The 71,548-nt window shown below is 35.1% G+C and overlaps 6 protein-coding genes across 11 annotated transcripts in view; 2 read left to right on the forward strand and 4 right to left on the reverse strand.

The window, feature by feature from the left end:
• Positions 1-1,092: 1,092 nt before the first annotated feature.
• Positions 1,093-7,364, forward strand: LOC149406880 (glutamate decarboxylase 1). Its single transcript, XM_089609537.1, has 7 exons — positions 1,093-1,308; positions 1,402-1,606; positions 3,616-3,816; positions 4,816-5,030; positions 5,591-5,844; positions 6,000-6,052; positions 6,594-7,364. Exons 1-7 carry the CDS (start codon positions 1,223-1,225, stop codon positions 7,101-7,103), a joined length of 1,524 nt encoding a protein of 507 aa, XP_089465663.1. The 5' UTR covers positions 1,093-1,222; the 3' UTR covers positions 7,104-7,364.
• A 712-nt stretch (positions 7,365-8,076) lies between these two features.
• Positions 8,077-10,140, reverse strand: LOC149406881 (Adenine nucleotide alpha hydrolases-like superfamily protein). The gene is made up of 3 exons (XM_089625600.1): positions 9,870-10,140; positions 9,565-9,793; positions 8,077-8,434 (listed from the first exon to the last, which is right to left on the reverse strand). Exons 1-3 carry the CDS (start codon positions 10,036-10,038, stop codon positions 8,341-8,343), a joined length of 492 nt encoding a protein of 163 aa, XP_089481726.1. The 5' UTR covers positions 10,039-10,140; the 3' UTR covers positions 8,077-8,340.
• A 1,041-nt stretch (positions 10,141-11,181) lies between these two features.
• ATSRL1 (PRP38 family protein) lies at positions 11,182-15,252 on the reverse strand. 4 transcript variants are annotated; one of them, XM_089609549.1, is made up of 5 exons: positions 15,101-15,252; positions 14,347-14,726; positions 12,915-12,995; positions 12,235-12,306; positions 11,182-12,154 (listed from the first exon to the last, which is right to left on the reverse strand). In XM_089609549.1, the coding sequence occupies exons 2-5, from the start codon at positions 14,632-14,634 to the stop codon at positions 11,453-11,455; spliced, it is 1,143 nt and encodes a 380-aa protein (XP_089465675.1). In that variant the 5' UTR covers positions 14,635-14,726; positions 15,101-15,252; the 3' UTR covers positions 11,182-11,452. The 4 variants fall into 4 exon arrangements, with proteins under 4 accessions (XP_089465675.1, XP_089465684.1, XP_089465700.1 ...); XM_089609558.1 differs by lacking the exon at positions 15,101-15,252 and adding an exon at positions 12,658-12,758 and having other exon boundaries at positions 14,347-14,466; XM_089609566.1 differs by lacking the exon at positions 15,101-15,252 and having other exon boundaries at positions 11,227-12,154; positions 14,343-14,364.
• A 4,585-nt stretch (positions 15,253-19,837) lies between these two features.
• LOC149406883 (TPX2 (targeting protein for Xklp2) protein family) lies at positions 19,838-21,951 on the reverse strand. The gene is made up of 7 exons (XM_089609594.1): positions 21,814-21,951; positions 21,665-21,721; positions 20,959-21,003; positions 20,743-20,850; positions 20,613-20,672; positions 20,452-20,546; positions 19,838-20,340 (listed from the first exon to the last, which is right to left on the reverse strand). Exons 1-7 carry the CDS (start codon positions 21,850-21,852, stop codon positions 20,196-20,198), a joined length of 549 nt encoding a protein of 182 aa, XP_089465720.1. The 5' UTR covers positions 21,853-21,951; the 3' UTR covers positions 19,838-20,195.
• A 24,794-nt stretch (positions 21,952-46,745) lies between these two features.
• Positions 46,746-49,033, forward strand: LOC149406884 (voltage-dependent L-type calcium channel subunit). The gene is made up of 3 exons (XM_089609604.1): positions 46,746-47,168; positions 47,831-48,068; positions 48,578-49,033. The coding sequence occupies exons 1-3, from the start codon at positions 46,872-46,874 to the stop codon at positions 48,727-48,729; spliced, it is 687 nt and encodes a 228-aa protein (XP_089465730.1). The 5' UTR covers positions 46,746-46,871; the 3' UTR covers positions 48,730-49,033.
• A 16,711-nt stretch (positions 49,034-65,744) lies between these two features.
• The window catches only part of KAN (Homeodomain-like superfamily protein), a 6,730-nt gene continuing 926 nt past the window's right edge, over positions 65,745-71,548 (reverse strand). Inside the window, exons 1-6 of one of the 3 annotated variants that reach the window (XM_089609644.1) lie at positions 70,768-71,548; positions 70,541-70,617; positions 69,724-69,769; positions 69,052-69,253; positions 66,748-66,820; positions 65,745-66,328 (exon numbers count right to left, since the gene is read on the reverse strand). The exon at positions 70,768-71,548 is cut by the window's right edge and continues 926 nt beyond it. In XM_089609644.1, the coding sequence (XP_089465770.1) occupies positions 66,215-66,328; positions 66,748-66,820; positions 69,052-69,253; positions 69,724-69,769; positions 70,541-70,617; positions 70,768-71,524 (1,269 nt within the window). In that variant the 5' untranslated portion in view covers positions 71,525-71,548 and the 3' untranslated portion in view covers positions 65,745-66,214. Of the gene's footprint in view, positions 66,329-66,747; positions 66,821-69,051; positions 69,263-69,723; positions 69,770-70,540; positions 70,618-70,767 lie in introns of all 3 variants that reach the window. The other 2 variants (XM_089609628.1, XM_089609636.1) reach the window with 2 other exon arrangements.

Consider the following 71,548-nt stretch of genomic DNA (forward strand, 5'->3'; position numbering starts at 1 on the left):
AATTAAATAATACCTATCAATTATTGGTCTTCTTTTTCATATCCCCTCCTACCGGGCATTAAACTTGACAAAGCATGTGGTTCCTTCTTAATTTTATTAATTTTTTTATTACAATTACATACACACACTTATATATATATAGGAAAATTTTAGATAATAATAATAAATATATAAATATTAAAATATAATTATATATATTTATATATGTGTTTATATATATTCTTCAACCTTCAGTGTACATCTTTTGACCGTAATTTCTATATTTGACGTCACATTTCATACAACGATGTATCTATCCTCCATAAATGCAGCGAAATAAAAATTAATAGTCAAGCGATCATACCCGTTAAATTACATGACTTCTCTTTCACAATTTGATGACCACATCTTAGTATTTTATTGGTGTTTCTATTAAATATATCATTAAATGAATAAGATTCTTCTTTAAAACAAGTTAAGGGTTACATCAACAAAAAAAAAAAAAAAACAAGTTAAGGGTTAAAATTGTTACATGAACCAGAAATTTGTTAAACCATTACGCAAATTCCATGCATTTATTTTTCAAATCAAAGAAATAATTAACTGCCCTACATACATGAATAATAACAAACATTAAAGTTTGAAAGTTTCAACAAGATATCGAAATGTTTAAGGCCATTTAATTGTGTGTGTCAAAAAAGTAATACACGTACATTTATTAATTTATTTTCTAATAAAAAATAGATATAAGAAGAAGCTTTATGAAATATAGACACGAAAATGTTGGAGCTTGGCATCTGCAGCCCGCCATCAACATCCTATTTAATATAAATATATGTATATATATATATATAATATTATTCTTATTTAACGATTTAAAAAATAATAGTACACGTATATTTTATTATATTAATTTTCAAAGTAAAATAATTTCAAGAGGAAAGGTTTGTGAAATATAGAGACGAAAATGTAGGAGCTTGGAATCTACAGCCCGCCATGAACATTCTATTCATTAAAATAATATATTAAGAAACAGTTTTTAAAAAAAAAAAAACAGTAAAAAGAAAAGTCCACTATGTATTCGCAGCCATCCTGGCACATTCCCATACGTGTATATAAATATAGCTTCAGAACCCATTCCAAAAACTCACACACAAACACAAAGCTCTTCATCAGAAACCAAATCCACGTAACAATCTCTCTAAATCTCTCTAATTAACATCGCCAAAAAAAAAAAAACAATATGGTTTTGTCCAAAACAGCCTCCGAGTCCGATGTCTCAATCCACTCGACATTCGCTTCGCGATACGTCCGAACCTCACTTCCCAGGTACACATTTTATTAGATCAATGATTTAATTACGGGGTTTTTTTGTTATTAATATTTTTTGTGTTGATTGGTGAAATAAAAAAAAAAAAACAGGTTCAAAATGCCTGAGAATTCGATCCCAAAGGAAGCTGCGTATCAGATCATAAACGACGAATTGATGCTCGACGGAAATCCGAGGCTGAATTTGGCGTCGTTTGTGACGACGTGGATGGAGCCAGAATGTGACAAGCTTATGATGGACTCGATCAACAAAAACTACGTCGACATGGATGAATATCCAGTCACTACCGAGCTTCAGGTCCGGTTTTTATTTATTCATTTATTTATTATGATTTATAATGCATTGTTATGCTATTAGTCTTTTTTTTTTGGGGTGTTAAAAATGAAACGTAATAATTGAGTTTAAAAATAAGGTTTAATCACGGCGGCAATTTAGCTAGTGTCGTTTGATGGGAATATATTGCTTTTACTAAACTAATAGTTTTTTTTTTTTTTTTTTTTTTTTTTTTTTTTTTTTTTTTTTTGGGGGTAAAAGTATAACTAATGGTGGTTAGCTATGAGCCTATGATCTATTATTCTTACAACGCGCTTACTACGCGTTATCTTTTAGACTAATTAAGAAGTAGGATAAGGATATTTACTTGTAAAAAAATATGTGATTAATTTATGAGAGAGAATTGGGATGTGACTGAGAAATGATTTATATAATGGTTAAAAAGATAATAAATATATATTCGAATTTGATGCATTGGTTTTGGACTTTGGATCTGGAGCTTACTGGTTGTACTACTTGAGTATTAGTCATGTTCTAGTTAAGTTAATAAATAAAGAAAATCAAAGTCCACTATTCTTTTTTTATTAGGTATTTACCACTTTGGTGCATTATTTGTCGATTCTACCTGGGAATGGAGATTAAAATATAATTCAATAAAGTAGATACAACTGGTTATGTTCTCATTTCCATGTTGAGTTAATTAAAATAAATTAATACAAATAGGCATAAATAATAATATGAGGTTATCCGATCCGATCCGATCCGATCGAGCAGTAAATGAATTATATAATATGGATGTTTCTCTTTTTTCTTTTTTTTTTAGTATAGTTCAGATTTTTATCCATTGGGTTAAGACATGGACCACATGGTATAAAAAATTTCAAATTAATGTTTCTAATTTAGTCCATTGTCTTATAAGTTATTGCTGATTGAAGATGAAATTGTAGACACATACCAACATTTGTGAGATAATTGATTAGTTCAACAGTGAAAGTTAGGGTTACATTTGAATAATATATATAGCTTTATTTTCTTTTGAAGTAATCAAGATTTTATCCTAAGTTATAACTTATAACCTTTTAGTAACATATAGTCAATTCCTACCCAAAATACTTACGTTTTTTCAGGTAACCCAAAATACTTGAATTAACCAGAAATATATTTTTAGTCTGGTAAACATATGTATTTTTTTTTATGGAAGGTCCAATTATGATTATAATTAGTCACTGCACATGGTTTTGCGTGGCCAAGTTAAAGTTTTGAACTGATTTGTCAAAACAAGGAAAGAATCAATAGTAAACAAAGAAAAAGTAAAAACGTGTGTTCTCATTTATTGACGTTACTACGTTAGGCACTTAGGCCGTGATTGGTTCCACCATTTTCCTTCAATTAAATGCCTTTTTTGACCTAAATATAAGACTTGAAAATTTTGTTCAACTTCAGCCAAAAACATAAGAGATGTTAATTATTACTTTTCATAGTTTTTCTCCTAAGTTCGTCAAATATTATATCATAAAATTTGAAAATTGATGCAAGTTGTTACTTCTTAATCATCAATATGTAGGCTTATACAAGCACGGTACTACTACTAGGTACTATCTTGATAAGTTGCCTATCACAATGAAAAAACTATTTAATACGAGAAAAATATGATTTTCCTACTTGAAAATGAAATTATAATGTAGCCTATTGTAGTGCAGAAAGTAATGAAAATATTAATACTTGTCTCGTAGCGTAATATGAAATAATAATGTTATAATATCTATTCAATAGTGTTGTGCAAAGTCGTCAACATGTAACACAATTGATATATTTCCACTATATAATATGGAAGACATCATCATTCTTAAAAAAAGCAAAAAATAACAATCATAATAGTAAATGAGATAATAGAAATAACAACAATAAAATGAAAAAAAAAAAATTAAAGAAACAAAAGAATGTAATTTGCTTTAAGAGAATGAAAGAGAAAAGTTATTTGGGCATAATTAGTAATTACTAATAATTATTTAATATTATCTTAAAAAAAACAGAATAGGTGTGTGAACATGATAGCTCATCTTTTCAACGCGCCACTTGGCGAATCGGAGGCCGCGGTCGGAGTCGGGACGGTCGGGTCATCCGAGGCCATAATGTTGGCCGGTTTGGCTTTCAAGAGGAAATGGCAAAACAGGCGTAGGCTCGAAGGAAAGCCGATCGACAAGCCCAACATTGTCACCGGAGCTAATGTCCAGGTACATACATAATTACCTAATTATCCTTAATCTTTCAAGTGTAACAATAATTGTTTTTTTTTAATAATATTTAGCTAGGTAGGTATCTTAATTTAATGTGAGTGATTAATTGGACTACACTAAACTAAGATATAACTTTGTGCAAGTGTTGCTTTCATGTTCACACTTATTATATATGGCACTAAATTGACTTGTTCCGTTTCCATTCTTAGTTCAAGTATGGACCACTATTTTTTGTACTTTTTATTTACCATATAGACTCTAATTAGACAAAGCACCAAAAGTAGTGATTTCTTTGCCATGCTGCCATTTTTTCAAATTTGCTTTGTAGGAATAGTATAATATTTTATATTTCATCATTATGGCGTGTACATTCTACTATAGGCTATAGCATTACTTTTGAATTAAAAAAACTGATATTTTTAATAAAAAAATATTTTAGTGAATCCTCCTTAGTCTGAAAATTACCTTTTTTTTATTAATTTCATTTGTTTTGCAAAAGCTAAAGCTTTTGTGTGGGCACCTATTGACTTTTTCAACTCGTTTTAAACTTATCCTTCTAAATTAATTTCTTTGGTCGGGTCAATAATAATTTTAGTAGCCCTTAAATTAATAAGTAGGGACAGCACAAGGCAATTTGAGATTAAATTTCAACGTTGAAAATTCTAGTCAGCATTGGAGATAGAATTATTCTATCTTCTGTGCATGTACACAGATCCTGTATTACTATTAACACATATTTTTTTTTTTAGTTTCCTTTTATCTCCACATGAATCGCCATATTCATATTCTTCTGAACAAGTATGGCTGCCCATATTTACCAAAAATAAAAAATAAATAAGTTACTCAAAAAATTTGAATTACTTTTTTTTTTCTTCAATATATAGCCTTCTCTCCCATAATGTATAATACTAATTGTGTGCTCTATGATATTGTCATTTAATTTCATGATAATTGACCTAAATAACATACTTTTGGATCATTATGGAATAAATATAGGTGTGCTGGGAGAAATTTGCAAGGTACTTTGAGGTAGAGTTGAAGGAGGTGAAACTGAGAGAAGGGTACTATGTGATGGACCCAGTGAAAGCCGCTGAGATGGTCGACGAAAACACCATTTGCGTCGCTGCCATTTTGGGCTCAACTCTCAACGGTGAATTCGAAGATGTCAAGCTCCTAAATGACCTCCTTGTTGAGAAGAACAAAGAAACAGGGTACGTAATTTACATGCAATTTCTTCATCCCTTATTTTTTTTTATCGGTTTTGAGAAAATGAGAAAAATCAAATTTGAAAGAGTTTGTAGTAAAAAAATAAATTTCGAAATTTTTATTTTCCTATTTCAGTATGTTAAGGAAAATCAATATGTAACCTTCTTATTTTTACTTTTCCTCCAAAAAAAAAAAAAAGAGTCCTATAGTTATATAGCAATTTAAAAAATTTAAATTTGCATAATAACTAACGTTTGGTTGACTATAGTTAATTAGCCATTGATTTTATTAAAAAAAATTAATTGACAACTTTGTCTAAATAACTCTCTCATTGATAACTAATGGGCGAAAATTATTTGGACAAAATTATCAATTAAAAAAAATTTGTTAACAGAATCAATGACTAACTAATTATAATTAATCAAACGCGCACTATATAACAAAAACAGTAAGTTTTATGTGATCTAGTTGCTTATAAATTTCAAAAATCAAAATTTTCTTATATTTACATAAAATCCAAGGTCTAGATGTGACATATAGATTTAAATTTATGTTTGATGTTCAGATGGGACACTCCGATCCACGTGGACGCGGCGAGTGGTGGGTTCATAGCCCCATTCATATACCCTGAGCTGGAGTGGGACTTCAGGCTGCCACTGGTGAAGAGCATAAATGTGAGTGGGCACAAATACGGGCTCGTCTACGCCGGCGTCGGATGGATCATCTGGCGCAGCAAAGACGACTTGCCCGAAGAGCTCATCTTCCACATCAACTACCTCGGCGCCGACCAGCCCACTTTCACCCTCAACTTCTCCAAAGGTATTGTATCATTACATTTTTATTTTTATTTATTTTTTTAATAATTTTTTTTGCGTCTCTTTCATCGTCTGATTTGATATTTACTGAGCTTGTTTCTCTTGTCAAATATCTGTTTTTTTTACTTAACTTGGGTGTTTTCTCGTTTTATCGTATAGGTTCGAGCCAGATCATTGCTCAGTACTATCAACTCATTCGCTTGGGTCACGAGGTACACTTCTATCAAACTCACTGAGAAAAATACGTTGAGTATCACGAAATTCCATCAGAAATTTAAATAAAAATAAGCGCGTCGTAGTTATCTAGCCAATTTAAAATTTTATTTTAAGGAACTCGTGATCTTGTATAGCTTGTTAATTTAACCTTTTTTTTTTTTGTTATCTCTATTTTGTTAATCTAAAAATATTTAAAATTGATCTCTACAAATAGGTATATAATTAAGAAGATACTTAAAATTCCTAACTAATTTTAATACCAATCTTTTGTCTCTCTTAAAATGTTGTATATGATTATAATCTTTCAAATATTTATTTTGACTAGTAGTCCCCCCATAAATTTAAATTTTTGTAACTTAGACCTCCTTAAATTTAGTTTTCGTCTCTACCCCTGCTCGTGGGAGTTATTAAATTTACAATAATATCTATCATGAGGTTTCATCTCAAAACCGATTAACACCAATAAAAAAAGCACAGACTCGAAATTTATAACTTACAATCTTTTTTCTCGACATTTTTTGTTGTTGTCGAAAACAGGGATACCGAAACGTGATGGAGAACTGCAGAGAGAACATGATAGTGCTTAAGGAGGGTCTCGAGAACACGGGTAAGTTCAACATCGTGTCCAAGGACGAGGGCGTCCCGTTGGTGGCGTTCTCGCTGAAGGACCACTCGAGCCACACCGAGTTCGAGGTCTCCGAGATGCTCCGCCGCTTCGGGTGGATCGTGCCGGCCTACACCATGCCCGCCGACGCCCAGCACATCACGGTCCTCCGCGTGGTCATCCGCGAGGACTTCTCGCGCACCCTCGCCGAGCGCCTCGTCATCGACATCGTGCGCGTCCTCCACGAGCTGGACTCGCTCCCGTCCCGCGTGGCGGCCAAGGTGTCTCTCGCGGCCGCGAAAGAGGAGGTCCTCGTTGCAAACGATCCGAACCATGTCCCCGTTGTTGTCGTGAAGAAGACCGACATCGAGACTCAGCGCGAGATCACCGCTATTTGGAAGAAGTTCGTCATGGACAGGAAGAAGACCAGCGGTGTTTGCTAATCATCATCATAATCATCATCTGATTTTTCTATTGAGTGTCTCTATGTATGGTTTCATTGAGCTTTTAAGTATTCAAGATTATGTGTTTTGATTATTCTATGATGTAATTGTAAGTTTGTCTCTTTTTTTTTTTTCTTCTTCTTCTTTAAATGTGTTGCGGTAATAGTGAAACTAATATAGTGTCGCTTTCGAGTTATGTACTGAAATTGTATTTCCTATCAAATCAATTAAGATTTAATAAAATTTCTTTTGAATTTTCAAGGTTTTAATTGCAACATTTTGTGTACAATTAAAAAAAGTAATTATTTTTAAGCTAAGGAGAGTTGTGGCATTGGCTCTTAGGATGGCGTTTGATCCACCGGCCCAACTCGGGTAATGAGCATAGGTTTTTAGAGGCAAGTACTTTAACAAAACTTTGTTCTCGGAAGCTGCCCCGATCAGATCATGCTCGAATTTTTTGAGGAGTATGCTTTGGACAAGAAGTCTTGTTGCCCTCATCTTTTGGCGATCTCTTGGTTGAAATGTGTGTGAAAGCTCATGATCTCGAGAAGAGTTTAGGGTTCACGGGACGCTCGAAACTAAATCAAACCTCTTACAACGGGACATTCAAAATGGTAATATTTAGCCTCGTCGTGGCGAAGCTCAATGATCCACAACTCACCATGCTCTCATCATGTGCCCTTCTTTGGTGATGTCTAGTATGAGCACTTGCTCACCATCCACTTTAGGCGGATTCGATTCCATTTGATCACAAGAAGGGTTGCGTGGGAAAAGTCGAAGATTAGTAACACTCTCTCTTGGGTTTGAATCGAGGCGGCGATTATAAATTTTCAGGAATTACCCGCGGATGAACGTTGACTATTTCATTTCGTTGTCGAAATCACCAACTATTATACTTAGTCCCTCATACCCAAGGTATTATGCAACTTGGGCATGATTAAAAAAACAAATTAACCTTTTGACATGCACTTAATTATTAAATGATAGCTTATTATAACAATGAGACCTATACACCATTGAAGAACAATTAAGGTTGAGAGGAACACGCAGAAAGTCTCAAGCAAAGACTTCCTTATCACAAACTATAAAACAAAGCTGCAATTTCAAACATTATTTAAACCCGAAACTAAAACCATCAAATTACAAAGCACAAGAATCTAGGGCACACCGGGAAAATGAATCCCATGGATTTTGACAAGTCATTGCCAAGTAAATGTCCGTGAAATATATTTGTTCTTTATGATTTGGACGCTGTAAATGGTCCTTTCACCACTGTTACCGGACAAGAAGCATGTGTCACCACATACTTGCTTACACTGCCAAGCAATACTCTGCATAGAACATAAAGTCAACAATTCATGCTTTGGAACTTCTGCCCATAAGCTTAGTAATTTTGAATTCTAAGTTCTTTTCATATTAACTAAAGATGTCACACAATTTTATGGAATAAATAAGATAGACGATACACTTTAATTTTATTATTTTAAATTTAGTTTTCAATATTAGTGTACATATCAAATTTTTTTGAAAGTGATAAATTATTTATAATAATCGTCAAAAATTTTAATTTTAGTTGTCAAAATTTTTTTGAAAACGTAAATTTAGTTACGTTGCTGAAAAATTGAAACTTCGATTATTTTGCTAATTAATAAGTTTCAAATGATTATTTTATATAATTTTTCTTATTTAGAATGTACGACCTTGACATTTATATTTATAAGTATAAGCCATCAATGTTCATATTACGATAATGTTCTGGTTTGGAAGCTTAGTGGGTCTTTTTGTTATTATTACTAGCAATAATTTTTTTTAAGTCAATGTGAAAAATAATTTCCTTTGAAGGTATCAAACTAAAATATATTTGTGGTGTGTTCATTGTCGGATTGCGGCGGGAAAAGAGAGAGAGTCGTACTTGCAATTCTACAATAATCGCTCTTAAAATTATTCTGATTTTGTAAGGCGCGTAAGAAAAAAAAAATCAATTAAGGAGACATATATAAAAAAACACATAATTTTAAACTAGAAATATAAAATTGAAAAAAAAAATTAAAAGTAAAATGTTTATTTCACCAGATTTTATTTTGGATATTTTTTATAATTACTTTGTTTATTTCTTTTCTATAATTTTATTTCAAGTATTTGTTGTAAGTAATTAATTTTTATTTTTTTTATTTAACCAAAATTTCATTTTATTAGAAAAATAACTTATCAAATCGAAATTAATTAAATTAATTGTTCAAGAGTTGGCTATTTTTTTAAGTTAACTAAATAAACCTAATGAGTTAACTAATTTGACTTGTTGAACTATTTTATTAATAAAATAAAATTTTTTGTTATTTAAAAAAAAACAGGATGAATTATTAGACTATTGGTCTAATTATCCCATTTTATTTTCACCAAATTTTATTTTTTTGGTCTATTTGTTGTTTATATGCGTGTGCAATTTATTAGACACATTTACCTCTTAATGGGGCCTAATCCTCTACTCCCAACAACAAGGCAGTCAAGGTTGAGTTGCTCCACAGCATCCAATAGCTTCTCTCTCGGGTCTCCCCAATACACTTTTGCCACCACTTTCGCACTTTTACTCCTACAAACTGAATCAGCTATTTCTATCACCTCCGAATCATTACTCAGCCCATACTGCCTCGAAAAGTTGGTCTCCCTGAACTCTTCCAGTGGAATCAAAGCTGCCCAAAAAAAAAAATCAGTTTATTCAGTACCTAGCTTTATTTACACATATTATCATGCATAGTATGTACGTACGTGTTCCGGTATCTTCAAAGAGCTCTTTTCTGGTGTGATCAGCTTCAGGGGGCTCCACGTGGATCAACACGATTCGATCTCCATCGTCGATCAAATTATCGACGGCCCATCGGAAGGCTAGTTTGCTCGTCGCTGAGTAGTCCATCCCAATGCCTATGGTCTTTCCCATCTTTCTCTACGTGATTTTGTGTGTGTTTTTTTTTTTTTTTTTTTAGCTTGGCTATTGAGTCTCAAATTAATTTCAAGTGTGTGTGTGTCTAATTTATATTGAGCAAGTGAGTTGGTGATATATTATGTAGAGAAGCCCTGAAGTGTCTGGAATGTACAAGTTGGTTACGCAATTTTCTTTTGTTTATTAATAATTGGGTTGGAGTGATTGAAATTAAGAACATTTGTCAAGACATGTGTATGGTTCAATGAATTGAGAACTATACTTTATTTCCACAATTTTTTTTATGAAAGAGAATAAAATCAGGGTATCATTTCACAATGATGGAAAGATAAGAAATTAGTGGGGATTTTCTTAGTTAATTTGCAAATTTTGATCAATAACATATTTGTGACATCACAGTTTAGAGGCTAGATCTTTCATTGGCACAATTTTGGAATCGGTTTCTTTTGATTCACACCTTTAATATTTATCCTGTTTTCTGCGCCACAAACAGTTGATAATAGCAAATATAAAGATGATTAGTATTTCATTACACTATTTAATAATGTTCTAGGATGATCCAGTGAATTAAGATATTCAATGAATTATCATTTTCAAATGAAGCATTTATGTAATCCTCACTACATCTATCGACTATAATATGACAAAATGACTATGTTCCTATTCACTATCTAACAAAACATAATTCACTTGCTAGCATTTAGCTGTTCGCACTTTTTTATTATTTTTAAAACGCTCATCAACGGGAATATATTAATAAAGGCTAAAACGATTAAATTACAAATAAAGTTAAACGAAAATTCAAAACTTCTTAAAAGTTGATAAAAATCGGATCACGCAAACACTATTATTTTATAACAAGACTAGAGGGTAACCTTCAGAATTTCTTTTTTTGGAAGTTTTTTTACTTGAAAGTTGCCTTCAGAATTTCTATTTTCTATTCCTATTTCTCTCTGTTTTATCACAGTTTAAATCATGATTTGCGTCGCAACAAAAAATTGGCATCCACGTGAAACATTAATCAGTGTTATTTTGAGTCGCATTGGCCACCTTTACTATACGAAGTAAATTTTGTAAATGATGATTCATATTATATAAACTGACCTACACTGCATATAAAACTGTATATAGAAAAATCGATGGCGTTATTTATCCAGAATACAAAAGCGATACAAGTTTAAAATGTTCTCTTATAAAGGATCATCTATATATAGAATAAAAAAAAAAAGTACATTGGGTGCCAAGCAAGTGCTGGAACTAATAAGAAATTGCAGTTAATCAGATCTGTGACTCATCCAGAAAAATCTTTCAAGGGTCAGTGAACATGTCCAACCAATGATGACACTTAAAAAAAAACATAAAACTTCCAATACATTAATAATAGTGTACACGCGGCCGGGCAGGGCAAAAACTACTTCCACGTAGAGCCGCCGAGCCTAATGACCTCTTCGCCGGTGTTACCGCCTCTGAAACCCTTGTCCGATCCGCCATTCCCTTTCTGATCGCTCAAATCCCCGTACATGTCCTTGAGCTTCGCGAGGTTGCTAGACGCCGAAGCCCTGTCCTTGTACACGTCTCTCTGCTCGCTCTGGCTCCGGCTACGGACTGGGCTTCGGCTCCGGCTCCGATAGTCCCGGCCGCTTCTCTCGCTCTCTCGCCTCCCGTCTCTCGACCTGCGATCGTAATCGTGACTCGATTCCCTTCTTCTGTCCCTCTCCCGGTCCCGGTCCCGGTCTCGGTCTCGCTCTCTTTCCTTGTACCTTTCTCGGTCTCTGTCGCGGTCTCGGTCTCGGTCGCGGTCGGGGTATTCTCGGCTCTGGCTGCGGCGGCTGCGAGGGTCGTCGCCGGTGGTGGGGGGCGGCGGGGGAATATTCCGGCGGACTGGGGAGGAGTCTCGAGTGGAGGCGCGGTGAGGGGCGCGCTGCCCGAAAGAGACGGAAAGGGCGGCCTTGACGGAGGGAGGGCGGCGGGCGGTGTCGTCCGAGCCGTGTCGGTTGGTTTCGCCGGTGATTACGCCCGAATGCTTCGACGGAAGCTTCATCTTCTCGAGGTTCGCTACGATTTGGCGGAGCACCGGAACGGGGATTCGCGGAAACAGGGTGTCGAAGTAGTACTGCAACGGGAAGAATGAGAAGAAACGAATAAGAAAATAGTAATCAAACCACCATTTCCAATAAAATAAAGTTTAATTACCTGCCCAAGAAGCAAATCGCGCAAATAAGCACCCATAGTTGCCATGCGTCCACTCGATCCAGGTGAGAATTCCTAAAGAAGAATATCGTGCGAATGAGATTGACGCCTTCTAGAGTATATATTATAGTAGCTGAATTTGAAGATATTAAATAATGGGAAGTTTAAATTTTTTACTAGTTACAAGGGATAGTAACGAATCCATCCAGTGGGCTATCATAACCCCATGCTCAGAAACAATAGTTTCATTGACAAGGCAATGGTGTGATCTTAAGCAGTCCAAAAAAAATCAAGAAAATTATAGCTTTCTTTTTTTTTCTTGTCTCACTTAGACTCCCAATCTCCCCAATCACCCGGAGGATCAAATCCAGAAACTCCTAACAAAAAATGACACATTTCAACATGGAAAACACAAATTTTTCTTACTAGACTATCAGAAAGGACACTTCCTCGGAAACAGTTTGTTCCTTCCGTATCGTCCTCAGATGAACTACAAGGTTCAGCCCCTGAAGCCATGACATCACCTACTTCTCAAAGATAGATCTTAAGATCTGAGATTGTGTAGAAACATAGACGGACTTGCAACAATAACAGGAGCACATGACAGCTTATGAAGAAAAAAAAAATAGAATAAATATATTCATCCGATATATAAGCACAAGAAGCTGAAAGTCCAAGAGTACCTCGTCATCTTCGATATATGGCTCAAACCAAGTCCACAGAGTTTTTGGATCCGCAGCATATCTCAAGTATAGGAATCCAACCTGCAAAAGACATGAAAGATTATAACACACCACATGAGGCGACACGGACATGAACAATATGTTGTTCAGGAACACATGCTATCATGCTTATTCCTGGGTAATATAATTGTGGACAAATTTTGGGGAAACTAGAACACATGGGAAATACAAAAGAAAAGGCCAACTTTACATAAATAAATAAATTAAAATAAAACTTCGTAGAACAGCAGAAGAACCCAGAAAACTCAAAATTAATATAATATCAATATTTATACAACAGAAACACTAGGCGCAAAGTCTTGGCAACTGAAAAAAATATGGCAGGTATTCGATTTGGGTTGTAGTTCTCTTCTAAGCATTCAAGTAAGGGTTTTTATAGACTTTCGAACTTCAACTATTGTTTAAATGGATATGTAAGCTGTACTGTGGCTCGTGTCCTGGTTATGGATCCTAATGAATATGTAAGCTCTAAGATATTTCTAGGTGCACAGCGGGGCATATCTGTTCAAAGATTATAAATTACACATGAAAGCACAGTTGTGAGTTTATCGTAAAGATACAACAGCTTGATTTATTACGATAGTCAGAAGGAAAATCAACTTCAGAGTTAAACCTGTAGAATGGTAAAATCAGAACACTTCAACCTGTTTTTTCAGCATCATAGTTAATCAAAGCAATAAGACCTAGCCTAAAGGTGGATGATGATGAGATTTACAGTTCTTACATACACATCAAACCATGGGTCTCATGTAAAAGTTACTTATTGATTTGTTTCCTATTGCTGAAACGAGCCAAAAAAAATGCTGATTTAAGAGAAAGGTTAAAAAAATACTATGGTTTAAGAGAAGGGTTAAAAAACAATTAGATACACTAACAATGAGCAGAAACATAATTTTGAAGTGTTAGAAAATATTTCAAGTTCACAGATCAAATCAAAGTTCCTTTGTGAGACAAAATCAGTCGGGCTGAGGGAGGACTAGAAATGTAGTGGTAACTCCTAATCGAGACTGATATATTAATAAATTTGAACTCGCATCTGGAATTTAAAAAAGTAAAAAAAAATTGTTACTCGCTTTCATAACACAAGTCATGGTTTGCAATCCATAGCATAATTTCTAAGTTTCCTATAATTTTATGCCCGTACATTTCATTCATCAGTATGTTTCGTGATTCTTATGGTCCAAGCACTGCATATCACCTTTTGACTATCTATACATATTCTATACAATACTAGACATTGACAGAAAAAGAAAAACCCTTTTCTTATGCCAAGAAACACACAAACAAACAAAACGCAAGGTTCAACCTTTCTTTTATTCTTCTTATAAAAAAAACATATTCACAACAATCAGTCAGCAAAATCTTTACCTACCGCTCTGATGTACGGAGAATCTGGGTGCTTCAAAATCCCGTGCATTTGCTTGACAGTCAGCTTCATAGTGAAGAACTTGTAGAGCAGGCAAAATGCAGTGGAGGGTCCACGGCAATTCCCGGTCATCCACGGCTCCACGTGATCGACCTGGTTGTAGATCTCGTCGATCACTTCATGGTATGTCTTCAACCGGTAAAGCTCTTTGAAATAGTCCGAAGACAGAATATTCATGCAAAGAACCCTCTCAAACAACGATTCGATCGGTTTCCCACAAGTCTGGATCTCCATATTCACACAAACAATTCTTATGTAAACCCTCTTGTTCAACTGATATACCTCGTCGTCTCAAAACATGGTTTTCATATACAAACCTCTCTCTCCTACAACACACAAAAACAAAATAGCCTTGGATTCAGTAAAATCTTATAAAAAAAAAAAAACAATACAGAACAGGATAAATAGACCTAGAAAATGAAAAAATCGATTGAATAAGCAAAATTAAAAAGTACTTTCGCGTCCAGTGGAATATACAAACTTTCAGCGACTAAAAGTTTCCATATTGATAAATCTAGCTCTACATACTAATAACCTCGCTAAGAAATTCCAAAACTACAACAGAGAGACAGTTCAAAAAATACTAATTAAGATCAATTTCAAAAACCTACGAGAAAATAGAAAGAGGCACAATAACTAGGGCTCAAACTTACATATGAGAAGAAAAAAAAATTGAGGGAAAACAGAAAGAAAATCGAACCGGAAGATTATGGAGAAGAAGACTGAAAGAGCCCAAGTGTTCGTCTTCGTGTCGATATTTGTTGTTTAGGTTTGGACGGCTTTCGATACCACAGTTTGCTCGAAGAAAAAGTATGAAACTTTCCTTCTCTCCCTATAAAAGAGTTCCCAATGTGATCCTCAATTTTGTGCTATTTGTAAAACATGGCCTAATTTTTTTTTTTTTTCAGAACAGGGCCTAATATTTGAATGTAGACTAAATGGTTACTTTTATGCTATATGAAATAGATGAAAATAACACATATATATTTTATGATTTAGTGAAATTTCGAGTTTAACATTTGTTTTTTAAAAATATCGAGTTCATACTTTTTATTTAACTAAAATGATAAAATTATATCATGAAATAAACAACCGTGCCACAAATATTTTTTTTATTAACTTTTCATTGACGTTGATTATAATATTTATATGTAAACACAAATTATCTTTATTTATTCGCGCCATAAATGTAATTTATTTAAAAACCAAAAAATAAACAATAATCTCTTAATCGTGAAGAACACAGAAATATGCAAATGAGTAAAAATCGACAGTTGATAGTCATGAAAATCACAGATTCGAACATAAAATCCATGATTAAGAGTTGCAATTCGAACACGGGAAAATAACACATTTATACCCTGTGTTTTAGTGAAATATCGAGTTAAACCTCGGTTTTCAAAAATGTCGAGTTCATACCCTCTGTTTAACTAAAATGACGAAATTATACCATCTGTTTAACTAAAATGACGAAATTATACCCTGAAATAGACAATAGTGTCACGAATATTTTTTTTATTGACTTTTCATTGACGTTGACTATAATATTTATATATAAACACCAATTATCTTTATTCATTCGCGCCATATATGTAATTTATTTAAAAACTTAAAAATAAACAACAGTCTCTTAATCGTGAAGAACACAGAAAGAGGCAAAGGGGTAAAACATCGATAGTTGATAGTCATCAAAATCGCATATTCGAACAGAGAATCCAGGATTTAGAGTTACAATTCGAACACGGAATGAAGTCATTTCTTAGGAGGTATGAGTTTTATTATTTAATTTCAATTTAAGGCTATTTTTATTTCAAAATTGAGAATTTGAAAGTTATGGCACTGATTTAGATTTGATTTGGTTTTTCTTATATAAGAGTTAATATCAATGAAATGGAGATTTGTGACGCTGTTATTCATTTCAGGGTATAATTTCGTCATTTTAGTTAAACAGATGGTATAATTTCGTCATTTTAGTTAAACAGAGGGTATGAACTCGACATTTTTGAAAACCGAGGGTTAAACTCGACATTTCACTAAAACACATGGTATAAATGTGTTATTGATATTAATTATATTATGAAAATCGAACCGGAAGATTATGGAGTAGAAGACTGAAAGAGCCCAAGTGTTCGTCTTCGTGTCGATATTTGTTGTTTAGGTTTGGACGGCTTTCGATACCACAGTTTGCTCGAAGAAAAAGTATGAAACTTTCCTTCTCTCCCTATAAAAGAGTTCCCAATGTGATCCTCAATTTTGTGCTATTTGTAAAGCATGGCCTAATTTTTTTTTTTTTTTTTTTTTTTTTTTTCAGATCAACGCCTAATATTTGAATGTAGACTAAATGGTTACTTTTATGCTATATGAAATAGAGGAAAATAACACATATATATATTTTATGGTTTAGTGAAATATCGAGTTTAACATTTGTTTTTAAAAAATATTGAGTTCATACCTTTTATTTAACTAAAATGATAAAATTATATCATGAAATAGACAACCGTGCCACAAATATTTTTTTTATTAACTTTTCATTGACGTTGATTATAATATTTATATGTAAACACAAATTATCTTTATTTATTCGCGCCATAAATATAATTTATTTAAAAACCAAAAAATAAACAACAATCTCTTAATCGTGAAGAACACATAAATAGGCAAATGAGTAAAAATCGACAGTTGATAGTCATGAAAATCACAGATTCGAACATAAAATCCATGATTAAGAGTTGCAATTCGAACACGGAATGAAGTCATCTTATGGGAATATTAATTATATTATTTAATTTCAATTTAAGGATATTTTTATTTCAAAATATGGAATTTGAAAATTAAGGTAATTGTTTGGATTTTATTCGGTTTTTATTATATAAGAGTTAATATCAATGAAAAAGAGATTCGTGCTACTGTTATCAATTTCATGGTATAATTTCGTTATTTTAATTAAATAGAGGGTATGAACTCGACATTTTTAAAATAAAAAATTAAACTCGTTATTTCACTAATATAAGTGTTATATTATCATCAAATAAATAAGCACTTTATTGAAGCCGAATGAATTGATTCAAAGGTAATAGCACCTGAAATTTTATTTATGTCCTAAACAAGAAATTTATAAATATGAGTTATTAGACCAAACTATCATTTATGACAAATATATTATTGTGTCTGTCTATTGAAGCTGCAACAACGATGACAGATTATAAAAAAAAATTGACATAGTAAAAAAAAATTATTGACATTGTGTACTTACACATTTTTAAATTTGTTTTGGCTATTTCATTAATTTTAGACAAAAACCTTAATTATTTCACAAATTTATTAGTTTCCATTGGCTACTTAACTAAAACGTCATGTATTATATCGTTAATTATTTTCTCTCGTATTATTAAAATCATTTAACCGAAACCTTTATAAATTGACCAATTTCGATACTTGTGAAATTATATGTCGACCAAGAATATATGAACATCCTCTTGTTGCCTCCATAGCTAGGCGGGGAAAGTCGGGCCCTCGAGAAATATATTAGAGCCTCAATAAGGCACGGTTAAAGATGTTATGTGCTTCGTTATGCGTGTTTTCGAGAGATCAGAAATTTTTTGGTGTTCGAATATTTGGAGAAACCAGCCGCGGTGTGGGTTGATGAAGCGTGAGCCATGATCAAAGGGCTTAACTCTTGTTTTTTCAAAATGATATTCACATAGCTACTTTTTTTTAAAAGACATTTCTATGCTGCATGAAACTTTTTTGTACTTCTTAAAAAAATATTGGTTTGTTTTCAAATATTTTCCATTACAGTGGTTGAAAAATAACTATAACCTATTATGATAGATAGAAACTTGATGCATGTCAAATTGGGCTACAGTTTCAAGAATGTTGGGATCACCGAAACGGACAAAAGAGTAGTGTTTTCTGAGTGAGATCGACCTAGAAAACAAGACCCACATAGTGGAGTCTCGGGATTTAAGTCGAATTCTGACGTTTAGGCTTTCAAAATGACGTTTTGTGTTCTTCTCAATTTACTTAATTCTAGTTTTTATTAGGATAATTTACAAGAATCCCCCCTTAACTCTTACTCGATTAACGAAGTGCACCCTCAACTCGGATTTTCATAAAAAATTACCCTAAACTCTTGTTCTGTTAACGCGTCGCCCCTTCTGTTAATTTTTTTTCCGTTAACATCCAATTTTTGAGCACGTGATCTCACATAATTACTAGTTTGAGGGCACACTAGTAATCTTATCAAATGAATATATTTAAAACAAATGAAAAAAAAAATTAAAACTAATTTTTTTAACAAATGAAAAAAATAAATTAAAAATAAATTTTTTTAACAAATGAAAAAAATAAATTAAAAAGAACTTTTTTTAACAAATGAAAAAAATAAATTAAAAAGTAATTACATATTTATCCTTCATATTTAGTTTATTTTTTTCATTTGTTAAAAAAAATTCTTTTTAATTTATTTTTTTCATTTGTTAAAAAATATTCTTTTTAATTTATTTTTTCATTTGTTAAAAAAATTCTTTTTAATTTATTTTTTTCATTTGTTAAAAAAAATTGCAAGACATTTAGAAGAAGAAGACAGAGGAAAAAAAAATTCTTTTTAATTTATTTTTTTCATTTGTTAAAAAAAATTATTTTTAATTTATTTTTTTCATTTGTTAAAAAAATTATTTTTAATTTTTTTTTTCATTTGTTTTAAATATATTCATTTGATAAGATTACTAGTGTGCCCTCAAACTAGTAATTATGTGAGATCACGTGCTCAAAAATTGGATGTTAACGGAAAAAAATTAACAGAAGGGGCGACGCGTTAACAGAACAAGAGTTCAGGGTAATTTTTGATGAAAATCCGAGTTGAGGGTGCACTTCGTTAATCGAGTAAGAGTTAAGGGGGGATTCTTGCAAATTATCTTTTTTATTATTGTGTTAAGTAGATTTAATTTGATGTATTAATATTCAGTTTTGGATTATGAAAAGTCTCTTGATGCATCTATAAATCTTGAGCACCTATTTTGTAATAGATAGATTTTGTTTAATGAAAAAAAAGAGAGTTCTCTAAAAAAAACCCTTGTTTCGGTATTCTTTGTGAATCAACGAAATTGAGATGCCGTTAATCTGGAATTCGTAGTCTAACAAATCAACAGGTTTTGGAAGAATCATTGACCGGTATTTTTGCCCGAATCAACGATCGTGATTATTTATCCTTTCCACCGCCTCCCCCTGCATCAAAACTCAAGATTCAAAATGACTGCCAATTCAAAAGAGTTGAACTGTTTATCCTCCACCGAAGTACTCTCTCTCACTTTACCAAAGAACTCATATGGGTAAAGTAATCTCAATCTTGTCATTTTTTACTTCGCTATTCTTAAAATTTGAAGGATATTCTTTTTTTTTTTATAAAACTTCACAGTCACGCATGGTACCGTAAATCGAAGGTTAACATAGTCACCTATAATAAGAAAACATCATAAAAATACAAATCTAGAAAACGATGAACATAGACTTCCTTAAAACCTTCACTTCGATGCTCAAACTAACAAGAAGTACAAAACATGTCACTTTATTTTTGACAAAGGTAGGACAAAAGGCCACTCTAGTAATAACTTCCCTCAAAAGGACTCAACTATTGACAATAATGCTCAAAACAAAAGAAAAACAAAAACTACAAACTCTCTCTCAACAACAAGAAGAAGAAAACCCTTTAGTAATAGCACACTCTCGGGTTATTTATATGCAACTAAACAAAATCAAAAGAACAAAGCAACCACCAAAATAACTTTTTTATTTCGTCACTTGTAAATGGCCTTGACCAGAGCTTGAGGGCTGTGTCGAAAAGTGTAGAGCTCATTGTACTTTGGAATTACACAGCTCGAGCAATTTCGGTTCATCACTCCAAGGCTCGGCTCTATCGGAACTGTTAAAGGCCTGCTTGATCTGCATTTCAATGGACCCCGAAAAATCAAACGTCCCGTTGTAATATTTGAACAAATCATAATTCAGAACTGTAAACAAAGCACTGATTCGAATGGTGGAATAATTAATTACCGTTGAGGAAAGAAAGGCTTGTCAAAAAAAGGCATGAGTTGAGCTCTTGGAATCATTTCCTTTCTCATCACCCGAATTTCCTCTGCTTCTATCAACTGCACAATTTAATTAATTCATGGGAGCGAATATTGTACAATTAATTTGTGAGCTTTTATGCAAACCTTCTGAATCCTCTCTTCTTGCTTTTTCTGCTGCTGGATGATATAGAGCTTTGTCGCGACCTGTGAATTATATAAATATATAGATTATAATAGTAAATTGAAATTATAAAGAGTGTTTTTACTCTTTTACCTCGTAGTTGAAAATCGCTCTTTTGATGGCTCTTTGTTGAGTGCGAAGTCTAATTTCCTGAGGCTTGGTGTTTTCTTTTACGAAAGTCTTTTGTGATTGTGAGTGGTTCTGAGACACAGAAATATATGATATGGCATTTATTTCAAAGTAACAACAGCATATAAATATAATATTTTATATTTCATAGACTCGCACCAATACAAGTATCTATAATACCTTAGTTTTGTCATAGAGCCGTGATTTGGGTGATTCATCCTTTGACTGAATAAGACAGGTCATTATGTAAGTGAGCTCAAAAACAGAGAGAGAGAGAGAGAGAGAGAGAGAGAGAGAGAGAGAGAGAGAGAGAGAGAGAGAGAGAGAGATTATACAAGAAGTGAAGTGAAGTGAAGTGAATTATGTGAGTAACACTGCCTTTCTTATAATAATGACAATAGTAATAGATTTAACTTTTGGAGATGGTAAAAACTAAAAAGTAGAGAAGAAAGACCAAAATAAGATAAAGTATATATTAAAAAAAAAAAAAAAAACTGTTAAAGAACAGAACGAAAACGACGTGTTACCAAATTATGTAATGCTGATTAGCTTATTATAAAAGACACCGACAACATCATGTTCTTCAATTTCCCAACGCTTGTTTCAACTTGGTTGTTAATTTTTTCAAACAAATACAATAATAATAAATTGATAAAAGAGGGAATAAATAGCTCCATAATGCGAATGCGTATCTATCCATAACAGTTATTATGACGATATATATTATATATATAGTCATTCTAGAGTTTCAAAAAAAAAAAAATTCTGTATTATTTTGCGGGACTAAATAAGTCTAGAGTTTATTATTATTTTTTTTTACAATACTAGTTTAACTTAGTATACAAATAAATTGATTGAATTGACAAAATAGGTGTATTTATCTCACCGTTCCCCTGTCACTGGAGCTCCATGAAGCCGAAGACTGTGAAGCGCTCTTCGCAAACTTTTCAAATTCCAAAAAAAAAAAAAAACCCTCCAATTAATTCACTATATATAAATAAGAACAGGTACATTAAAAAAAGATGTATGAACAACCTTGAGAGTGGATTTGGCATATGTCTTGAGCTCCATCATAAATTATGGAACACAAATATTTCTAAGTTGATTAATTTGATGATCAACTTAATTAAGTAATTATAAGATCGTTTATAAGATAAGAGTGAATTGTGAGTGGTTCACTGAATTGAAGTGAGAAGCTTTATATAAGAGTGAAAGTGTTGAAGTTTGGAGATGAGTAATTGTCTCTTGTTTCCGTTGTTCAGTCACAACAAATAAAAGTATATTATAATTTGATAAAAACTTGCATGCTTAATTTGACACACACACACACACACACACACGCACATAGATAGAGCTCTCTTTCTCAGGCACCAAACTTTCTGATTGAATCTCTTACTCATTCCCATAATTGTCAAAACTCCTACTAATGTTCCTTCAAATATCATCTTGCCCCTTTTATTTTCTGCATTGACACGAGACCAATATATTCTTCTTCACATCCATGCGTGTATAACTAATTTTCCATGCAAATTCATAATCATGTCACATCTCGTCTTTTGGCATATATACTTAATAAGTTTCAGCTCCCTACGGTTATCCACGTCGGCAAACATTTTTTTTTACTTGGACCGTGACCATTATACTCGTATATTAATAGCTCTTTAATATATCCGCGAGTATGCAACATATATAATACTATGAAAAATATTTTTTTCTCATAGCATATCTTTGCTTATTTTGTTCATAGTCAATTATTACAAATTCTAATAGGGAATAACCGTTGGTATATGTATCACCACCGTATATAAAATTTGGGAAAATTTGTTTTAGTGAAATGTCGAGTTTAACTTTCGATTTTCAAAAATGTCGAGTTTGTATCATCTATATAATTAAAATAATGAAATTATACCTTAAAATAAATACCAGTGTCCCGAAACTTTTTTATAGACTTTTTCATTGATGTTAAATTTTATATAAAACACCAAACTAAACTCCAAACTAGTACCCTAACATCCAAATCCCCAATTTTGAAATAAAAAATAGCCCTAAATCAAAATAGACTAATAAAATTCATACCCCCCAAAGAGATTGTTTCATTCCGTGTTCGAATTGCAACTTTGAGTCCTAGATTCGGTAATCGAATCCGTGATTTTGATGAGTATCGACTGTTGATTTTTACCAATTTCCTCTGTCTGCGTTCTCCACGATCCATATATTGTTGTTTGTTTTTTTTCGTTTTTAAATAAATTACATATAGACATGAATAAATAAGGGTAAAATGAGATTTACGTATAAATATTAGAGTTGACATTAATGAAAAAATAAAAGAAAGATTTGTGACAATATTGTTAATTTTAAGGTATAATTTTGTCATTTTAATTAAACAAATGGTATAAACTCGCCATTTTTTAAAATAAAAAATTAAATTCAACATTCAATTAAAACACATGGTATATATGTGTCTTTTTCCCATGAAATTTTATATATAAAAAAATATTATGATATTGAGTATTGACATAGCTACTATTTGTTCTTTTTCATAATGTTATAAATTAGATATTATTATGGAATTCGTAGATATATGGGTATAGTTAGATTAAACATGATACTAATTCAATTATATATAAGCACAATGATACCTTTTTATCTTAATTTTCTTTATTTTGACGTATGGTTGTGATTGTTGGTCATAAACTGTATATATATTAAAGTCAGCATTTAATTTGTTCAAATGAGACATCAAGTCTAATAAATGCAATAGAAAGCAGTGGCATATATGGATTTTTCAAATATATAATTCAAAAGATGTGATGATTATAATTTAATATACGAAAGTATCATTGCTAATTTGTAATAAATTATTATGGACTAGATTTCATGCATAAGACGAACTTTTTTCCCTAAATAATCACATAGAGTTACAGCAAAAAGAAACTGACCTTAGTTTTATAAGACCTGAGAGGTCTAAATAAATTGCTCGTTAGAGTGCATCGTAATAGCGATGACCAAGGTCTAAAAGTTATTCTTTTATGGAGACAAATTTATTGGCTGGCTTCACATAGCTTTGTTTACAAAATGTATTGCCTTCAATTGAATTAGAAGTCTTAAAACGACCACATCGTGATGGTCGAATACTATACGGATCGCATTTGCATGTCCAAAGAAAACGAAAAGCATGGATAAATAATATAATGATACATTAAATAAATAAATATATATACACATATATATTATGATCTATCTCTTACTTCATTGACCAAAAAAAAAAAAACCTGCTCAAAAGGTGGCCGTTGTTGACCTTCCTCTTTCGAGTGTTTCTTGTTAAATCCGTTTAGCAAATAACAAGACAGAAAGCCAACCGTGATTACATGTTTGGAGGAACTCTATTATCATTCATTTATTTATTGGCTTTTCTAGGGCACAAAACATTCGGTTAGGTAATGATATTTAACACGATGTAAAATTAATTATCATAATGTAATGCTTAATGTTGAAGACTTGGGAACTTCATAATTAGTTCATTAGTACTGTAAAAATAATCATCAGAAGATCGAGAACCATATAACTTAATGTGCTAATTAATGTAGTTAACAGAATTAAGGGCAATAGTAATCAAGCGCACAAGTTTCGATGGTTTAACCACCACACTCCCATCAGTATCTACTTCTCTTCAATCCAGTCACTTAACACACACGCGTTCATTTGTTTCTAAATATGGCATCTAAAAACCGTAATATTACAATTATCATATATCTAGTTTGTTTGAATAAATCTCCAAACCTTGGCTTCATAAATCTCCCTCAAGTTAAAAAAATCATAAAACAGGATAGGGAATCGCTTTTATCTCGGTACTTGAATTATTAAACGAATTTCTATGTACTTAAGCCATTAAAAGTTTGCGATTTGTTAAATAAGTAACTTTTCATTAATCATAACTAAATAGTCATCCGAATCCGGATAATGTGTTATCATGTGCACAATTCGAGCATTTCATATATATACCCTCTTGTGTATTACGTAAATAGTCATCCTCGTGTTTCCTCGTTTCAACATAATCTCATCATTTTTATGAGTTTTCGTTCCAATACTTCTTTCAATAAATCACCTTGGTCGATATTAAAATAAAATAAAAAAGAATAAGCTGTTTTACATTATCAATTAAGTTTCAATGGTTTATTTTATTTTAATTTATACTTGGAATCTAAAGTGATTTATCTTTAAATAAAGAACGCTTATATTCTATAATTAATTTTTTTTAAAACAAATAATTTTCTAGCTAGGTAGAGTAGAACAAAATATACCTTGTGATTGTGAAACATTGTGATTTGTGAAGGAGGGATCATTGTGAAACTAACTTTAAATAGAATTTTCTGAAATTTCGTCCAATTTAAATTGCCTTTTTAGACTTTAAAAAAATAATGGAAAATTATAAATTAAAAAAAAAACATGATTGTACCTTTTATCAACTTTCATTAATGTGAGAGAGAATTGTGGATTAATAGCACGCCTACAAAATTTACGATCACGTAAAAACATTCTCCGAATGAAATTTAAAGAACTCCTACAAATGTAGGTACATCCTTGTGACTCCATCCCAACCAAAATTTACCGTAGATGTGGATTTTATGTCATCGAAATGAATACTGCATGGCCAAAAAGAAAATGAAGAATTGGGTTATTAACTGTGTTGATTATTTTTTAATAATTACGTTATAACTTAGTAAATATAGGATATGTGCTGAAATTCCTTAATTATATTAATTATAGATGCAATTACGCGCTAATACTCGTAACAGACAAAGACCAATAGAGAGATGGTACGTAGAAAATTATTAATGTTTCTAGTGTGCATTGTTATACGTATTTTGTATTTTATTTATACATCTTTTTGCGTTTTACAGTAAAATTCTTATTGTTTACATCAAAAAATATAAATAAAGAATAAAGAAGTACCAATAAAGAAGAAAGAAAAAATAAAAGAAAAAAAATGTATACATCCCCAAATAAAGAATAAAGAAGTACAAAACCTCCAAATTTCAGTCCAATGAACTTGGTGTGCACAGAATTCACAACACACCATCTCCAAATTGCCCAATCTTACTCTGATATCAATTTGTTGGTATCATTCAAGGTCGAATATCTGCGGAATACGGAATATACAAGCACAACGATATATATATATATATATATATATATATATATATATATATATATATATATATCCATTCGTGGCTCCAATTCATATAGTTTAATCGACAATAAATGAAAAAAATGAGATGAGGAGTACTTTTACCCAAGTTCGAACCAAAAATATCCTACTTTCTGCTTGGAGAGTGGCTCCACTACAAATATCAATCCGAGATTACAAAGATTACAAGTCTTCACAACTTCCCCTCTTCTTTCAAAGATTTTTTCTCTAAGTTGTTCTAGGTTTTTTTTTTCCCATTTTTCTTTCTCTCGCACAAACCCTCTGTTTGTGTTTCTCTCGTGTGTATAATACAACAACAACACACATTTTATATATTATAATATATACTACCAGTGGTCATCGAAATTCATCATAATACATCATATTACACCACAACTAATCGAATTTAAACTAAAAAATATATAATATAAAAGATGATGTAAAAGTCGTTGGTGTTGCCTTTAAATATCATTGGATGAAATTCGATAATATTGGATTAATTCAATGAAACAATGTGTACTTAAAAAACATTAAAGATGTAAAAAAAAATATAAAATATGAATAATAAAGAAATTAATTTTAGTACGAAAATATATTAAGTGGTTATCAAACGTCCTAAGTGAATAATGAGGATCATAAGAAAGAAAATGAGAAAATGAGATGTAAATCGATCGACGGTAAAAAATAGAGTTGAAAATTATAATTTATTTTTGCTGAAGAAAATTGTATGTCCAAATAAGTGTAATATATATAAATATGTGTGTGTGTTTTTTTTTATTATACTATAATATAGAATATGTAAAAGTATTAACAGAGGACGATAAGTATTAATGGAGAATGAAGTTCAACACACCAAGTGATGTTATTTATATGTTAACTCATTGAATATAATGGTGGCTTAAATTGATTTTACATTCAAATTTGTTGCCCTTCATTTTATCTTTGTTGCAATCAATTTGAAGTTGTCTTTGTATGTCTTTGATTATAATCTTTTCTTCATAGGGACTCAAGTGTTAAACATTATTTTTTTTCATTTTAACGTAAATTTTAAAGTTTAAAATATTTTTCTTAGTATAAAATTGGTAGTGATTATAATTTGTCTACTTAATTTTTTAAAACTAAATTTGAAAACTTTCATGGATTAATTACAAGCAAATGGATTTATTGTGCTCTTCTAAATCCAATCTCGGAATCCTTCACACATGCCACCACCATCCCGATTGTTTCTCGACGGTTTTTAGTGTAAAGAGATGTACTCCGTCATACATTGACCATGTTGTTTCACCAAACCCGTAATTGTTTTGATAATATATACCATGTTTTTTTTGCTTGGAAAACATTAATAACACATTTCTTAAAATATGCAATCTCTTTAATGTTAGCGTTGTATACAGCTCGGGCAAAAGATCATTCAACCAATTAAATTGTGAAACTAATCAAATTCAGTTTATTTTGAACATAGTTTTGAAGAAAAATGGACGCAATTAGATTGACGAAGACAATGACGACGTGGCTCTAATGATCTATGAAAACAATGAGAGCTTCGATGATTAGCGATGAGCAATAATAATGTCATGATAACATAAGGTGAGTTGCAATCAGTGACGGATCCAAAAAAGCTCACCAGGGGAAAATTAAAAAAAAAATTAAGGGGGGCTATTTTGAAAAAAAATCTCAAATGTAGCTAATTTGTAAACTTTGAGGAACTAAAAAAAAATTGAGACGTGACCCCCATTGACCTCATATAAATTTGTTACTAGTTCTAGATAGTATGATGCATCGTGACCCTTAGCGATTATTCGGAGAGAGAGAGAGAGAGAGAGAGAGAGAGAGAGAGAGAGAGAGAGAGAGAGAGAGAAAGTTAAAAAACAGCTTAAAAAAGAATTTATAATTCTACCCTTAAATGTTATTCCACGTAAGCATTTTCTGTTTAGATTTCGTTAAATATTTGACAGAAGGATAACCTTGATATGATGTAGGATTATAAAGAAAATTTTGTACGGTTTTCAACACGAGGAGCGAATCGTTAATCGTTAATCGTTAGTGAAATGTCGAGTTTAACCTTTGATTTTCAAAAATGTCAAGTTCATACCATCTGTTTAACTAAATTGATGAAACTATACCCTGAAATGGATACGGTATCACAAACCTCTCTTTTATTGATATTAATTATTATATAAGAAAAACCGAATCAAATCCAAATCACTACCCTAACTTCTAAATTCCCAATTTTGAAATAAAAATAGCCTTAAATTGAAATTAAATAATAAAATCCATATCTTCCAATAGATGATTTCATTCCGTGTTCGAATTACAACTCTGAATCTTGGATTCTCTGTTTGAATCTGTTATTTTGATTACTATCAACTGTATATTTTTACCCTTTTGCATCTTTCCGTGTTCTTCACGATTAAAAGACTTTTTTTTATTTTTTAATTTTTAAAAAAATTAAATATATGGCCCGAATGAATAAAGATAATTGATGTTTACATATGAATATTATTGTCAATGTCAATGAAAAGTCAATAAAAAGAATATTCGTGACACTGTTGTCTATTTCATAGTATAATTTCATCATTTTAGTTAAACAGAGGGTATGAACTCGATATTTTTAAAAACCAAAGGTTAAATTCGACATTTCACTAAAACACAAGGTATATATGTGTCCTTTTTCCTTTGAAAAATGTAACAAAAATATAAATAGTTAAAATTTGAGTTTTCTTTTTGAGAAAATGGCGGCATAAATCACCAAACTCTTACAGTAGTTGCAGTTCAGTCCTCAATCTTATTTTTTTTACGGCATAAATCATCAAAGTATGAATATTGTTGCACCGTTACTCTATTTGACAATAGATTTTGACGAAACTCCACGCGTCAAAATCGTGGTAATATCGTTCAACCACCAGTATATTGAATCATTTAGTGTATTTATTGTCGATTTAATTCACCACCATACAACAAATCACTTTATATTTTGAATCAATTAAAATTCTAGAAATCTGCTTCTTCTTTCCTCTGAAAATCGCGATTTCGAATTATTGGTTTTCTTCATCCATGGAAGAGACTTGCGATTGCGGCGATCTGGTGGGTGCGAGGGCATTGTCGAGCAGCTTGAATCCTGGATGGAGGTTGTTCTATGCTTGCTGAAAGAAAAAGGTATGCTTTTTTTCTTTGAAGTTTGTAATCTCTTGTTTGTAACTACTATTAACGTTCTCAGGAAAAAGATGGGTGCTCTTTTTTCCGATAGAAAGACCCCAAAATGTGTGCCCGGTCCAAACAAATTATTCCTTGTTTGATCAGGAACAAGAATTCGTTATAAGTCGAGATTGCGGCACTTTGAAGTCGGATTTTCAAGCTTCACGTTGCTCTGCTTGTAGTCGTTCTCGGTGTACGAGTGATTTACTTTCTCTGATGTGTTCTAGGTTTTAGTTGTGTTTTTCAAAGGGCTTTATTTTGATGTGTTCTTAGTTTTAGCTGTCAAAGGGCTCTGATGTGTTCTAATGTGTAATGTTGTAAGGCTATGTTGCAGATGTTTAAGAATGCAATGAAAACAGACTGATTATGTTTTGAGGCTATGTCTTATGTTTGTAATGGCAATCTTGCCTGCAATGAAAACTTCTTGTGTTCCAAAATACCGATTCTTTGATTCTGTGATTCAAAAAAGGTTGAAAACATACTGGTTATGTGATTCAAAACAGGTTGAAAACAAGTTACAAAAATGTTCCAAAACAAGTTGAATCTTCACTCATTCTTTGACTTAAACAGGGTCAAAACATATTATAAAACATGTTGTAAGACATGTTGAAATCAGACTAATTATGTGATTCAAAACAGGTTGAATCTTCATTCATTCTTTGATTCAAACAAGGTCAAATTACAAGTCTAAAACAGGGTCAAATTACACACAAAAAATCTTGTCAAAGTACTTGATTCAAACATGGTCAAATTACACAAAAAAAGTCTTGTCAAACTAAACGTCTAAAACAAGGTCAAATTACACAAAAAAATCTTGTCAAACTACAAAGCCAAAACAAACAAGTTCTAAACACACAAAACGCTAAGGCCTAAACAACAATGTATCCAAGTTAATCTGAGATGAAGAAGCAGCTGTGTCCTTTGATTTTTGAAGCTGTTTATTCTGTCTCTCTCTTCTTTTAATTGTCTCTAGGGTTGGGTTAGACTTGGCAGTGTTGGAATTGATCTAGGGTTAAGAAAAAAATTAACGCTTCGAGCAAGCGGCGGAATTTAAAAATTTTCTTTAAAACAAGTAAAACGTTTTTACTAACCTAGACAAAGAGCAAGTATATATAAATTAAAACTATTAATGTGCATTATTTGTTTACTAACCTTTGAGAAGCTTGAACGTTGAAAAGCCTTTGGAAGGTTGAAACGTTCGTCTCCTACTCAGCTCGTCTTTCTTCTTTCCTCGGGAACTCGAACAACCACGAAAGTTTCTATCACAAGAATCACTCGAGAAAGAAAGGAATTAGTGTGTGGGCACTTTTAAACACGACGACTCAAGAACAAGTTTAAGAGCCGAAGAGCTAAAACACTAGGTCAAATATGGACCTAGGTGCCAAAACAAAAACGAAAGAAAACTAGAGAGAGAGAGAGAGGAGATGGGCGGCCACAAGGTCTAGAGAGAGAAGCTCTCAATCTCTAACTTATTTGGGATGAGAAAACAATGAGAATGATGCCTCTATTTATAGGGGAGGGATTACCTTCAATAAGGTAGTTTCCTCTTCTATAGAATATCACATATTCATGAACAAAATTTTGTTCTTTCCTTCCTCATTCGCACGGCCAACCTAGGCTTCTAGAAGCCTTGGATTTGTTTCCTCTTTTGTTTTGCTTCTCCCTTGACTCTAGTTGGCCGAAATCTCCCTTTTCATGTTGAGGAAATTTGTTTCCTCTTTTTCTTTTGGCAAGTATCTTCATACATTAATGCACAAAATAATTTCTCTTTTCTCTCCTTGGGTTGGACGAAATTTGAGCTTCTAGAAGGAGTTTCTAGATGTTTCTTCATTTGTTCATGACAACATAAGAAAAGCCCATCATGAAATTAATCCTCAAGGCCCAAATTATTCAACTTGGCCGAGTGGTTTAAGTCATTATATGACAATGTCAAAAAAATTATTGACATTCATTTCGTCCTATGTCTGAAAAGATAAAAATACCCTTTAGACAATTTTCGTAAAATTTGTCTCGTTCTTGTTTTGAATTAACTTCTAGTTTAACTATTCCTACTCGATAAGATTTGTGACAGTGACCTCATTGATCCAAATGAACAAAGCTTGAGCTAAAATACTAGGACTCAAAAGTTCACAAACATTTTTCAAGTTTAGTTTAATGTCAACTGACTCCACTAAAGAGTTGACACTGAGAATCTCTCGGTTCAAATGAATTTATTTTCTACTCAAGAATTCAACTAAATTGTGATGAGTGGATCCACTGAATATTATCTTTGTTTACCCTTCATGAATATCATCAGCTAGTCGGGATTTACAAAATTACCATTTTACCATTCTAGCTGTTATTTCCTCAACTCATTTGTCGCTTGTGAATAAGTTAGAAACAATGTATTGACGAGGAGCTAACAAGTCACATTGTTTCATCCAAAAGAGTCATGACTCAATTTGGACATTGGCCAGTTCATTTATTCACATTCCAAGGAACAAAGCATGAAGTGATATACATTGCATTTCAGCAATCTTGTACATGAATTCCATATCTATGAGATCTTCACAAAGTTACTCATGACATCTCCATAACTTAGTACTTCACCAATAGGTCCTGTTAAGAATCACATAGTGAATCCGAACTCTGACTTTCTCAAATGATAATACGTAAGCTATGAAATGACATGTCTCATTTCAGGATTGAGGTAAGCATGATGCAATTCATACGTAGTGACTTCGAGACATAAGAGGTTAAATGGTTTGTTCTTATCTTGTCTCTAAAAGTGCACTGGTCAATTCAGTACCTTCAGAAGATATCTAGAAAAACTATAGAGTCCCCAACTCGCAATGTCCCATAACCAGACATCATAGACTCTCCTAACAATCGTACTGAGATCAATAGTCCTTTGATCCTTAGATTGCGAATATATTGTTTTGAGCAAACCATGAAGAGTTTGTTCATGCAAATCTACATTTGTCTCTTCATGTGTTGTTAGGTTTGTTTAAGGACTAAAGACTATAGATTATCATAAAGCTTCAAACAGACAAGGAATAATGAATGAACGTTTCAACTTTTATTGATTATTTAGCAGTTACAAGCAAGAGTTTTCGTAAGACTATATGACATCAAATGTACATAAATAGACACTACTACTCTTCTTCTGGGCACCATTAGCATCATATGATTAGTGGGTTGAGTTCTGAAATCATAATCAATAACAACTATCTTCCATAGCCTCCGTATTAAACTGAATCTCGTGCTGAGCACCTGAGTTCGGGCGGTGAGCTAAAACATGGTTGATGTCTGTTACACGCCTGAAAATCTGTATCTAAGGTTATATATGTGGAACACGAGTGAATGATGATCACTTTATGGGAGCATTTTGAACTTTTGATTAGTGTACGACTCAGACAGACTTCGGTTGTAGATGTGTCATTTAAGTACCGTTACGACGTACTATCAGGGGTCGATTATGATAGTTACAGTGAGACTAGATCTAAATCCTGAAGTGATCATGGACTTCTAGTTCAGATCGCCGGGTTCTTTGACTCCTTTCATTAAAGGCTACTGAGACGCTGATTAAACTTATATTTTGGGAATTCGGAATATGATCTGAGAAGAAAATGTTTGACAGATACGGAATCCAGCCTTCCTGAAAGAATGTTAATGTTCACTCACCTAAGGGTTGATTCCAGAACCGATAGATTGTTAGCACTTTCGAAGTAAGTAGCGTTCGAAAGAATCTTTCGCTGGGAAGCAACGGTTCTTAGGGTATATATGTATCAAGAAAGGTATAACAAAATAATTGACATATCTCGATACGGGTTGAACATGGAAGATCTTGATCAGGAACTGACTAAATCAGTGGAACTCATCATGATGAGTAAATATAATTCTAGTATAAAAGAGGGTTCAGTCTTGGCTTACATGCTAGAGTATTTGATCAAGATCAGACAAAGCGAGGGAAAAAGATAAATGACTTTTTCATCAGATTTGTTAAGCTTCTATTACTAGGTCCATAGTCCCCGATTCGGCTATGATAATGGATAAGAACTCTCTGGTAATAATGAATATTATTATTACAATCTCACAGTAAATTGTTTAGCAGCATTCATTCGGAAATTTGTCTATTTTTCAAATTAAATATTTATTGTGGAATTAATTATTTATTATTAGATCAAGTAAACAATTAATTGAATTTTAAGTTTGGCCTTATGGACATTGTAAAATTCGAAATTCATTGGCCCAGCACCAATCAACATGGGCACCTACTTTGGGTAGAAAATACCCAATATTCTTTCTTTAATTAGTTGCTAGATTTTTGTGGAAAAGAAATCAGGTAACTAATTAAATAAGAGAGAAAATAATAATGGTTGAGATATTTTCTCTCCATTAAATAAGGAAATAAGATATTGTCATTTATTCTCTCTCATAATTAATTTCCTAATATCTAGGTGAATAATAATGGTAGAGATATTCTCTCCATTAAATAAGGAAATAAGATATTGTCCTCATTATTCTCAAATATCTAGATTCCTTAAATATATTAGAAAAATAAAGAAATAAATATCATAGATTATGATCTGATGGATGAGAGAAAAAGTAAGATTTGTAGTCAAGATCCAATGACTCATGCTTAACTAAAAAATAAAAAAGAATAAATGAGAATAAAATATATTTAGGAGATTCCTAGAATATCTCATTTCCACCACTATAAATAGGGGTTTAAGAGAAAACAAAAATACTCAAGCTAATAGCTAAAATTCGACCAACTCTCTCTGTTGGACATGTGCTCTCTCTCTCTCTCTCTCTCTCTCTCTCTCTCTCTCCCTCGGAATTTCGTGATTCAATTCCCATAAACACGGTACGATCTGAAATAATAAATCAGAGTCCTAGTGAGATTCAGAGTGTGCCCACACTTTCTTCTTATTCGTCCGGAGATTACGTTTCGAAAGACTAAGGTGTCATCGAGGCGAAACGACGAAGATCTCGAGAGTTTCAGAGACATCTCGGAGGTCTGATCGTAGAAGATGACGCTAGGAGGCTGAGACAAGACGAGAAGAAGACAAGGAACTCGAGGAGATCCCGATTCAGAAAGCTTAAAGAGAAACTCGTAATTTTTTCTATAACTCGTCTCTTTAAATTCATTGATTGACATATATGCTCTCATGGTTAAATTAATTAAATAAAACTAGATCTTGTTATATAACTTTAATTAATTGGCTAAGTATCGTAATGAAATTTTTTGCGCATGCCTCATGTTTATACCATTCATCAACAAAATCAATGACGTCTAATCTAGACTCCCAAATACACGCTAAGGCATGTCCACATGAGAGGTCTTAAGTTAAAACTCCTACATGTGCATGATCTTTCTCTCAAATCCACCACAAGTGTTTCATAACCAAGGTCAAATTACCTGGTACCTTGCATTCCCAGCAAACGTCTCTTGACAGTACGTTGCCACATTCTTGAAAATCTCAAGGACTTTAATGATCCGGAAGTCAACTGGATGAATCCACCTTTGAGCCGCGGTCCTCTTTTTTAGCAAATTTGGTCATAAGCTAGAATCTAATTTTCTCCAACAACGTCATAATTGGTTTGTCTCTTGCTGGTAGTATAGAGGAGTTAAAACTTTCACATAGATTGTTGAGAAGCGTACCACATTTCACATGTTCTGAAATGTGATGTACTCCACTGTCTCGGATCTTTCTGCAAAAGCCACTCATATGCCTTCACGTCCACATCTTTAAGCTCACTCATTCTCTGTTTGAACGAGACCTCTGTAGTTGCTTTAGCACATGCCCATAACATTTGCTTCAAGTCTAATCCATTGTGCTCCTTCTTGAAGTTATTATGCAAATATTGTTGATGTCGATTTCGGGATTGTCAAAAATCACAAATTATAATACGATATATATGTTTAATTTATTTAAATATGGGTCTCAAAAGACTTCGTATAAGAATCAAGAGCGGTATAAAAGAAATGAACGAAGATAAATAAAAGAATTTAGTATCTTTATTAATGATCAACTGTATTACAAAATGGGCGAAGTGTCGAACTCTAGTGGGCGAGCTCAACAATAGGAATAGTAAAGAAGAATTGAAGATAATTGCGTAGTCTCGTGTGTGTGAAAATCAGCATATCGTCTTCTATTTATAGCAGAAAAGAATTCGTCGAAGAGGACACGTGTTGATCAGCTCGGCTCTGCCACGTCGCTGGTTGAAGTAATCTCATATCCGGTCTTCACGGCGAGGTCTTCTACATGACCAAGACTGGATCCTTTAACTAAATCAGCACGTTCGATTCGTCGTTCCTTTGGCGAACTGGGCTACTGATTGGGCTTGGGTCAACTGTTGGGCTTTTGGTCGAACTAAAACCCAACTAAAATGATTTTTTTAAAAAATTTGATTTTTAACCCCCACAATTAGCCCCCAAATATTTTCGGAATATTTTAAAAATATTTACCGCGGAGAATTCGAACCACCTTGAATTTATGGGGGGAAATAAAATATTTTGTGACACGTCGCATCACGTGGAGATGCGTTTCTTCACACGTGGCGCGATATGATTGCACTTCAGAAGTCAAAGTCGAAGAGTCGCGAGCATCTGTTGATATCTTTGAAGATATTGTTGCGAAATTAACTCGTGCACGCAAGCGTACGTGTGTCGCTCAAGTAATATAGAATGTAAATTCGAGTATCGTACCCACAGAGACTAGTGAAACAGCGATTTCCTAAAACTTGATGCTAATTAACTCCAAATAATATTAAGAAGATGTTTGTAGCAAGAGCAATATTAAAACTAAAGCAAAGAGTTAAATACGAGTTTTGCAAGATAAGAAGATAGGGGTCGCGATTTCACCGGAACTAACTAGGTTGGGGGTTTCGGGTTTGAATAACAAAATCTACTCCTATGGATGCCAATCTCACTCTATCAAAATTATTCACTAGCCTCTCTCGAGTGTTCTAGCAAACCTATGTAATTGACGGATTAATATCCTCTCGGCATCTAATCTTATTAAAACAATCACACGCAATGAAACAAGAGTTCAAACGATTACATAAATCGCCTAGATTTTCTAACCTAGGATCAACTATGAAGACATGAACAAAAGCACGATTATTTACTCTCTCTCGAGTAGCTAAACAATCCTAGATAACAGTTCTAATGGTGATCAAGCACTAGAAGACATAAAGAACAATTCATATCAAGCAATCCTAATAATGAAGCAAACAATAATTATCTAACCCTAATGAACCCCCCCAACCATTATCAATCCCGGCTACATCGCAACCCCATAAGAAACTTAGCCTCTAATGGTGTTCATAATCAACGCTAAACATAACAGAATAATTAAAAGCACTAAAATAAAGATTGAAACCAACACAGAATTCATATTAAATAAAATTGATGTTCAACAATAATTTAGAGCAATAAAATAAATAATATAAGAGAAGAAAAAAGAACGAATGAATTCGGAGAAGGAGAACTCGTCGGGTTGTCGATTCCGTTGAAGAACTCCTTTTTCCTCTTTCAAAAGCTCTCTAGAACAACCAAACAATAAAATAGAAACTAAAAACAAAAATGGAGATGTGGTTTTCAGAGCTTAGAGTCACATAAATAGGTCAATGGGTGATTTTCGGAGCATATTGGGCCTTTGGAATGGTTTAATTCACCCAAAAACATCAAAAACGGAAAGTAAGTCCGTCAAAACCCGAAGGAGGGCGCGGCGCGCGGTCGTCCATGCGCGGCGCGCGGTCCGAACTCCAGGTTATGCGCGGAGCACGCATAAGACTCTGTGTGATTTCATGGTTTGTGCCCCCGTATGCGCGGCGCGCTATCGTCGATGCGCGGCGCGCGGTCTCGAATCTTGTCATCGCGCGGCGCGCGGTTGTCGCCAATTTCTTGCTTATCGCTTTTTTACTCTATTTCGACCGTTTTGTCTCCAAATCCCGTCCTCTTTCCACGAAATTGATTGCAGATGCTCTATTACTCCTCTGAACCTGAAACTACTAAAAAACCTACTAAAAACCATTAAAATACTCGAGGACTCGTCGGTTTTTGGTTCGGGAAATAGGAGTTTTACGTGTGATTAACGCACCTATCAAATCCCCCCAAACTTAAACCGTTGCTTGTCCTCAAGCAACACAAAAGACTAGACAATAAAATAAACACACCAAAGAAGTTACACTAAAAACGAATGCTGATCACAAAGTTTAGCAACAATGTCAAGTGTTAGTTACATGCCTCAACCTACAAAAATTTCCGAATCCAAGTCAATCATCATATGAAACCAAAAATTAATTAGATTGACTAAATGGCCTTTTGCAACACCTCCCCGATCAAAATCCCCCGTGTGTGAAAAATGTCCCGAAAGAGAGAGAGGTCAACTCAATATGTTCGTTTACGTCTTCTAATGTCAAATGCTCAAATAATGATGAGATGAATGTGAATCGAACACCATAATGCTTTTCGCCGCTCACTCTCCACTAATGCAAGACACTTACCAAGGAAATCAATAGGGCTTTGTCGGCTTGTAATGTTAGGCTAGGGTCAACGGTAGGATATGGTCAAAATGTGGCTAACACGTCAACCTAGCGACTCAATCTCACCAACTCACCAACTTTCACATGATATTTCTTACTCACCCATTCCCTCGTTCATGGTATAACATTTCACCTTTCGCGAACGTTTTCTTTCCTAAGCCTTTACTTTCCAATGTTTTCCCCCCCAAACTTTGACTATGCAACGTTTAGTCTCTAAAACTAATGTCACAGAATACCACGCCAAAAATTAATACAAATAAATAATAAAACGCATCAATTAAACACTCTTTTTTTGTAGTAGTAGTTATCTTCTTCTTTTTTCTTTTTTTTTTCTTTTTTCCCCCCTTTTTTTTTTCTTTTTCTTCTTCTTTTTTTCTTTTTTTTATACAAAACAATAAAAATAAACACGAACAATCACCGGCGTGGTGTCTAACGAACTATAAAACACGTAGAGACTAGTCGAAAAACATGTCACAGAATCGAAAGAATTCACTCAAGAGTCGCTAAGTTAACGGGGTTCTTTGTGGGATTTGAAATATTATTGGCTCGGCTTTTTCTGACTAAGTATCGAGAAAGGATTAATCGTTCGGCTTTTTTTGAAAGGGTGCTCAAGGAAGCATTACAGGTTGGGTTTTTGGCTCTGATCGGTCCAAATAAAGGCCTATGTCATCTTTCCTAGGTTCGTGTCATGTCATTTCGCCTCGATGAGGGCTAGAGCGGTTCTTAGTGTTCGTGAGCTAAAAGACATTTAAAGATATGATCGAACCTCTAAGGACTACTCAAACCCCGGGACGACGTGTGTGCATAAGTGGGAAAAATCAACCGAAATTGTGTTACTCAAACCACTAGTCAATCACAATGAAGCACCAACTAAAATTTAAAATTGACTCAAACTCGGATTTCTTCGAAAAAAAATACATGGTATCATTGGCAAGTAACGAGAGAAAACACTTTAATATTATCACTTATAAGCAATCACCAAATAAAATTAAGAAAAATAAAAATTAAATAAAGACAACCTAATCTAACAGAAATCCCCCACAAGTAGTTCACCCCCCCAAACTCAATTTCTACATTGTCCTCAATGTAGATAAAAAAAAAAACATGGGAGACAGAGAACTTACCTCGCGGGGGTGGTAGAACTCCCCTTACTCGTCGCCGCCGTGCTCAGGCAGCGGTGGATCTTCTTTTAAGCGCTCTTTCTTCCTCTATATCTCTTTGAACGGTTTCGGCCAACGTCCTCGCCATGGCTTGAATGGAGACTTTGGCTTTGCATCCTTGCTCGCATTTTTTGTTGATTCTTCTTTAGGAGCCCGTGGCGGAGGTGTGGGTGGTGGAGTGGCGACTTCGTACGTCTCGAGGACGTAGACCTCTTCTTTTTCCTTCTTGCGCTTTCGGGTTTTACAGATCCCGAACGTCTCTTCCTCGTTCTTCATGCGCATCATCAGCTCGCCTCTTTGCACGTTTATGCGAACACCGCAAGTGGCTAAGAAAGCTCTTCCAAAGAGAATGGGGATATCGCGATCCTCGTCCATGTCGATGACGTAGAAATCGGGCGGAAAAGTGAATTTTCCGACTTTAACGCGGAGGTCTTCAACGAAGCCGCGCGGGTGCCTTACGGTCCGATCTGCCAGTTGGAGAGTGGTGCGCGTGGGCTTTAGTTCACCCACCCCGAGTTTGTTGAAGACGGCCGATGGGATGAGGTTGATGCCCGAACCTAGATCACACAAGGCGTTCTCGATAAAGACGTCTCCAATAGTGCACGGCAATGTGAACTTGCCCGGATCTTCTAATTTTGGCGGGAGCTCTTGTTTTAGAAGTGCGCTACACTCGGCGGAAAGCGCCACCGTGAGTCGTTGCGGGAACGGAAGTGACGTCTCATAGATGCGGACCGACGAGGGCGGCGTATGAGCTTTGTTGACCAAGGCAGCCTCTGCTTCTTCTTTCTTCGGGCTCTCAGTGACTTCCACATGTTGATGAGAAATGGCATTGCAATGCTCCCTTGGATTCACTTCGGAGGTGCTTGGAAGTGTGCCTTGGGGTCGTGTGTGGATGGCGGTTGCGAGTTGCCCCACATGCGTCTCGAGATTTCGGATCTGAGCCGATTGGTTCGAGAGTGCCGTCTTCGTTTCGTTCATGAAATCGGTGGTGGTATTCACGAAGGCAGTTGTCGACGTGGCCAGATTAGCTATGAGCTCCTCCAGATTAGTCTCGTTCTTGTAAGCTCGCAATGGTGGGGCTTGATATGGCGGTGGTCGGGGCTGATTCTGAGGCGGTCGAGGCTGAGCTTGCGGTGCGGGTTACATCGGCATGTTTGTTATTCTAGTGACCGCGCCATCCCCCATTCTGATAGTTGCTCATCGGGCCTTGATTGTAGTTGTTGTAATTTTGGTTGGGCGGCCGATTGTTGACAAAATTTGCTTGTTGGCCCTTGTTCCCTTGCGCGCACTCATCGCTAGAATGAGGGCCGGCACACCAGAAGCACGGCTCGGAAATAGGGGCTTGGATAGCATGAACTGTAGCTTTCTGCTCGTGGAGCGTTTTGGTGAGGTCGGCCACCTGTGCTGCGAGAGCTTTTATCAATTCCATCTCGGGCGTGACGGGCTCGCGCTTCTGAATTCTTCGCTCGGAAGGACATTGGTCGTTGTTGTACGCAAGCTCCTCAAGGATGGCATGAGCTTCTTCCTCGGTCTTTTGGAAGAAGGATCCCCCTGTGGCGGTGTTGACGAGGGTGCGCGATGAAGGAGAAAGGCCGCCGTAGAAGATTTGCACCATCATCCACCCTTGGATGCCGTGGTTAGGACACTTCCGCTGCAGCTCCTTGAAGCGTCCCCAAGCTTCAAATAAAGACTCACCCTCGAACTGGGAGAACGAATGGATCTCATTGCGTCTCTTGTGCATCTTCTCGAACAGGAAGAACTTTGAGATGAATTTGACGCGCAGGTCGGCCCACGAGGTGATGGAACCCGGCGGGAGGTGAGCCACGTCTTGGCTCGGTCCCGTAGTGAAAACGGGAAGAGGCGGAGGTGGATGGCTTCGTCGGACACGTTGTGGAGCTTGAACGTGTTGCTGATCTCGACGAAGTTGGTGAGATGGTCTTGCGGGTCTTCGGCCGGTGATCCCGAAAATTGGGATTGTTGCACCATATGGATCACGCCGGTCTTGATTTCGAAATTCTGATTACCCGCAAGAACCGGAAGAACAATGACCGATTGTGTGGCATCGGTCGGCGGTAGCCCGTATTGGAATAGGGTCTTGGGCTCCTCGGCGTTGTTCCTGTTTTCTTCCATTGCTCGTTCCTTTGATTCTTTTCGATTTTTCCTGCAAAATCTTTCGATCTCAGAGTTGATTGGAACGAGAGCTGATGACCCGTCTTTTCGCATACACCTTCAAAAGCAAGAAAGTGACACAAAAAGTTTAGAAAACAAAAATTTAAGAAATTAAATAGCTAGAGCAAGTAAATTCAATCGCTATTGTATACTACGATATATATGTTTAATTTATTTAAATCACAAAATCGCAAATTATAATACGATATATATGTTTAATTTATTTAAATATGGGTCTCAGAAGACTTCGTATAAGAATCAAGAGCGGTATAAAAGAAATGAACGAAGATAAATAAAAGAATTTAGTATCTTTATTAATGATCAACTGTATTACAAAATGGGCGAAGTGTCGAACTCTAGTGGGCGAGCTCAACAATAGGAATAGTAAAGAAGAATTGAAGATAATTGTGTAGTCTCGTGTGTGTGAAAATCAGCATATCGTCTTCTATTTATAGCAGAAAAGAATTCGTCGAAGAGGACACGTGTTGATCAGCTCGGCTCTGCCACGTCGCTGGTTGAAGTAATCTCAGATCCGGTCTTCACGGCGAGGTCTTCTACATGACCAAGACTGGATCCTTTAACTAAATCAGCACGTTCGATTCGTCGTTCCTTTGGCGAACTGGGCTACTGATTGGGCTTGGGTCAACTGTTGGGCTTTTGGTCGAACTAAAGCCCAACTAAAATGATTTTTTTAAAAAATTTGATTTTTAACCCCCACAATTAGCCCCCAAATATTTTCGAAATATTCGGAATATTTTAAAAATATTTACCGTGGAGAATTCGAACCACCTTGAATTTATGGGGGGAAATCAAATATTTTGTGACACGTCGCATCACGTGGAGATGCGTTTCTTCACACGTGGCGCGATATGATTGCACTTCAGAAGTCAAAGTCGAAGAGTCGCGAGCATCTGTTGATATCTTTGAAGATATTGTTGCGAAATTAACTCGTGCACGCAAGCGTACGTGTGTCGCTCAAGTAATATAGAATGTAAATTCGAGTATCGTACCCACAGAGACTAGTGAAACAACGATTTCCTAAAACTTGATGCTAATTAACTCCAAATAATATTAAGAAGATGTTTGTAGCAAGAGCAATAATAAAACTAAAGCAAAGAATTAAATACGAGTTTTGCAAGATGAGAAGATAGGGGTCGCGATTTCACCTGAACTAACTAGGTTGGGGGTTTCGGGTTTGAATAACAAAATCTACTCCTACGGATGCTAATCTCACTCTATCAAAATTATTCACTAGCCTCTCTCGAGTGTTCTAGCAAACCTATGTAATTGACGGATTAATATCCTCTCGGCATCTAATCTTATTAAAACAATCACACGCAATGAAACAAGAGTTCAAACGATTACATAAATCGCCTAGATTTTCTAACCTAGGATCAACTATGAAGACATGAACAAAAGCACGATTATTTACTCTCTCTCGAGTAGCTAAACAATCCTAGATAACAGTTCTAATGGTGATCAAGCACTAGAAGGCATAAAGAACAATTCATATCAAGCAATCCTAATAATGAAGCAAACAATAATTATCTAACCCTAATGAACCCCCCCAACCATTATCAATCCCGGCTACATCGCAACCCCATAAGAAACTTAGCCTCTAATGGTGTTCATAATCAACGCTAAACATAACAGAATAATTAAAAGCACTAAAATAAAGATTGAAACCAACACAGAATTCATATTAAATAAAATTGATGTTCAACAATAATTTAGAGCAATAAAATAAATAAAATAAGAGAAGAAAGAAGAACGAATGAATTCGGAGAAGGAGAACTCGTCGGGTTGTCGATTCCGTTGAAGAACTCTTTTTTCCTCTTTCAAAAGCTCTCTAGAACAACCAAACAATAAAATAGAAACTAAAAACAAAAAGGGAGATGTGGTTTTCAGAGCTTAGAGTCACATAAATAGGTCAATGAGTGATTTTCGGAGCATATTGGGCCTTTGGAATGGTTTAATTCGCCCAAAAACATCAAAAACGGAAAGTAAGTCCGTCAAAACCCGAAGGAGGGCGCGGCGCGCGGTCGTCCATGCGCGGCGTGCGGTCCGAACTCCAGGTTATGCGCGGAGCACGCATAAGACTCTATGTGATTTCATGGTTTGTGCCCCCGTATGCGCGGCGCGCTATCGTCGATGTGCGGCGCGCGGTCTCGAATCTTGTCATCGCGCGGCGCGCGGTTGTCGCCAATTTCTTGCTTATCGCTTTTTGACTCTATTTCGACCGTTTTATTTCCAAATCCTGTCCTCTTTCCATGAAATTGATTGCAGATGGTCTATTACTCATCTGAACCTGAAACTACTAAAAAACCTACTAAAAACCATTAAAATACTCGAGGACTCGTCGGTTTTTGGTTCGGGAAATAAGAGTTTTACGCATGATTAACGCACCTATCAGATATCAAGGGAATATTTTTTATTTGATTCGGTTTTATTCCAAATCATTAGATTTTCACGGGATTTGGTTAAACATAAAGTATATAAATAAGCGCACCGAAGAGTCACTTCTTCTCATTTATATTCTCGTCATTTGCGGTAAAAGGTAATTCTTTCTCCTTTTCTCTCTTACTTCGAACTCGAGTTATCTCTAAGTTCTTTGAATTTATCTAGACATCGGCTGTTTCTCGTTCTCAGTTCGACTAGCGAACTCAAACAAGTTCATACCTTTACATACTTCGTCCTAAAAAACCTTAGGTTTAGATGTCGAGCTCAGGACTTCGTCTGTCGGGGTCTCAACCCTTAGGAAACGAAGATATTATTTTACCTTCGGCCGTAACCTCTGTCGATATGAGGGGTATTTGTGAGAAATACCAAATATCTTCAGAGATCAAAACCCTTTTTCCCCTTCCCGAAGCCATTGCTGACATCGTCGTAGAGGGATTCTATTTTATATATGAGATTTGGTTAGAGAAGTGTGGGCTAAGGTTTCCTATCTACCCTATTTTGTTTGACTCGTCGAGGCGCTCGGGTTGACCTTGTCCAAACTTTGTCAGAATGGTGTTGGGTCTAATAGTAGTGGCCCACGAACAAGACGTCGAGCTCACACTAATTGATTTAGTCCGTCTTTGTGTTGTCAAGGCGAACTCGAAACACGATCCGAAGTATTTCTATCTCTCGAGGGCCGCAAGCAAGGGAGTGATCTCGGGCCTGCCTTTGAAAGACAAGTACTAGGGGAGGCGATATTTTTACTTCGCCGTCAATGAGCATTCTATCGGAATCAAGCTCGTTCTTTCTCGTAGAAGTGGGCGAGCTTGCCGAGTATGCATGGATTTGTTTTTGTGTTGTTTTTTTTTTGGGTTAGCGAAGTAGGCTAACGTTTATCTATTTTATTTTTCAGGAAAGATCAGGGCGCCATCTCAAGGGGAAGAGTTCGCCGAGAAACTTTCGAAGTTGCAAGAGGATCTTGGAGAGTGGTCGAGCTTCACTTCGCATCGATTCACTTCGGCCAAGCTTTGGCCATACCCCCGACAATTTTAGAGGGAGACTTCGAAGAAGGTTAGTTCATCCCCCCCACCTTTTTTTGTCGCATATCAGTGTGTTTGTTATCAGATTTCTGGACCCTAGCATACAACTACCATTTGCACCCTCTCCCTTTACATTTGGCTCGAACCCTAGTTTGATCATTGCTTAAATACTTGAATTCCCTATCAACCTTGATGAACTCCTCTCGTAAAACACATTTCAGATGGCTAATCAATGGGAAATACATACCTAACTTGAACTTGAAATTGGTTAGGTTCGATTGCGAGTTATACTCCATCTTCCTTGGCTGGTTGTCGTCGTCATTGTGGATGCTTTCAAGGTCGCTCTCAGATCGAAACCCATCAGACTCTTCATTTTCACTGGCGACGTCGTTACACACTTCATTCACAGCCGACCACCATTGCTGAGGGTGATTCGCTTCTGTGTTCGTAACTCCATTGCTTCGTCTTCGTCGTCACCGGTCCCGTCACCGTACTCCTTCTCTTCGAATTTGAAATCTTCATCCATCTTTGATTCGCATTCTTGATTCTTTGAGCTCGGTCTGTTTGGTTTAGGAATTTTTATTTGATTTTAGGCGGGATTTCGATTTGATTTTAGGGATTTATTTGTTTAGTTATTTATTTGTTTTATTTCATTATTTATTTAGTTCTTTTTTTACTGATATATATATATATATATATATATATATATATATATATATATAATACCTCAATTTAATGTTCATATTAAGGCTATGTTTAATCTGAGCCGTTGATTATTTTTACGAAGTAACGGTGAAATAATATTCATAATTTGGTAATTTATGTCGTAATAAAAAGATTGAGGACTGAACTGCAACTACTGTAAGAGTTTGGTGATTTATGCGTCATTTTCTAATTCCTTTTTTGGACAAAAAATAATAATTGAATGAATAAATATCACTTTTGCCCCCTGTAGTTTGCCACATTTTTCAAGTTAATCTTCGAACTCTCAAAACGATTTTTTTAATGCTCTAACTTTGTTTTTTAACTGTTTTAGTCCTTCCGTCAAAATTTCCGTCAAAAATTCTGTTAAATGAGGGTAAATTTGTAATCATATAAAAAAAGCAATTAATATTTATAAAGAATGAATTAAAAATAAACATAAATTGTTAAAAATAATAAAAACAAAAAAAATCTCTTCTTCTTCTTCGTCACATTCCCACTCTCTCTCCATCTCTAACCCAATCTCGCTCCGAAGCCGTTGCCGCCGACGCCGAGCTCGAGGGCGGAGCTGGGGAGTGGGGGTGATCGGCGCTGTGGCCGCCGTCTCAGCGCCTCCCATCTACGAGCCCGCCCAGATCTGTGCCTCACGTCACTGCTCCAACTCGAGAAGAATTTCTCACCGGCATCCATGGTGCTTCAGCCCGGTCCTCGCGCAGATATGGCCTGAGCTCGGCCTTATTTGTTTCAGATCTGGTCCATGAAGAGCCTCCTCCTCTTGTTCAGTGGATTCTCCGTCTTCTTCAGGTCTTTGACCGTGCACACGTCAGCAAGGCTCGCGAACGACTTCGATTTCCCCGTGAAATGAGTCGACAATCCTCGCCTGTGATTCAATTTATTTATTTTTTTCTTTCAGTTGATTCAATTCAAGAAAACACCTAAAAGCTATATGGAGACTCACTTGATTGGGAGAGAATCTTCCATAGAGTCCATGGACGCCAGAGAGCCGCCGCGAAACTTGCTCTCGGCCTCGTCGCCGTTCGACGACGAGTTCTCCACTTCCGATCGACGACGAGACGTCCGACGCGGCGTCTTCCGGCGATCTGCTTCCAGATCTGTGCTCGGACCCTTCCCCGGCGGCGTCGGAGAAGAGCTGCGACGGCCGTTTCATGGCGCCGAACGCGGTGGATCCGCCGATCAGAACCTCCATGGGAGTCTCCGCCAAGGCTTTTCGCTTAGCCCTCGTCGATGCAAGGTTCAGCGAGCGAGAGAGAGACTTACTTTTTTTTGGGGTGTTTTAGAGAGAGAAAATAAAATAAAAATGTGATTTTTTACTATATTGCCCCTTGTTTCATTGTCACGTGATTAAAATATGCCTATTTGACTGACAGAGTTATGCAAATATTGACGGAAGGACTAAATGGGTCCAAAAACAAAGTTCAAATATGAATAAGATCGTTTTCAGAATTCGGGGACTAACTTGAAATATCTGCCATAATACAGGGGGCAAATATGTCATTTATTCTAATTGAATTTGATATCAGGATATTTTTTTTTAGAACTCGATATTTTTCAGGTGAAACACCTTATTAGAAAAGAAAATACAGATTCGAGAAAATGAAACACAGCGATTGAGCGGAGAAGAAGCTGAAGAGTGAAGAAACAGAAATGGCAGAAAAGTCCAACGGTGAGGGATACGAGGAGACCGTGGAGAACGATGACGAGACCTTCAATAAGCCGACGGAAGTAGGAATCGAGGAGGTGAGTCTCTACGGCGTTCTCCGCCGTCTGATCTCGGCGATCGTCTCACCCGACGGCGGCGACGCCGCTCCGCTTCTGCGGCGAATTAGGACTTCCGTGTGCGACAACGCTCCTCTGCTTCCGGAAGCTTCTAGAAACACCTCTCGGGACGTTCTTCTCTGGACTCGCCGTGGAAGCCCTCTCCGGGCTCTTCTCGTCCTCTCAGTGAGTTGATTTTCTTATTTATCGCAAATTGAATTCGCTTCGTTGATATTCCACGTTTCGGTCAAATCTGTATGTGTCTTGGCAATTCTTTCTCGAGAAGAAAGTACAGAAATAAGTTAAATTGGCGCTGGGTGTTTTTTTTTTTTTTTTTTTTTTTTTTCCTTTAGGTTCTTAGCGCTTCTGTTCTCAGGGGAAAAAGAAGAATTGAAAATAAAAATCTAAGATTCATGAGATTTTATCTGTTTTGATCTTGTAAATAATCTTTAATTACATAAATTCAAGAAGTGAATCTCTAAAGTAGTAGACACAATTTTGATAGTAAGTATTAACTTCACTGCTTATACATTTTCATTTGCTGAATATTGGAACTGAATCTCTCAATAAAGTTTGGAAAAGGAAGTTCCAATTTGGGTTCATACTTTGATCCCCTGTAAAGACTCAAAAGAACCAAGTTGTTTGATCAACTAAGATCTGATATAATCCGTCGACTGAATTCTTGATATTGTCGTTATACCAACCGTGTTAGATCGACCACGTAAATCTCTTCATTGCTCCTTAACTTTCAGTAGATTGATACCGAAAGCAATTCTTGTAACATGCATAACAATAAGCCAAAGATCTTGGTTGATTTCTAATATCTCTAGAATCATTCTGAACCATAGGTTGGAGGGATCATCTTCCTCTCGCTGACGGGATTGCTCATCTTCATGCTCTTCTTTTTGGTGGCAACTTTCAATGTCATAGTCGTGTCTCTGATCGTATCTTTGGCAGCCGCTGGAGGGTTCTTGGCTCTATTCTTTGCCTGTGTCGCGGCTATATATGTCTGCGCATTATCCATCGCCGCGTTTGTCATATCTGCGACCGTGATCTCTGCTACTATAGCTGTCATGATAACTACAGGTAACTCAATACATTTCAATATTTTTCCTAGAGGACAAGGTTATGATGATTATCTATATTTCGAAGCTAATTACTAGTCTATTAAGCCAGCCGTGAGATTGAAAGTCTGAATAAAGATCTTAGGGGTGGGGTAAAATAGAAATTGAAGTTTTATCAGTCTTTTAATAGGGGAGAATTATATTTTAGAGAAAGGCATTGAAGATTTAGATTAGCGTTGTATTGGGAAAGCCACGGGTCTCTCGAATTACCTGAAGCTTACAAAGTATCAAAATCCACAATTCTGTTTACCAAAGTCTTAACAGTCTTTTCCATTGAAACATCTTTGATCTAACTTTTACTGGAGAATAGACTATATCACCATGCCTTTCTAGGTCACATCGGAAAGTTTTTGCTATAGCAACACAAGAACTTAGTACTTGATCTACAGATTATGATTTTGATTGGCTAATTTGATATGGAATGTGCTTATTTCTAATACTTATAGCGTTCGTTGAACTTGAGCGTTTTAGGTTGGATTGGATTCTTCTGCACTGTGTGGTTGGCAACAAAATCAAGCATGGGATTGGCTAAGCGCTCGCTAAGTGCGACTAGTTCTGCACTGTCAGCTTACTCGAACTCTAGACAGGGTCGCGGAGGAGGTCATGACAAAGTTTCAGATTGATGAGTTTGAATGTAAACAGTTGGGTCTTTGTATATGTTCCACTGCAAAAAGCCGTCTTTGGGGAAAATGTGATATGTTGCTGTTGCTGGGTTTTTTTGGAAAAGCTAATATTTTGCTGCTTGTTTGTGGTCTGTGGTACTAAATAAGTCGGGCCTGTACTATTACCACACATCACGAAGATATTATTCTATATTGCTGTATAGTTTTTTTTCCCCCAAACTTGTAGGGTTCTTCATACTAAGTCCATAATGTACTAGAAATTCAAGTTTTATATGCTGCTGCTACATATTGCATATTTGTGAAAGATTGTCCAGTAATTTTTTGTTGGATATATATATATTTTTTTTTTGGGTAGTCTGTTGAAACCATCTATAAATAAAATAAAAATTTCTTTAGTGCTTTTGTCGGTTTGGAATACAACAAATGCCCTGATTAACTAAAGCGATGTGATGACGAATTAATTGAGGGAGATATTTTATGTTTTAATTCATAATGCTAATTATATCTAAATTCATATGCAACCATTTAAATTTAATTATCATGTTGAAAATTGAGTAGAAACAACGCGTTGCACTATTTTCTCTCATTTTAACTAATGTATTAAATGATTTGAAACAGGGGCAAAGACATTTGTTGATTGAGTGAATGATGTGTTGAGAAAAGCCTTGAATGCAATACTAATTTGTAGTAGTTTTCACAATTTTGTTGATTGAGTGAATGATGTGTTGAGAAAAGCCTTGAATGCAATACTAATTTTTAGTAGTTTTCACAATTTTTTTTTTAATTAGTTTATTTTAGCAGTCGTGTCTTCTGTCTTATTATTTGACTGTAAATAGTCGCGTTCAACTATTGTATTGGGAGGTCTTAAGAATATTTAATATACTAGTTTTATCTTCGCGCTATGCGCGCTACGCGCGAATGATTTTAGCATATTATAAATGATAATAGCAAGTAAAATTTGTAGAGGTTAATTTGTGCTATCAAGAATCGTAAACAATGGGCACCAAAGAAATCGACGATTAAGAAAAAACTCTTAAATATCATGAACGAATAATAAAATGTAAAAAATTTATTTTGTACATTGATTAGACTTTCACAGGTAAATAAGACTTGCGGTCACTTTCTAATGAAATATGGAGACACATATAAGGTGAAAGTAAATAAATATCAAAGATAAAAAGAAAGATAATTTGATAAAGGAAATATAAAACTAACATACCCTCAAAATAATGTATATTATTGATATAGTATAATATAGTATCAGTAATTATGATTATAAAATACATAAAAAAATTATAAAAAAGATATTGATGAGAGAGAGAAAAAAAATAATATACATTAAAAAAAGATTTACAAAATAGATTAAAAAAACTAAAAAAAAAAGATATAGTATAATTAAGAAAAAACCCTTAAAAATCATGAACGAATAATAAAATGTAAAAAATTTATTTTGTACATCGATTAGATTTTCTTGGGTAAATAAGACATGCGTTCGCTTTTCAATGAAATATGGAGACACATATAAGGTGAAGAGAAATAAATATCAAAGAGAAAAAAAAAATAGAATTTAATAAAGAAAATATAAAACTAACATACAGTCAAAATAATGTATGTTATTGATATAGTATAATATAGTATCAGTAATTATGATTATAAAATACATAAAAAAATTATACAAAATATATTGACGAGAGATGGAGAAAAAAAATAATATACATAAAAAAAAAAAGATTTACAAAAGAGATTGAAAAAAAAAACAAAAAAAAACGATATAGTATAATTAAGAAAAACCCTTAAAAATAATGAACGAATAAGAAAATGTCAAAAATTTATTTTGCACATCGATTAGGCTTCCATTGGTAAATAAGACGTGCGTTCGCTTTCCAATGAAATATGGAGACACATATAAAGTGAAGAGGGAAATAAATATCAGAGAGAAATAGAAATAGAATTTAATAAAGAAAATATAAAACTAACATACAGTCAAAATAATGTATGTTATTGATAGTATCAGTAATTTTGATCATAAAATACATAAAAAAAAATTATACAAAATATATTGACGAAAGAGGGAGAAAAAAAACCAATATAAAAAAAAAAAAAAAAAAAAAAACAAAAACAAAAAAAGAAAGGCAAAGAAAAAAAAATGGAAATGAAAAAAAAAAAAAAACCGCCACGTGTCGTCGCCTGACGACGCCACATGGCGGCTTGTGGATGAAAGTTGGAAGGGGAGTTTGTGTTTATTATCTATGTTGGATGAAAGTTGGAAGGGGAGTTTGTGTTTATTATCTATGTTATAGATATGCTAGGATATATCCTTTTAGTTGTGTTAGTATATATTTTTTGGTAGACCTATTTTTTTTTCTTCAAGAAAATTTCAGAAAACTCTTTTCATTAATGATTATTTCCAAAAACAGCACTAAATTAATTACGAAACTAGTGTTTTTACAAATTATAAACAATTATTATTCTTATAAATAAAGCAGTAAACAATATACAAAATTAAATAAGTCCAAAGCTATCGATAATGTTTTTTTTAAAATTATGTAAATATCAAAATAAATAATTGTTTGCAACTTAAAAAAATTATTTTTGAGATAAAATTTTAGATTAGTTATTCTTGTGATTTGTTCCAATAAAGAACTACCACATAATATTGCCTATATAGTTACTCGCATGTTTCTATGTTAAATATGTGAAGTTTGTTGATTAATAAAGAAGAATTCGTTGCAACTAGTTAATCCCTTAGGTTTTGTTTTGTTTTTGTTTTTTGTTTTTTGTTTTTTTTTTTAATTCTAGCCAAAATTTTATTTTATTAAAAAAATAGTCTACCAAGCCGAAGTAAATTAAAAAGTTGGATCTACATTGGATCTCACCTGAATCGCTCCATCTATCCTCCTGATGAGAAGTTTGGTTTCAAACCCCGGTTCGAACAAGAGAAGTACGCCATGCTAATGTGCCTTGGATAATCCACATCTCAGGGTCAGGTGCTGATGAGCACATTGAACTATCCATGTGGTTGAGAGCTCTCACAGCCAAGGCACAACGACGCAATTATCAGGGGCATGCGAAACCACCGGTTTCGCTTGGTGGGCCGGAAATGCACGACTTATCAATTTATCCGGTAAACTATTAGGGGCTCGTGTAGCACATGCGGGATTAATTGTATTCTGGGTCGGAGCAATGAACTTATTTGAAGTGGCTCATTTCGTACCAGAGAAGCCTATGTATGAACAAGGATTAATTTTACTTCCCCACCTGGCTACTCTAGGTTGGGGGGTAGGAGCCGGCGGGGAAGTTCTAGACATCTTTCCCGACTCATTTCGGTTGTAAGTGTAACCAACCCGAGTAAAGGCTATTAACTAAAACATTTAATTTAATTTACTTCGGTCTGACTAGCTATTTTCTTAATAAAATGAAACTTTGACTATTTTTTTAAAAGGATAGTGAGCTATTGAATTACTGGTCTAATTGTCCCATTAATAAAATAAATAATGTTGAAAATAAGAAGCTCATAATTCCCAATGTCACCTGGGAAGTCGCAATGTCTCCTTGAAAGTTGCACATATCTATTTCCCATGTAGTTTTATATTTCCTAGATTGCCTTTACTATTTTCCATGTAAAGATATAATTGTTTATTCAATTTCCTCTTGTATAAATAGAGGCTCTCTCCTCTCATATGAATACAAGAAGTATAAAATCATATCTCCATCTTTTCTCTCTAAATTTTTACATGGTATGTATCAGAGACCGGAAACAAAATCACCATGAACACCTTCGAAAACTCGTTTTTCCTCAACACCACTTCATCCGACTCTCAAATAATGCACACTCAGCCGAACTCCGATCAATTCTCCCATCACGTCACGAGTCACAAACTCAATGATCACAACTTTCTCCAGTGGTCACAATATGTGCTCATGTTCATCTCCGAGAGAAGCAAGGATGACTACCTCACCGGCATAACGAAAGCTCCGAAGTGCAAAGACCCGGCATATTAGGGTTGAAAGGCTGAAAACAACATGGTGATGTCCTGACTCATAAATTCAATGAGCCCTAAAATCAGGGAAACATGTCTCCTCTACTCCACAGCGGCAAAAATCTGGGAAGCTGCTAGAGAATCTTCTCCAACTCAGAAGACGCGTCTAAGCTATTCGAGACTGAGAGCACTCTCCGCGATTTAGGTCAAGGAGAGATGATTGTCACTAACCACTTCAGCTCGCTCACGCATCTATGGCAGAAGATCGATCTCTACGAACACCACCAATGGACCTGCCCTGAAGACGCAAAGCTCTACCGCAGAATCGTGGAGACCAAACGTGTGTTCAAACTGTTATCCAGACTCAACAAGGACTTAGATGAAATTCGAGGTCGGATTCTCAGTATGAATCCCCTACCATCTCTTCGAGAAGCCTTCTCTATGGTCAGACACGAAGAAAGTAGGAGAAAAATCATGTTTGGAGGGAATCAAATTAATTCGAGCTCAATTCCGAGGTCAGACTTGTTAGCTCTAATCACATATTACGAAAGCCTAACAGCTCGCACTTCCGCAGACAAAAAGTCACGTAAAACCAGGCCCTACTGCGACCATTGCAGATGACTTGGTCATACTCGAGAATCATGCTGGAAACTCCATGATTAACCACCAAACTTGAAGTCAGCTCGTGATACCAAAGATTCAAACTCAAACGAAAATTTGGTATCCACTATCTCCGTTGCATCGACTTCCACCTCGGGTGTGTCTCCATTCAACAATGACCAGCTCGCAATCCTCCAACAACTCATCCAACAAGCTAAGCTCGGAGGAGAAAGCTCGAGAACACCATGCCAACGAAGTAACTCTTCTCAAGCTCTGCATGTAAGCTCCGAAAATTCATTTGCATGTATTGTCGACTCAATGGCCTCATATCACATGACTAATAATCAAAATCTATTCACCAAATATTATATCTGTGATAAAAACATATCAGTCACCACTGCCAACAGATCCAAATCCAAAGTCGTTGGCATAGGAACTATGGTCATTTCAGAGTTCTTAAAGCTGGATTCAGTGTTTTTTGTTCCTCAATTACACTGCAATTTATTGTGTGCGTACAAGCTTAACAAGGATTCCCGGTGTCGAGCTACATTTTATGAAAGTTCATGCGTATTTCAGGACCGGGATTCGGGGAGACAAATTGGTAATGTCGAGCTGAGTACCAGACTCTACATCCTCAAGACCAATCCATCCAATATGACCCACCTATGTCAAATGGTCAATCTTCATCCACACACAAATAAATCATGCTAAACTATCTTAGATTAGGACATCCAAGTTTCATGTATCTCAAAAGAATGTATCCTTCTCTATTTCATGATAAAGATGTCAGTTCTATTCAGTATGATATGTGTGAGTTCGTTAAACATACTCGTAGCTCGATATTATCCTAATTCATACAAATGATCTAGTCCTTTTGCAACAATACACGGTGATATATATGGACCCTAAAAAATTTCAAACATTACTGGAGCTCAGTGGTTTCTATTTTTGTAGATGACCACACGAGACTAAGTTGGGTAATGAGACACAAGTCAGAAACAGCCGAGCTATTCAAATATTTCCACAAAACCATTCAAACTCAGTTCGACACACTAACAATGCACGAGATTACTTCAACTCAAAGCTCGACTCATTTTTCAAAACCCAATGCATAGTTCATTCCAGTTGAGCAAAAAAACCGACATCTTCTTGAGGTCACCCGAGCCATCATGTTCTCCTCAAATGTTCCATTCCACTTCTGGGAAGAAGCAGTACTCACAGCAACCTACCTCATAAATCGAATTATGTCCCTGTTGCGATTTTTCCATACGCAAGTGCACGTAGTCGCTCAAGTAGTAAAGTTCGTAAGTACGAGTCGATCCCACGAGGAAAATGTTTAATTAAATTGACAAGATTACTAGCACGAATTGAACCCGATGATTTGATGATTATGATGGTTATCAAAATGAACGAAAATGAAAAACAATTAAAATACGAAAGATTACGATAATGAGAAAGCAAGAACTATGGCTTCACAAGTTATTCCTATGGTTTGGATTCGGGAATTAAGCACAAAACAACACACTCTTATGTTTGGTAATCACGCTCACGATAATGGTAATCTAAGATTTCTCTCGAACATCTAAGAATCTAAACCTATGCCGGGATATCTTCTCTCGATCTCAACCCCTAAAAACAATGGCTAGCATTAAAAATAAGAACGTTCACACGACTCCGAAACAGCCTAGCTATGTCTAGCCTAGGAATGTATCCCGGTAAATTAATCCTTGTGCACGACTAACCTAATCTCTTCCGAGCATCAAGGAATCCTAATATCATGAACACGGTAACTAATCGAATTCAAGCATTACACACGGAATTAAAATAAACAAACATGATAGAGCATATGAAAATTAATTTGACATGATTGAATCCATAACCATATTCCTAACTTGCTACACCATAGCCCTTAATGAATTTAGTGCATGATTGAACGGAAAATAAACGGCGATGAATATAAAGCAACCACGACTAAAAACTGAATTATATTAATAAAAACGGGAGTTCCAAAGATTCAGAGAATAGAGATAAAAACTGTGAATGGTGAAAACGAGATTGTGGCGACGATAATCCTCTCTGAATGCTTCTTCTCTCCCGGGATTTTTGCGGCCGAATGAGAAAATAAACTTAAAACAAAAGCAAAGATATGTTTCTAAATAAACTAAAGTGTTTTTGTAGGTTTCCTAGGTTTTTCGGAGCTCATATAGGCCGTCGGATCGCATCCAACGGCTTGGATTACACTTAAAACGCGTGACAAATAAGTTGGAGTCGGGGCCTGTGCGCCGCACACCCTTTCCTGTGCACCGCACAGGTCTTTTCTGGGCAGCCTGTGCGCCGCACACCCAACGCACAGGGTGAGCGCACAGGGCTGTGCACCTCACAGGGGCCGCACAGGACTCTGGAAGTTTGTGCATTGCTTGGTTCACCTTGAGCCACCTATCTTGAGCTCCGGGTGTCGGAATTGAGATCCGAAAGATGTTCTGAACTCCTTGCGATTGCCCCGTCGTCCTCCAATGCTCTATTTGTAATTTTGAACTTCCAAACTCTGAAAATTAAGAAAAACACTCCAAATCACATGAAAATGCTCTCAAACTAACTTCTTTTCACTTCCGAAAGTACAAACAAACACGTTTATAACGCGCTTATCAGTCCCGAGTCTTCAACTTCAGATATACAGCCCGTGTTCAATGTCTTTGTAGCTATATTCAAAATCACACATAGAATTCCATGTAAATTATTCTAATTAATATCAAGTACAAATTTGGGTTTTAGTGGAATTAATTTTAGCGATTAAACAAAGAACACGTTTTCAAATTTTATTTTCATGGTGCTTGAATCATTATGTCCATAGTCATCAAGTCAACTCTGTCTGACAAGATGAATATGGATTCTCCATAATAATTACTAAATTAGTTCTGCAATCATATTTAGAGTTTAATTACTATACGGTTTAGATTTGTAAAATGAATTTTAAGTATTAACTTTTAATGGTTATAATAAAATTAATCATCTATACTTTATGAGTTTAGAGCTCATTTAAATTTTAATCCAAAGGCTCAATTGTCGTTTGTGGAATGTGCCTACCACAAGGAGAATTTCTCCTTGGTGTTTTTTATTTCGTCTAGAAAAAAAAACCATAGTAAGTTGCATATTCTATTACAGATTAATATTGTTTGTTAAAAATTTGAATTCAATAAAAGATTGTAATTCTAAGTATATTCCATAAATACTTATATGACATGGTACACGGGTGAATATTTTATTCTCCATGATTTTTGGCTTTTGCAAAGCCATAAATATGAGGCTTTAGAAATTTGAAGAACCCTGATTGATTTTGTTTTTATATTTGAGTATCAGTCCCACAAGAGTAGACGCATTTTGCTCTCTCCTTCTTGAAGATTTTATTTATTTTTTCTTGAGAAAGTTTGATGACATTTCGTCAAACCTAAAAGAGTCCTTTTGAACTATCACACCCACTCATCCCTGTTTTATTTGGAGAACAGTTGAAAGGCGTCGCCAATGAGTGGCCAGCAGCGTCAACAACCTCAGCCGAAAGAGAAGGCCTTAACCAAGTAAGCAACTTGTTGATTAGACTAGTTTGTCTACTTCGATTAAAAAGTTAGAGAACTAATTTCTAGGAATAATTATATATTGCTATGTTAAAAATACATTGATGTGTTTCTTTTCTGCACTTACACTAGGATAAATATTGAATCTACCAAACACTTTATACATTATTGTAGTTAATACAAAATATTGTAATCATAATTATTTTCGAAAGAATTTGTTTAAGGTATAATAAGTTAATATAATTGTACTGATTTTGAGTGATACGGTCTATACTTACATAGTAGTTTGATGACTTACAAAAGCACTAACAAAGTATATAAGATCATATGTAAAGTTTTGTTACATATGACATTGAATTGAATAGAAATTATGTATTTAGTGTTTTCCGATATCATGTACTACTTCTAATGTTATTATGCACACTGGTAAAAGCAAGAAAGTAATTAACGCATTAGATACACAATGGTAAAACGGGAAAGTTAACAACGCAAGTGCGGCTAATGATGCATACGTCTAAAGGGACATTATTCTCGGTGGAAATAAAATTTATTAGTCAACGATAGAAATAGTGCATGACGATCTTAGCTGAATGATCAACCCTTCTATTCCTATTTTTAAAGGTTACTTGTGAATTTCAACCCAGGTTCTGATGTTAGATCCGAATATCACGGGTGAAAACCATCACCTAATTCCACGACCGAATCATGTTGAATAATTAAGAAAGCATAAAACAATAGCGGAAGCGTACCTGATGAATCCATGACGGTTGGTCTTCCAGATCAACACGTATTTCTCTGAGAGTCCCTTCAGTTCTCTCTGGCTCACTCTGACGACGGGATATCAGGAATGACAAGAATGTTACGTGTGACCTGGGGACCAGCCGTATTTATAGAGAAACCCTAGGTTACCCTAGTGGGCTTCCTATTTCAACCCATCACTGAAATAGAAGCCCATAATGAGTCTACACATTAAAGGCCCACAACCTGTTAGATACATTAAAGCACAATAACCGTACACCAAATTAGATCACTTTTAACGGGCCATCTTTATTGACAGTTTACAACACATACTTATTTAACATATAAGCCCAACGTTGGATTAAAGATCCAACATATTGGATCAAAGATCCAACAATCTCCCACTTGGGCTATATGTGCAACCTTATAATTATGTATCGCAAAAATAACCGAAGGAGCTCAACTTTACTGTCATTACCAAATTGTATCTCATAACCAATCCGGTCCATCAACCATATCAACATAGGATCAAAGCGGCATTCACTACATCTATCGTAGTTATACCCATCAATGGTCACGTATATCGATACAACTAAACGACATGGATCATGAAGTGGATGTGTAGTATGGAAATTTCATGTTATGTGACCTCAACATGTCTATTTCCATTTGGTCCTCCTTAAACCTTAGTGAGATCAAACCATATACTAGAAAAAACAAAGTCTAAATAAACCAAAACTTAATTTCTGCAGAAAACCTCAATAATCATAAATAAAACCAAATATGTCTATAACATTAAAGCACAAAAAATAGCAAAACAACAAACTCCCACTAGAACTGAAAATCCTGAGCTGAAATAACACCCATATGAGCAGTGTGCTCGTGAAACACTTTGGGTGGTAGTCCCTTAGTAAGCGGATCCGCAATCATGGAGTTTGTTCCGATGTGCTCGATAGACAACTGTCTACTCTGAATTCTTTCTTTCACAACCAGAAACTTGATGTCGATGTGTTTCGACTTCGTGGAGCTCCTGTTGTTGTTGGAGTACAGTACAGCGGATTTGTTGTCACAATATAACTTGAGTGGTCTATCAACAGCATCTATTATGCGCAGCCCAGTGACAAAATTCCGCAACCATATCCCCTGATTGGACGCCTCATAACAAGCTACAAATTCTGCTGCCATGGTAGAAGATGCTATAAGAGACTGTTTAGCACTCTTCCAGGAGATAGCACCTCCAGCCAACAAATAAATATAGCCTGATGTAGATTTCATACTGTCTTGGCATCCAGCAAAATCAGAGTCAGTATACCCGATGATCTCGATCTGATCTGACCTCCGATATGTGAGCATGTAGTCTTTTGTTCTTTGTAAGTACCGCAGGACCCGTTTAGCTGCTTTCCAATGGTCCATCCCTGGGTTGCTTAAATATCTGCCTAACATCCCTGTAATGTACGCAATATCCGGACGCGTACAAACCTGATCATACATTAGACTTCCTACTGCCGAAGCGTAGGGAATCGTCTGCATTTCCTTTTCTTCAAAATCATTCTTAGGGCACTGATTGAGACTGAATTTGTCTCCCTTAGCCACAGGGGTATCACCTGGTTTACATTCCTGCATGCCATATCTTTTTAGAACCTTTTCGATATAGCTCTTTTGTGATAATCCAAGAATTCCCCGAGAGCGATCTCGAGATATCTGGATTCCTAATACAAAAGAGGCGTCACCAAGATCTTTCATCCCAAAATTCTTAGCTAGAAATCTCTTGGTTTCGTGCAATAAGCCTATATCGTTGCTGGCAAGCAAAATGTCATCAACATATAAAAACCAGAAAAATACACTTACTCCCACAGAACTTATGGTATATACATTCATCCACCAAATTCATTTCAAAACCGAACGAAATAATCACTTGATGAAATTTGAAATACCATTGTCGAGATGCTTGTTTGAGTCCATAGATGGATTTCTTAAGTTTGCAGACCAAATCATTTGCGTCTTTGGACACATAATTTTCTGGTTGCACCATATAGATCGTTTCCTCGATGTCACCATTGAGGAACGCAGTCTTCACATCCATCTGATGTAACTCAAGATCAAAATGCGCCACTAATGCCATTATAATTCTAAAAGAGTCTTTCGTGGAAACCGGAGAGAAAGTCTCTTTATAGTCGATGCCTTCTTTCTGTGTGAAACCTTTTGCAACAAGACGAGCTTTGTACCTTTCCACATCACCTTTCGAATCCCTTTTGGTCTTAAATATCCATTTGCAACCAATGGGTTTCGCACCTTCTGGTAATGGTACAAGGTCCCAAACGTCATTATCCTTCATAGATTTCATCTCTTCATTCATGGCATCGATCCACATTTGAGAATCAGAACTTTTCATGGCTTGAAGGAAGTTGATAGGATCATCTTCGTTCACTCCAATGTCATCCTCATGTTCTTGAAGAAATACAACATAATCATCTGGTATTGCACTTCTTCTTTCTCTGGTGGATCTTCTTAATGGCATATGTTCTTGAGGTGGTAGAGTTTGTTCTTCTGGAACAATTTGTTGCGCAAGGGGTTCCCTAATATTGTCTTGAATTGAGTCTTGAACAATGTCAGGAGTAAAGTCCTGATCATTGTCAATGTCACCTATGGGAATATTAACATATTCCTCTTCCAAGACAATTTTTCTTACCGTATCTCCCCTTGCAAACTCGACATCCTCAAAGAATTGAGCATTTCCTGTCTCGAAAATTGACCTAATTGTGGGATCATAAAACTTGTACCCCCGGGATCTCTCAGCGTATCCAACAAAATAGCAGCTCACAGTCTTTGAGTCCAGTTTCTTTTCATTAGGCTTATAAGGCCTTGCCTCAACTGGACATCCCCAAACGTGCATATGTTTTAGACTAGGCTTTTTGCCCGTCCAAAGTTCGTAAGGTGTTTTGCTCGCTGCCTTAGTTGGTACCCTGTTAAGGATATATGCTGCAGTCTTTAATGCTTCTCCCCAGAGCGATTCAGGTAAAGTAGAATGACAAATCATACTTCTTACCATGTCTTTAAGCGTTCTGTTTCGTCTTTCAGCAACACCGTTCATAGTGGGCGAACCCGGCATAGTGTACTGTGGGACGATACCGCATTCCTCTAGGAATTTAGCAAACGGTCCTGGACGTTGTTCACCTGAACCATCATATCTACCGTAGTACTCACCACCACGATCAGATCTGACGGTTTTAATTCTTTTACTGAGTTGATTTTCAACTTCAGCTTTGAACTTCTTGAACACGTCTAGTGACTGTGACTTTTCATGAATGAGATATATGTAGCGATATCTTGAAAAATCGTCTATGAACGTTATAAAATATTGCTGACCATTCCAAGCAGATGTTGGAAAAGGTCCACAAATGTCTGTATGAATAAGTTCTAAGACGTCCAAAGTCCTGTTGGCTTCAAATCTCCTTTTATTGGTTTGTTTTCCTTTTATGCAATTTACACAGATGTTGAAATCCGTGAAATCTAAGGGATCTAGAATTTCGCATGACACAAGTCTCTCTATTCTCCTTTGAGAGATGTGACCTAATCGTTTGTGCCATAACGCGCCCGAATTCTCGCTAGTTAATTTTCTCTTTACACCTCGAGTACTTAAATGCAAGGATTCATTAAATGAAACATTTATCTCAACGGAATATAGATTATCGTATCCTGATAAAGAACCGGAACCAACCATATTTGAACTGTGAAACAAACTAAATTTTCCATTCTCAAATGAACAAGAATAACCACATTTGTCCAAACAAGAAACAGAAATCAAGTTCCGTCTAAAAGACGGTACCACAAAAGTTTCATCAAGATCCAAATAAAATCCAGTCTTTAACAATAATCTAAATTTTCCAATTGCTTCAACTTCAACCTTCTTGCCATCGCCCACATAGATGTATCTTTCAGCATCATTTGGCTTTCGGCAATGGAGGCAACCCTGCATAGACACACTGATGTGAGTGGTTGCACCAGAATCCATCCACCAGGTGTCCTTAGGTACCGAAGCTAAATTAACCTCAGAACAAACCAAATTAAGAAGCATACCTTTCTTAGCACGCCAAGCGTGATAATTAGCACAATGCTTCTTTACATGCCCTTCAGCTCGACAGAAGAAGCAACCGGTCTCCTCAGGGTTATCTGGTTGCTTTTGATGTTTCTTCTGAGGTGCTGTATTCGCAGCTTCCTTATCCTTCTTTCTTTTCTTTCCCTTGTCCCCGCTCTTAGAGGTTGAGGCTAGGTGAGCACTTTCTGTCTTATCTTGCTGCAACCTTTCCTCTTCCTGAACACAATATGAGATGAGCTCATTAAGAGACCAAGTCTCTTTCTGACAATTGTAGCTCACCTTAAACTGGCTAAATTGTGTTGGAAGAGATATCAGAACTAGATGCACTAGCAAGTCCTCAGAGAGTTCAAGCTTAAGTGCTTTCAGCTTTGAAGCAAGATGAGACATCTCTAGTATGTACTCCCTGATATTGCATTGAAATCAGACTTGTCAAGAGCGTACCAATTTCAGACTTTTCGTTCTTGACAAACCTTTTCTCAATATCAGCAAGGAACGCCATAGCGGTTTTGATACTATCGGACATTGTGCCCCTGAATGCTTCTGGAATGGCCTTCTTCATAATCATCATGCACATGCGATTCGATCTCTCCCACTTTTCCATCTCCCTCTTGTCATCAGAGGTACTCTGGTCCGTAAGTGCCGGAGGAGCTTCAGTTCGTATCGCCAGGTCAAGATCCATGACCCCGAGAACAATCAGCAAGTTCTCCTTCCATGACTTGAAGTTAGAGCCATTCAGCAAAGGAATTGAATTGATGTTGGCAGAAATATTTCCAGGAGTCGTAACTGATACAAAGAACAATAAACAAATAAACAAACAAGCTCTGATAAAACCTAATCCGAAACTCAAAAAATTCAAATTCAAATATGGTAAAACCCATCTCAAGATACCGTGCACTCCATCAATATTATGTCTTTGGACAAGAATAATGACTTGTAAGTGATATCTTGGTGCACTAATCAAATACTGATAATAATGAACATATCAAATAATAAATCTTCCTTTGGGCCGATCTACTATTCACATGTAAAACCAAAGAATCATCACGTATTTATTAGCGCAAACATACATGCAATCAAGTTAAACATTTACCTTCCTTTGGGCCGATAAATATTCACAATAATTACAAGTACAAAACCTTTTATATTTTAAAATAAATAAATTTCCACAAGAGAGGCCACTTTGGTGACATGTTGCTTCAATTAACTTATTTTAAAATATATATACTAAATAATACCAATATTTGAAATTCATTTTTTTTTATGTGGGTTAAACCCACAACTTAAATAATCAAAGGCCCATTAGGCATTAAAAAAAAAAATTAGGGTAAGCAAGCAGCTACACTTTTGAACGTACGGCCGTCTCGGACTGATGAATCCATAATACGATAATGAATATATACATGCGATTGAAATTGATGATATACCCAAAACTGATAAACATGAATCTGATTAATATATGTATATTCAATAGAAACTGATATCAAACCTTACGAATAAGACAAAAAAAAATAATAGCTTGATGAAACCATAATCGCATGACCAAACAAAAGAAAATTCAATACAGTCTCTAATGAATAAACATAATACTTTATGCACGATTTTCTAGAGAAGACACAAGCGCACAAAACTTCATAATAAGAAGATATACACAAACCTTATTGATCAAAAAAGCAAATCCGAAGACAAGCAACCCTTTTTTTTTTTTCGAGAATCATAACAAACCGAAAAGAAAAAAAAAATATGTATCCCAAACATACCAAACGCAGGTTACTGGACATAATAAAAGCAAAAATTCTCAAAAATTCAAACATGATTGGCTCTGATACCAATTGTTAGATCCGAATATCACGGGTGAAAACCATCACCTAATTCCACGACCGAATCATGTTGAATAATTAAGAAAGCATAAAACAATAGCGGAAGCGTACCTGATGAATCCATGACGGTTGGTCTTCCAGATCAACACGTATTTCTCTGAGAGTCCCTTCAGTTCTCTCTGGCTCACTCTGACGACGGGATATCAGGAATGACAAGAATGTTACGTGTGACCTGGGGACCAGCCGTATTTATAGAGAAACCCTAGGTTACCCTAGTGGGCTTCCTATTTCAACCCATCACTGAAATAGAAGCCCATAATGAGTCTACACATTAAAGGCCCACAACCTGTTAGATACATTAAAGCCCAATAACCGTACACCAAATTAGATCACTTTTAACGGGCCATCTTTATTGACAGTTTACAACACATACTTATTTAACATATAAGCCCAACGTTGGATTAAAGATCCAACATATTGGATCAAAGATCCAACATCTGAATCTTAGGTTCCATCCCTTCCATTTGAGTCACCTTTATAGCTTTTACGTGATATTTACTATACCACGCTAAATAAACCCAACCTCTATTACTCAGAAATAAGTTAAATCAAACAAGAACAAGGTTAAGCGCTCTCAAATAAGTGACGAATAAGTTATAGTAAACAAGACTAAGGTTAAGCGCTCTCAAATAAGTGACGAATAAGTTATAGTAAACAAGACTAAGGTTAAGCGCTCTCAAATAAGTGATCGCACCCACAGTAACAGAAAAAAGTTTGCGTTCAACGCTGTCTCAAAAACACAAAATATGTCAAAATGCTCTTAAGGGTAAAATATCTTTTTGAAAGGAGCCAAACTTTAGATAAAATGCCTTGCTAGGGTTTCGGAAAAGATCACAACAAATTTATTAGAAGAAGTTAAAATCGAAAGTAAATCTCTTTAAAATAGAATGCGCAAAATACTCAACGAATCAAATTTGACGTGATCTCCCAAACAAGCTAACATGTTTTTTCAAAGACGTTAAGAACATGATGCAAGACATTTTGGAACAATTTTTTTAAACTATAAGCTTAGTCAATCTACATAACAACATGAACAATACAAATTATCGATAACTAATCAAGAACCTTTATAGCTGAATCTAGTATACCTCACAATGTTGAACATCACTGAAGTCAATTTTAGTTCTTAGTTATATTACATCTATTGATCATATTGTATGGGTGTTTTTGACTTGGTCGTTAAAAACTTGTCTTGTTGAACTACATAGTACTTACATCTTCAGACTTGATGGTGTGATTGGATTAGAGTTTTAACCATATATGAAATTTAGAGTTTCTTCATGTGGAGTAAAAATCTAACTTACACATAGCTCTGTCCAACAGATTATATGTGATAGAGTCATCTTATTCATGATTAGATTCATGAATATATCCTTTTCAGATGACTTCGCGAGAGTTAAGATAGATACTTATACGAGGTTGTGAGGGATAAAGCAATAATTTTAAATCACTTAGCTCAGTTGTCAGTCATCAATATAAGATTGAATTAACAGTAATTATGCTAACATGTATTGCGTATTTGTATTTTGGGAAAACTGTAATATGAATCAAGAGTTCAATTTTAATTCTCAAGCAGTCATTCAAAATTCATAAGTTATGGGATGATTCACACTAATTGGCCAATGAACTCCAAGAGAATTTATTATATTTTGCATTCATAGATTTGGTCTACGTGTCATCTTCGATTAAATAAAAATATATAATAAATTATTTGAACATTGATAAATAATCTTTTTAGTTATTATATTGTTTTATAAAATACTCGTTGATAATCCGTATCGAGAATAACTATTAAATATTCTTTGGCATACCCGTCATTAACCGTTATCTCTCCAAATCAGAGTAGTGGCTGTATCAATATTTAATTTTTGGTCTCAGGTGTCTTTTCCAATTAATATTTTGACCGTTATAAAAAGGGACTTATTGCCAAAAGAAATGTACAGTTAGAGGACTAAATTATTGACCGAAATTCTTGCCTGGTGACCAAAGTGAACTCACATGTATAATATTTAGGGTTTCTGCTGCTAATTTGCCAATTTATATACACCCCCAGCCAGTAAATGTCGTTATTTATAAAAAGTACTTAACTGCTCAGCAGAAAATTGGCCACGAAACCAAATCATTGTTGAACACTTGCTCTTACAACACACATATATAGACAAATAAAGATATTGCAATTCCTCATGCATATACATTTCGTGTAGAAAGTCCAGGAAATATATGCATATTCCTCGACACTACAATCGAGAAGAAAACCTTCGATTCTGATTAATATATCTCTCTACATCTTGTGATTTGTTTCCATGTCTCAGATCACCGCACAATCATCTATAGAAAACTAAGTTTAACTCAAATTAGCTCAAAACAAACACCAAAATTATATCGATATAATTATTTGCACTCCCTTAAATATGGCTCTCTTATATTTATATATAGCTAGGCTCACTCACCAACACCCAACCCTACTTTCTATGATTTCCCATCAACGATTCGGAGATTTCCCGAATTTGTCAACCTTCCGAGTAGTAGTAAAGGCAGTACTCAAGAATGTGACATATGTTGAAATAGGGAAGGAAAATAATACACCAATATTAAAAAAAAAAAAAAAAATAGAAGAATCAGAGGTCATGTTGCTTTGCCTTGCCATCCCGGTCTTCCTAGTGTGAACTCCAAGCTTGGATTTTTGCCTTCAAAATTGCCATCTCTTATATAGCTCTTTAGTCGAGCTGAATCACGATCCTGGATATAATCATGTCATATAAGTTGCTATAATGTTTATGTGCGCAACAAAACTATATATCCATGTAATCTTTTTGACAATGGCAACTAAGATTTTGACAATTAATCATAAAATATTATTCTGCTGTTCCTAAAAAGATGTGAGAGACTTTTTTTCCCTTTCTTAGTTCCATCTACTTATTCTTGTGCCAAGCATTATAATCTATCACATGCCAAACATTTTCAACGTTTGCACGGATAACATATGTAGTTGCGTTAATAGAGAGTCCAAATAAGAACTACTCAAATGCTTTGGCAACTTAAAACTAATATTGAGAGCATTCAGGGAAACAATAATGCATTATGGAATCCAGATATATATATATATATATATATATATACATGTATATATATATATATATGTATATATATTTACATACCTGAATGTGCTGTGAAGATGGTAATGGAAGCCCATCGATGTCACTAGAAGTCTGCGGCCAGACATCTACACTGCTGAATATATAGTTATAGAAAATGAATCCGAAAATTAGAGTCTAAAGGAAAATTTCCAACGCTAGTTACATGCACTCGTGATTTTTTTCTCTTTTTATTTGTCAAAGTTAAAGAAATTACTAAATTTATGCTACTAACAAATTTTATGTAGTCCAAAGATCAAACCAATAAATCCAAGGGAATAGGTTATTGGTATATAAACATTGTGTGTGTGTGTGTGTGTGTGTGTGTGTGTGGAAGACATCGAATTATACAAATCACCTTCTGATTTATTTAAATAGGACATTTCTAAGAATGTTTTTGGATGTGAAAAATCTACTACTGAACTCAGCTTGATGTTCAATATTTAATACAGCACAAAGAAATTCACGTAAGTACAAAAGATAGTATGTAGTTTGACTTCGATGATGGCTTGAAAGGAAACGTAGTAATATTCAGAAAATAATTATGATAGTTTAAACGAAGAGAAACCAAATAATGTGGGTTATATATGAACGTAATTTTAGCTTTACTGACTATTCAAAGACAGTATCATAACTATGTAAGAATCGGTTTTGTTCTAGTTCCACTATACCGTATTTGTATGGATGCCTCTTTTCTTTTTTATCGTTATTTATTTTGTATTATGTAAGTGACTCATGAGAATGTTGTAATTTTGCATGAATGGGTCGTAATTATAGCTCCCAATAATGCATATGATGCCAGATATAATACAGTAAGGACAGGCATCACCATATATAGTTACAAAGATAACCAAATCCTAATCCAGCACTAAAAACAAAATACATTTATTATAAAGTGATTGTACAATCAGAATGCTGTGACAAATTATCACTGCTTCTGTATGAAATTTTTAGGTTTTTTTTTAAAAAAAACATTTATAAATAGCTCAAGTCAACAACCTATGCTGTACATCATTCACACAATAAAACCCGGGGCTGCTTATCATTCTATATTGTTTAATAGAGACCACACCAAACCATTTTAAGACTACTGACTAAATGTCTGAAAAACAATCGGAAATATATCATTAAACATAGCAATAGTGGCTATCCTATTTCTTAACATAACTTTACGTGTCGGATTTATTCACAAGCTAGAATAGTGTCACTGTTTTTTTTTTTAACGCTCTTTTTTAGGGCAAGTGGTTAGTAATTCCAATATAATATGGTATTTCTTAGGAAAAAAGTTCACGAACTATTAGTAATTAATTACTAGAAAACTGACAACCATACTTATTTACATCTATTATGTCACTAATCGTATAGTCAGTAATACTAATAGCCATAATATATTAAAGTTGGAAGCTAGCTGTAATACCTAGAGCAGGTTTTTTTTTCATCAGTCTCACTCCACTTAAACTTTACTTGTTAGAGTGTAAATGTTATCTTAATGAAAAGATACCAATTAGCCGTGTGAAAAGAAGAAAGAGTTCAGACAAACCGAATGACATATTTGGTACAAAATAGACTAATTTATGTGTAGTAAGTAGAGGAACTTTTGAAAGAGAGGTCAGCGCACTTAAATCAAGGAAGGAAGAGACCTTTTTGGACATATATGCAACAAATCAATCTCCGGGTGAATAGAATATTAGAAACCGAGTTTTGACACGTGAGCTTAATTAAATATACACTAATTGGCTCCTATAGATCTACATCTAAAGCAACAAAATAGCTAGAGACTGTTTTTTGTTTTTTATTTTTATTTTTTATTTTTAAAGGAAGCAAGTAGTAACTGGTTGCTTTTCTCACATCCTAATAAGAAGCTTTGGATGTATGTTTGTCACTTTTTTAATATAAAAAAAATCCCATCAAAGCTTACATATCTTGCATCTCAAACAAGCACAAAAGAAAGGTTTATTCATAAAAATATAATGGAAAAGAGAAAGAGAGAATTAAATCTTAGAGAACAAAAGAATAAGAAAAGTAAGATTATGAAATCAAACAAACATAGGGATATAATATATATAAAGCAAAAGCTGCAGCTGGGAGAATTCCTTTAAATTATTCTTGTAATGAAAAAAAATATAACATTGATGTAAAATCTAACCTAATTATAATAAAAGCCAAGTATAACAATAAAATAGAGGAACCATGCATAAAAGCAAAAGTCACGAGACTGCATTTATAATATGTATGTGTTTATGTGTATTGATTCTAAATGTTGAGAGAAAATTCAAAGAAATGAGAGAGAGAGAGAGAGAGAGAGAGAGAGAGAGAGAGAAGCCGTACCTTGAAGAGTTACTCCAGAGACTGGTCGTACTGGATCTGTAGTCCATATTACTGTTATGATGATCAGGTTGAATATTGAGATGAGATTGATCGGACGGTCCCGATGATCTTAAAGGGTCAGAGTAATGAGGACGTAGAGTTGTTGTAGCATCAGAACCGTTCATTCCCATTTGGATCGACATTTCATCGTCTCCCGATCCATCTGATTGCCCTTAAAAAAAAGAAGAAAAAAATGAGTACAACTATTGCGGTCAAACTTTACTAATAATTCGCAAATATATTTGACCCAGCAGTGATAAATAATATATATATATATATATATATACATATATTATATTATATAGATATGCCTGAATGAAAGTGCTGGTTGATGCACGTGGATGTAATTTATAAAAAGAAAGAACAAATGCATTATAAGTGTGTGTTTGTGTCTGGATTCTATTATGCCAAATATATTCATAAAACCAAGTCAAATATTTTTAGTATCAATATTTAATCAGATTATCACATATATGCGTGAATTGAAGTATTTGTTAAAATAATAATGCAATGATAATACAACTGAGGGAGGTACTGAATTCAAAATAAATAATATAAAATAAATAAAAAGAAAAGGGTAAATAAGGCTGCTAAAAAAGAAAAAGTGAATAATCAATCAAGGCCGCGAATTACCTGAAGAAGCTGCTGGCTTGTCAGTCGTCTTAACAGTTCTATACATCTGCAAAAGTCGTCACATAACCATTGACTAATTAATTAACCATTCCATTTAGCATATCCAACAATAATACAAACACAATCTTCAAATACATTTATTCATTTTGGACTCATCAATTTTGGTACTGTTTACGACTACCACATCGCTCCAAATCTAGATTTTAATTTATAGGAATATAATAATACAACACTCGTTTCAGTCATATACATTACATATATACACACCCAATAATTATTTTATTGGTATTTGTGATCTCTCTTTCTCTCCGTTGTGACATGGTCATTAATCACGAGGTCGATATGCTGGTGTGGTAACACAGTACTATTGGAGAGCTTCATTGTATTATTGTGGAATGATTACTAGTTGTGTCCTTTTTAAAAATGATATCATCTGCTAAACATACATACATACCTATATCATACATATATTAATATACATTTATACATTTTTTTCATTGCTTCTCTGTGAAAGCAGAAGCGGTCTGTCTGGTTCTGGTCCCAGTGGAGTTATACAGCTGCAGAGAGACTCGTATTCATATATATCGCTCGATATATACGATCTTTAAATTCACTCATATTCATTCATTCATTCACTGCTCTCTCTCTCTCTCTCTCTCTCTCTCTCTCTCTCTCTCTCTATATATAAATATATATTGGCAATTGTGCCCAGTGTGTGTGTGATAGTCCAACATCGACCCACACATTAAGAGGGAAAAGATAATCAAGAAAGAGAGAACCAGCTAAAAACATCTTTTTTAATATTTTGCATATTTACCTGTAAATGGCTTTTGACATGAGCTAGAGTTAGATCCTTCACATCCATGAGCTCGAGCACCGACTTCGGAGTAGCTCCTACACATTTCACAAATCATGTAAAAACAATATATCATCATCATATCCTATCACATACACATCGACAACAGAAATAGATTGAAATTAATAAACAATTTAAAATTAGAGATGTTAAATTAATAATAATCAATCAATCAATTAATTAATTACTCTCGTGGCCTCCGAGAAGCTCGACGGCGTGGACGAAGCGAGCGTGGAGAGTGCTGGTCCACCGCATCCTCGGCGCTCTCATGCTCCGCTTCGCCGGAAGCTTCTGGAGAAACCTCGCTCTCATGTTCTGGTGGTTCTGATGATGATGGTGATGAGAGCCGTGGTCAAAGGGTTGACCTTGTCCACCGACAAACTGGTGGTGATACTGCCCGAGCCTCGCCGCCAGGCCGTTGGCCATCGCCGGATCCAGAGCTCCGGCGAAGTAAGGAGGTATTCCCGGCGAGGGTAATTGTTGCAAATTGCTAGGGACTTGTTGGTAATTATAACACATGCTCTTCTGGTCAGCCAAGCCCTTGGTGTTGTGATGATCCGTGGAGAGGAAGGGAAATGGACGGCTGTGATGATGATATACCGGGACGCCTTTGATCGGACGGAACGAGTGATCGGCGGTTCGGGTGTTTAGGGTTCTGAGGAAGTGGTGAGGGTTTTGTTGGAGGATTATGCCTCCATTGTTGTTGTTGTTGTTTCCGTTGAAGCTGTTTATCGTCCCCAAGGATAGCTCGGTGGTCGCGCTCATCTTCGGGGAAAAGTCGCCGCGGAGATCGAGCCTCGAAGCTTCTACGGAGGAAGCGAGAGAGGAAGAGGAAGATGAAGAGGAACAAGAAGTGGTGTTTGGTAATAAGCTTATGTGTAGAGAGAGATCAGGAAGTTGGGTTTTTGAAGTTGAAGGCTCTATGAAAATCCCCTCCAAGGGCATCTTTTTTTTTTTTTTTTTTTTCTC

Source organism: Urtica dioica, chromosome 1 (assembly GCF_054948205.1).
Source record: "Urtica dioica subsp. dioica isolate 48M chromosome 1, U.dioica_male_clone48M_v1_H2, whole genome shotgun sequence".
In the NCBI taxonomy this organism is placed as follows: Eukaryota; Viridiplantae; Streptophyta; class Magnoliopsida; order Rosales; family Urticaceae; genus Urtica; species Urtica dioica.

Excerpts from the sequence above, each read along its gene's own strand:
- LOC149406881 (XM_089625600.1), bottom strand. The coding sequence starts at position 10,038 with ATGGGAAAGACCATAGGCATTGGGATGGACTACTCAGCGACGAGCAAA. Across the intron at positions 9,794-9,869 it reads CTTTGAAGATACCGGAACAC|CTTTGATTCCACTGGAAGAG; the intron begins GTACGTACATAC and ends TTTTTTGGGCAG. Across the intron at positions 8,435-9,564 it reads GGATTAGGCCCCATTAAGAG|AGTATTGCTTGGCAGTGTAA; the intron begins GTAAATGTGTCT and ends TGTTCTATGCAG.
- LOC149406883 (XM_089609594.1), bottom strand. The coding sequence starts at position 21,852 with ATGATGGAGCTCAAGACATATGCCAAATCCACTCTCAAG. Across the intron at positions 21,722-21,813 it reads ATGCCAAATCCACTCTCAAG|TTTGCGAAGAGCGCTTCACA; the intron begins GTTGTTCATACA and ends GAATTTGAAAAG. Across the intron at positions 20,673-20,742 it reads GAGCGATTTTCAACTACGAG|GTCGCGACAAAGCTCTATAT; the intron begins GTAAAAGAGTAA and ends TATAATTCACAG.
- LOC149406880 (XM_089609537.1), top strand. The coding sequence starts at position 1,223 with ATGGTTTTGTCCAAAACAGCCTCCGAGTCCGATGTCTCAATCCACTCG. Across the intron at positions 1,607-3,615 it reads CAGTCACTACCGAGCTTCAG|AATAGGTGTGTGAACATGAT; the intron begins GTCCGGTTTTTA and ends TAAAAAAAACAG. Across the intron at positions 5,031-5,590 it reads GAGAAGAACAAAGAAACAGG|ATGGGACACTCCGATCCACG; the intron begins GTACGTAATTTA and ends TTTGATGTTCAG.
- LOC149406884 (XM_089609604.1), top strand. The coding sequence starts at position 46,872 with ATGGCAGAAAAGTCCAACGGTGAGGGATACGAGGAGACCGTGGAGAAC. Across the intron at positions 47,169-47,830 it reads GGGCTCTTCTCGTCCTCTCA|GTTGGAGGGATCATCTTCCT; the intron begins GTGAGTTGATTT and ends TCTGAACCATAG. Across the intron at positions 48,069-48,577 it reads AGCTGTCATGATAACTACAG|GTTGGATTGGATTCTTCTGC; the intron begins GTAACTCAATAC and ends TGAGCGTTTTAG.
- ATSRL1 (XM_089609549.1), bottom strand. The coding sequence starts at position 14,634 with ATGGAGATCCAGACTTGTGGGAAACCGATCGAATCGTTGTTTGAGAGG. Across the intron at positions 12,307-12,914 it reads CATATATCGAAGATGACGAG|GAATTCTCACCTGGATCGAG; the intron begins GTACTCTTGGAC and ends ATTCTTCTTTAG. Across the intron at positions 12,155-12,234 it reads GCGATTTGCTTCTTGGGCAG|TACTACTTCGACACCCTGTT; the intron begins GTAATTAAACTT and ends TTCCCGTTGCAG.